The sequence below is a fragment of the Ascaphus truei genome, chromosome 12, assembly GCF_040206685.1.
Source record: "Ascaphus truei isolate aAscTru1 chromosome 12, aAscTru1.hap1, whole genome shotgun sequence".
In the NCBI taxonomy this organism is placed as follows: domain Eukaryota; kingdom Metazoa; phylum Chordata; class Amphibia; order Anura; family Ascaphidae; genus Ascaphus; species Ascaphus truei.
The window spans coordinates 24,729,504-24,801,592 of NC_134494.1; the positions used below are offsets into that span (position 1 = coordinate 24,729,504).

The 72,089-nt window shown below is 43.7% G+C and overlaps 1 protein-coding gene across 1 annotated transcript; it reads right to left on the bottom strand.

Moving 5' to 3' along the window:
* Window positions 1–208: 208 nt before the first annotated feature.
* On the bottom strand, window positions 209–35,489 carry TRIM66 (tripartite motif containing 66). The gene is made up of 18 exons (XM_075567046.1): window positions 35,383–35,489; window positions 28,704–28,854; window positions 26,826–26,955; window positions 25,800–25,916; window positions 24,199–24,313; window positions 23,570–23,716; window positions 22,419–22,536; window positions 21,416–22,287; window positions 20,351–20,518; window positions 17,258–17,521; window positions 16,480–16,693; window positions 15,901–15,964; window positions 13,729–13,903; window positions 12,625–13,025; window positions 11,070–11,205; window positions 7,735–7,809; window positions 3,238–3,390; window positions 209–1,721 (listed from the first exon to the last, which is right to left on the bottom strand). Exons 1-18 carry the CDS (start codon window positions 35,389–35,391, stop codon window positions 1,467–1,469), a joined length of 3,564 nt encoding a protein of 1,187 aa, XP_075423161.1. The 5' UTR covers window positions 35,392–35,489; the 3' UTR covers window positions 209–1,466.
* Between the last annotated feature and the right edge of the window lie 36,600 nt (window positions 35,490–72,089).

The following is a 72,089-nucleotide window of genomic DNA, read 5'->3' on the forward strand; positions in this document are numbered from 1 at the left end:
CATGCGTGGACACTCGTCGGAGCAGTGACGTTAGGAGTGATGCAGCATTCGCGCCGTGGGACACCTGTAGCGAGGTTACAGGTGAGTACTGGGGGTATATAGACTTCACTTTGGTGCATGTTATTTAGCCCTCACCTTGATAAAGACTGCATATGCAGTCGAAACGTTGGTACTGGATTTGCTAATAAATTAACTTTTTTTTGTGAGACCGAGTGCCTGGTTGCTTCCCTTCTGCTCTTTATCCCCGCTGCCATAAAATTTAAACTAATAGCCCATATTCAATATGCAGTGAAGCTATCGTTCCTGTGCTGGGGAACAGTAAACCTCCACTCCAATGAATGGGACTAACATCTTCTCCAGCATGGGGAGGTGGCACATTGAATGTGTCCCTGGAGAAGTTTCGCTTTGTTTATTACTGGGATCCAATTCTTTAGAGCCGGAAAGGTCTGTGATACATTACATAACCCCAGTGTGTATTAGAGCACAGGATCATTTTCTTTTAGGTACTGGGAGACGTCCAATTCAGAAACTTTTTAACATCTTTCGTCCTGGCAATTTGGGTGTAACAAAATACCCACTGACACAACAGCATTGGCAGAAAGAGGGGATGAGTCAGTGAAACATTACACATGCTTTGCCGTGACTTACAAGTCCCTTCTAGCAGTAAATGTATTACAAATAAATGAAAAGGATATTTCCAGTTCCCTGCAAGCGGATCTCAACAATACGTGGAGCAACAAGCAATGTTGGCTGCAAATAGATACCTGTCTGATAACATTAAACATGTCTCAGGCTATAGAAAACATGTTTTTACAGTAGCAATTCCCCTTTATTTCATCAACTATGAAGCATACATTTTCCCCAAAGAATAATAATCAGAGCCTGCTATAAATGCGGTAAGACCACAAAACATATGACAAGATTTTGTTATAATTGGTAAGGAGAGACAGTTACAGCGAGAGATGTGGCAACTTGTGCCAGTTCGGTTCATGAATGTTCATGTTATTTTAGTGAGAAATAGCAAAAAGTTTGTATTTCTTTCTTTTTTTTTTTTACATTCGCAAGGTGAAAATGCATTCTTCAGCCTTTCATTTTCCAGCGTACACAAGCATGGACCTCATTAGCAAGTTTCACCAAAAAGTCTGTGCGAAAATCCCCAGCACAACTTGCCAAATTATTTGCAAACTTAGGTCAAATGTGATGGCCGTGTTTCAATATTGACCAGTGGCAATTTCTGGCCATGTATGCCGTTTCCATAACTTTTTTGACCAGCTGAGGTTTGAAGCTGAATGCAAATGTTTTACTCGTCCCTACTTACAACATATTTGATTTATTTACTAACAAAAAACACATCATATCATATCAGTGAACATTTTGTGTATTTTCTTCTAGGTGCTTTCCACATACAGTTCTTGTTGACTTCGTTCTATATTTTGTCTCCAACGTCGGAATAGCAGGCCAAAGTTTTAGCACAGGCTAAATTCTTTTGCTTTCTGGCTGACAGTGTGACGTCTCCTCCGTTTAGGTTGAACGCACTCTTGTCCGTAGGAAGGCCAATGAAACTCTTTCATGGTCATGGAGCAGTTTTCACTGTCTATGTCCTCGGTATCGGAGTCCTCTTCTTGTGGAAAAGGAAAGAACTTATCCGGATATGCTTCCTTCAACAGGTCCTCAAAAAATAGCTGAAGGGTTCTACCAGCTTCAGCTACCTCTGAATCAGCCTGCAAGTGAGAATTGCAATATTATTATATATTATCAGCCTACTATATGACTTCAAATTCCATACATAAATCTAATGCACTCTTAGTGACTGTACACGTCTTGAGATGCAGCTGTGAATGACCAGTCTATTAAGACTTCTTCCACCAGGTAAAGAGAATGTTCGCAGAGATAGGACTTGCATAAAAAGGGGACACACCTTGACATGGTTTGCAAGCATACAAATGCTTTAGGCAAAGAATTTAACTAAGTGGCCCTCACTTACGGGAGAAAAACAGATAAGTATTTAACTATATGATTTGTCATGTGGGATGTAGTATGGGGGCTTTCTGTGTTTTGTCAGTACAACCTACACTTAATACATTGCGAAGGGTTCCATATCTCAAAACAAAGAGCTAGCACCATACCACTGAGAACAATGTAATGTGTACATATTTCATAAATAATACACCAGGATTCACTAAGCTCTGATAACGGGTACGGGAGCGCAATCTCCCGTTAACTGCTATTGACTTGTATGGCAGGTCCTATTGGATCCAGCTCCGATACCCCTTATCAAAGCTTAGTGAATCCCCCCATAATATCACAGTTCACTAGATACATCCTGAATACTGAGTGATCGTTACGTTGACGATGAGCTGGGTGACCTTGGGGTTGATGACAAACCCCATTAAGTACATTTCAGATATACATTGAATTACTCAATGTTCTGTAGCGTGCACTGGTAAATATTGACCTCCTCTGTTACTGATTCATTAATCATTGTGAGCTGCTTGTTCGGTTGGATTTTATTATTCCTTTATTGTTATTATAGACCGCGCAGAATACATTGGCAACATTTTATCAATTACATTAAATTGGTTAAACTTACTTTTACAACCAGTATTAAATACATATTGTGTCACTGTTTAATGAAGCACACATTTAAGATGAAGGTATTCGTTGTGCATTCCACTGTAATTAATATACATCGGCATAAAGCAGTTCTAAAAGTGATACAGTAGATGCCTTGACAAATATTTTGAATCTATGAATAGACTCATTTGGAAAATATATTTAACCATGTTCATGTTTATTAAGAGCAGTCGCAGACTTTAATGTAGTCAGTATGTGCGGTGCATCTATATTTCATATATTTTAGCTTAGAAAACTTCTAGTGACTTAATGATTGTTTTTGCTCTCTGCACTGCACTGTTTAATAGTAGGTTGCACACAACTAGACTAACACAATTATATCTCAGGAGTGGGCAACTAGTCCTCAAAGGCCACCAACGGGTCAGGTTTTAAGGATATCCCTGCTTCAGCACGGATGGCTCAGCCACTGATTGAGCCACCTGTGCTGAAGCAGGGATATCCTTAAAACCTGACCTTTCTGGACTGGAGTTGCCCACCCGTGATATATATGTATGTCCTAAAACGTTTGCAACACATTTAGAGTATTTTCTCAAGAGAAGAGTTAAAGCCCCCTGTAAACAAGAGAAAAAGTAACTGTATGCGTATTCATACATTGATACTTACATAATTAAACTTTGCACAATTCCAAAACATAAGCCTTATGTCAAACACCAACTCCTCCGGTGTACAGTAATGTGGTATGTTCTGCTTGTGAAGCTTCCGTTGAATAATGGCGAGATCCATTGGATGTTTTATGATCTGGTAATAGTGGCGTGCCTTCAAAGACAACAAGCAAGATTCTTATCACAAACCCGGGTTATAATGTTCAATTCACTACTATTGTCCTATACTTGGATGATTTATGACAAGTGGTAAATAGGTGCCACGGTTTGCGGGGACTGTATCTATGGGTTAGAGAAAAAAGTGCATTATAAACATTTTGGGTGTAGTAAAATAGCCAATGAGGGGTAAGTACTGTGATACCTTTTATTGGACCAAATATTTGATATGTGACAAGCGTTTGAATCACTCAGGTGAATATTATAAACACTATTGTAGAGAGGTGGTATCTAGTAACAATGGATTATGAAGCTAAAGTAACATATTATGACAGGCGGATGCTGACATTGGCAGGTTAGTGTGACAATTATCAGAGAAGACATAAGAGTCTTCTGTTGTAATGTAATATCGCATTGATATAGGCTTCCAGCGTTTCACCTCAGCTTGCCATTATAAATCAATGGACGGTTTCCCGTTAATCTCATACATGTCTTGCAACTAAAAATATTGCTCTGCTTTGTTGATGACTGCGAAGTACTTTGTGGGTTAGTCATTACACTGCGAGAGTGCCGATTGGGGCACCACTGCTTGAAAACACCCATAGAGCAGTTAAATGAATAACCAACCCCATACGACCCTCTTCTGTACTAACGTGACGCGGCAGGCAGAGATGCCGCTCCAGAAAAGATAAGAGTCAGAGGCCCCGCGCTCTCTGCAACAGTAGGGCTGGGTGCAGTGGCACCGATGGCAGAGCAATGAAAGTGACCCTGGCTTCACATACACACACACACACAGTTCTCCCCACTCCCACAGTATGCATTGAGAGAAGGGGTGAGCAGAGTAGAGAAACCTTCCAACCAGCTATGCCCTCAGCCTCCAACTAGGTGCGCCCCAGGCCTCCTACCGCCTCTGCCAGCTGCTCTCCACTCCCAGTCCCCCTCCTGGTTGTCAAGTCAGTCCTCACTGTGCACAGCACAGGCGCCAGAGGGGAACTTTTAGGCTCCCAGAATTTTTAGATCTCTGGTTAAAGGTATTTATTTTCAAGTGGCAATAACATGAGCGTCGAAGTGGTATTCAGTATTTACATTTTTGTTTGACTTCGAGACAGTGCTTGATCGTTGTGATAGACATTAGCAGGCCTTTCTGGACAACTTCATTGACATTTCAGTGGAAACTTGGCTTATTTATAGGCTCGAAAAATTCCACACAATAGTCTGAGAATTAGATCGCCCAAACATTACCGTTTTTAACTGAAGTTTGATAATACTAGGGCAATTTGAGGACAAAATACACAAATTGACGGTGTTTCAAATTTTGTTTTAGCCCGTGTTTCATTCCGTTATGAATCTTTGTCCTATTAGTTTTAATCGCTCATCCCACAACGCAGTATAAAACATAGCATTTTCCTAGTATATCTAAATAATAAATAAGTCAACCCCGTGTGGTGTCACTGATATACTGTATTAATAAGTTTTAGGCATCCACCATAGCTGATATTAAAAAAATAATTGAAACGCTTTCAAAGAATGACTGAGAACATTCATATTTTATGTTTCATCAAAATAACTCAACTGTAGCCTTTTATGCGTACTTTAATGCAGCGGAGCGCACCCCCGGGCGGGCAGGAGAATTTCTAGGGGGGACACGGGCGGTTACAGCGGCCCCGCGCTCTCTCACGGCATTTAAATAAAATGCTGGGGGAGGCGTGAGGCCTCTGGAACTCACTTACATGCTGCCAGATGGGTCTTCGGCGACGCGTCGCCATGGCAACCGGGGTCACGTGATGTAAAGTGTCAATTAAATACCCATATGATCAAAAAAATAAAAAGTCTTATTATCTACTATATATTTCTCAAAGTGTCCTATGTGTCGTTGCCTGTCTGTCTGTATGTGTCTCCCTGTGTCCCTAGCGGCAATCAGATTGGACCTTGGGCCAGGCCAATGAGATTGCTCCCTTGGTCCGCCCGCCCCCGCACACCTCTCATTGGCCTGAGGCGGAGTGACAACACACACACACACACACACCGCGGCGCTCATCGGGACCCGCGCGCACCTCCTCCTCTCCCCGGGTCTCCCGCTTTCCCGCGCTTTTTCCTCCCCCCCCCCCCCGGCACCGCTACAGTCAGCGGGGGAGCGGAGCGAGCGCCCGGGACACAGCGGGGGACTCTCACCTCCCCACGGCTCTCACCACCCATAGGCCACTCCCTCACCCGGCGCTCACCCCCCCGCTCACCCGCTCCCCCACACACACACAGAGCACGCGGCTCTCCCCTCACCCGGTGCTCCCCACACACACACACACACACAGAGCACGCGGCTCTCCCCTTACCAGGCGCTCCCCCCCAACACACAGAGCACGCGGCTCTCCCCTCATACAGGCCGCTCCTCCGGCTGTCTCCGCCTCTCCTCCGGCTGTCTCCACCTCGCCCCGCGGGAGGCGCAGCACCTCCTCACCGGAGCGTCTCAGCCTCTCCGCGGAGGAGCCCGAGGTGGAGGAGGAGGGCGGCCGGTACCCGTAGGAAGAGGAGCGTGGCCGTGTGCAAGGTGAGTAAACGCAGGGGAATGGGTTATTTAAAGCGTCCCTGACTCACCCTGTCCTTTGCCCCCCCTGCCCTTTGCCCCCCCTGCCCCCCCTCCTAATGCCCTTTGCCCCCCCTGCCCTTTGCCCTCCCTCCCCTTTCCCTTTGCCCCCCCTGCCCTCCCTCCTAATGCCCTTTGCCCCCCCTGCCCTCCCTCCCCCTGCCCTTTGCCCCCTGCCCTCCCTCCCCCTGCCCTTTTCCCCTTTGCCCCCCTGCCCTTTGCCCCTCTGCCCTTTGCCACCCTGCCCTTTGTCACCCTGCCCTTTGGCCTCTTGCCCCCTCCCTCCCTGCCCTCTTGCCCCCCCTGCCCTCTTACCCCCCTCCCTCCCTGCCCCCCTCCCTCCCTGTCCTCTTGCCTCCCCTGCCCTCTTGCCCCCCTCCCTCCCTGCCCCCCTCCCTCCCTGCCCTCTTGCCCCCCTGCCCTCTTGCCCCTCCCTCCCCTTAGCCCCCCCATCCCTCCCTGCCCTTTGGCCCCCCCGCCCCTCCCTGCCCTTTGGACCCCCCCCACCCCTCCCTGCCCTTTGCCCCCCCCCACCCCTCCCTGCCCTTTGTCCCCCCCACCCCTCCCTGCCCTTTGGCCCCCCCCACCCCTCCCTGCCCTTTGGCCCCCCCGCCCTTTGGCCTCCCCGCCCCTCCCTGCCCTTTGGCCTCTTGCCCCCCTCCCTCCCTGCCCTTTGCCCCCTGCCCTCCCTCCCCCTGCCCTTTGCCCCCCCCAGCTCTTTGCCCCCCCTGCCCTCCCTCCTAATGCCCTTTGCCCCCCCTGCCCTCCCTCCCCTGCCCTTTGCCCTCCCTCCCCTGCCCTTTGCCCCCTGCCCTCCCTCCCAATGCCCTTTGCCCCCCTGCCCTCCCTCCTAATGCCCTTTGCCCCCCTGCCCTCCCTCCTAATGCCCTTTGCCCCCTGCCCTCCCTCCTAATGCCCTTTGCCCCCCCTCCTAATGCCCTTTGCCCCCCCTGCCCTCCCTCCCCCTGCCCTTTGCCCCCCCTGCCCTCCCTCCCCCTGCCCTTTTCCCCTTTGCCCCCCTGCCCTTTGCCCCTCTGCCCTTTGCCCCTCTGCCCTTTGGCCTCTTGCCCCCTCCCTCCCTGCCCTCTTGCCCCCCTCCCTCCCTGCCCTCTTGCCCCCCCTGCTCCCCTCCCTCCCTGCCCTTTGCCCCCCTCCCTCTCTGCCCTCTTTCCCCCCTCCCTCCCTGCCCTCTTGCCCCCCCTGCCCTTTGCCCCCCTCCCTCCCTGTCCCCCTCCCTCCCTGCCCTTTGCCCCCCTCTCTCTCTGCCCTCTTGCCCCCCTCCCTCCCTGCCCTCTTGCCCCCCCTGCCCTTTGCCCCCCTCCCTCCCTGCCCTTCTTCCCCCCTGCCCTCCCTGCCCCCCCGGGCTTAGACCCCCCCACCCCTCCCTGCCCTTTGGCCCCCCCGCCCCTCCCTGCTCTTTGGCCCCCCCGCCCCTTCCTGCCCTTTGGCCCCCCCGCCCCTCCCTGCCCTTTGGCCCCCCCGCCCCTTGGCCCCCCCACCCCTCCCTGCCCTTTGCCCCCCCCCCCGCCCCTCCCTGCCCTTTGGCCCCCCCGCCCCTCCCTGCCCTTTGGCTTCCCCGCCCCTCCCTGCCCTTTGGCACCCCCGCCCCTCGACATCCCGCCCCTCCCTGCCCTTTGCCCCCCCGCCCCTCCATGCCCTTTGCCCCCCTGCCCTTTGCCCTCCCCACCCATCCACGCCCCTTGGCCCCCCCCCATGCCCTTCCACGCCCGGGCAACGCCGGGTATATCAGCTAGTACTTACTAAAGGGCTAACAGGCTCCTGGAATGGAAGGCTTAGACTATTGCAACACAGCGAAAGCACGAGCTTTTCACACTTCTGTAAAAAAAAAAAATAGAACAATGAAGAATTATTTTAAGCAATAATTGTTAGGTATAAAATTCAGTTCATTGAAAGTTCAAGTTGGTGTCCTACTTTGCAATATATAATTGAGCTGCCTACATCTGAATAGCACGACAACAAATATCACAGAATTAACTAATAATCCCTGAAGAATAGGACATTACTGGCCAATAATGCCCTTGAAGAGTTGAAGGCCCGAGGCGAAGCCGAGGGACTTTAACCCAGCCAGGGCATTATTGGCCAGTAATGTCCTATTCTTCAGGGATTATTAGTATTATAGGCTAAATGTAGGCTTTTTTCATAAATAATAGACACTTTTGAATAGTTATATAGATTTTTTTATTAAAATAAAATGGTAAATACATTAAAACACCTCTATGTACACTTACACTGCAGCTATCTATATCCACACACTGCCGCCCCCTCTGTGTACACACACATACACACACAACACACAAACTGCTGCTACACAAACCCTGTAGCTATGCTACACAAACCCTGTAGCTACATCCAAACTCTGCTGCTGCTGCTACACACACATACAACACAACAGCACCAGACACTACAGCTCTACACACACACAAGCTGCAGCTACACATACACACAAACTCTGCTGCAACACACACACACACACACACACAAACTCTGCAGTGCAGCAGACACACACACTCTGCAGCAGACACATACACACACAACTTTTAGCCTGTAATATACATTATTTAATGTATAATATACATTATAGGCTAAAGCTGTAAAATTCCGGGCATTATTAAAATCCCTGCTCTCTGATTAGTTAAAATTCTGGGCATTATTCATTCAGTAATGCCCAGAGTTTTTGGCAGCTTGCAAAGTGTTTATTGCTAGCAATTAGATTTTCCTTTTGTCAGAACAGCTCTGAGACAGGGCAGGGGATTGGTCAGAAGGCAGGAACTGCTCTCAGACTGGGCAGGGGATTGGTCAGGAAACAGCAGCCAGACAGTGACTCCTCCCCCTCCCTCCATGAACAGAGCTCCACGGACACATTTGAGTTGAGGAGGGAGAGAGTGTGTTTGTAGCTGCAAAGTAAGTGTCTGTCTGCAGAGTTTGTTTGTAGCTGCCGCTTCTGTCTATCTAGTGTGTGTGTGTGTGTGTGTGTGTGTGTGTGCGCGCGCTGCAGTGTGTGTGTCTGCTGCAGAGTTTGTGTGTGGGTGTGTGACTCTGCTGCAGTTTGTATGTGTGTGTGTGTGTGTGTCTGCTGCAGAATTGTGTGTGTATGTGTGCTGAAGAGTTTGTTTGTGTGTGTGTGTGTGTGTGTGTGTGTGTGTGTGTGTGTGTTTGTGTGTGTCTGCTGCAGAGTTTGTGTGTGTGTGTCTGCTGCAGAGTTTGTGTGTGTGTGTCTGCTGCAGAGTTTGTGTGTGGCTGCAGAGTTGGTGTGTGCGTGTCTTCTGCAGAGTTTGTGTGTGTGTCACTGCAGAGTTTGTGTGTGGCTGCAGAGTTGGTGTGTCTGTGTGTGTCTTCTGCAGAGTTTGTGTGTGTGTGTAGCTGCCGAGTTTGTGCATGTGTGTAGCTGCAGAGTTTGTGTGTGCGAGTGTGTCTGCTGCACAGTGTGTGTGTGTGTGTGTGTGTGTGTGTGGCTGCAGAGTTTGTGTGTGTGTTTCTGCAGCTTGTGTGTGTGTAGAGCTGGAGTGTGTGTGGTGCTGTTGTGTTGTATGTGTGTGTAGCAGCAGCAGAGTTTGGATGTAGCTACAGAGTTTCTGTGTAGCAGCAATTTGTGTGTGTGTAGCTGTTTGTGTGTCGAACTGCAGTGTGTTGTGTGTGTGTACACAGAGGGGGGGCAGTGTGTGGATATAGATAGCTGCACTAAGTGTATATAGAGGTGCTTTAATGTATTTACCATTTTATTTTAATAAAAAAATCTATATAACTATACAAAAGTGTCTATTAGTAATGAAAAAAGCCTACATTTAGCCTATAATAGTAATAATCCCCTCACAACAGGGCATTGTTGCCCAGTAATGCCCTGTTCTGAGGGGATTATTACTTAAATAACGGCTGCGTTTGTTATGGGCACCTACTTGAAAAAATAATGATTCATGAATGCAGTAAAAAGCTATAAGGTCAGCAGTGGTTTTTAGAAAACTTATAGCGGAAATCATATTGAAGAGTGCTCCAAAATAGTTTCTAATATCAATATTTCTCTGAAGAAGAAAACTACTGGGGGGGAGGGGGGGGTCACAATAAAAGAATTGTAGATGCTACAGTATGTGCTTTTTGTGGGATCAGAGCATATTGGACTGTACCTTACAAGCATCAGTGCAGCCTACTATTCAATGTTGAATAATATATCTTATGAATCTCTTCATGGTATGATTTTAGGAAAACATCCAAATAAGGCCTCAAATATCAAACCAGCACTATGACAATCGTTGTCATGGTACGTCAAAGGGGTTCCTCTCCTCTTCCTGGTACTGTAGTTGCTGAAAAGGCCCGTGTTGCAGCTGAAGCAGGCTACTTGTTAACAATGCATTATCAGTAGGGATGTAGAAGTTATAGAGTAGTTTTTAGAAATGTGTATTGGTAGTCTTTAACAAGAGCGATGTATTTAATTCTGCCAAAGAGTTTCCTCCCTTTTTTTTCCCCCTCATCTTTCTTTGCTGATAAACCTTTTTCTCTTCGAATGATTTCTTTAGCAGTATTTGTCCATAACTTGAAAACTGCGCCGTGGTTCCCAACTCCAGTTCTAAATGACCCCCAACAGTCCCGGATTTAAGGATATCCTCACATTAGCACAGGTGGCTCAATCATTTGGACCAAACCACCTGTACTCAAGCAGGGGGGTAACCTTACATCCTGAACTGTTGAGGACTGGAGTTGGCAACCACTGTACTAGAGAATTCCACAGTAAAAAAAATGTAAGGAAAATAAAAAGGAGAAGTAAAGTTAATTAGTATAAAACAAATTCTAACCAGGTAAGAGGGAGTGTTGCTTTACACACTACATAGTGTGAGTGAGTAGGGTTTCCATGGAAAATGAATACTCATACCGAGATATGACAACAAATGTATTAGCCAACTAGATTCTTCTTTGATATTATATTGATTGAAGCCCTAGATAAAGACCAATGATTAAAAACACTTCAGCTATGATTTATAAAAAAAATTGCCCTAATTTAAAAAACATCCCTTCATTGAAACGTGTGTACATTTAATAATAGCGATGACCACACAGGGAGGATGTGCGTTGACCATTTTACCTACCTTTTGGTCATATACATCAAGGACTGGGAAAGTTCTCTCTTCCACTGTATTCTCATGGCTATACCGAGTATTGTCACAGTCATAGTGCACTTCTGGCTTGGTTAGGTTACGACATAACGTACAGACCCATTCACCACTGTTAAGAAATACAACAATCTTGTTTCACTGACAATGACCCACAATGTAGAGTTTCCAGCAACATTTGATAACTTGGGCCCATCAGAAAAATACAATTGTGGTGGTACACAATAATACATACACATTAGACACAAATACATAATTAGATATTAATGTAAATACAAAAAAACACATTTGTGTGGAAGCACACAAAACCATAAGTGTTGGTCCCAGAAAAAAAAACTCTAAACTAACTGCAGATGACATCAGATTAAATTGTTATTTTTAAATTATTATTTTAGGACTTACAACACTATTTATGGGTTTTTGTTGTGTTGAAATCAACACAACCACAAAAAATACAAATACAACTAGGAATCTGTTGGTTTTAGGGACAACACTTCAGTCATAAAATATTATCTATTTAATATGTGTGGTACACCTGATAGATAGCCCCGTATTAGAAAATGAGTGTTGCTGCTTCATATTTTGAATGTGGAGCTTTATAAGTTATCATTTATGCGGTATATGTATGATGGCCAGTAGGAGATGGGGAGGAGGTATAGTGAATATATTATATTGCGTTTTTGGATCTCTGGGCATCGTTCTTTGTGTGTTTTATTGGTGCAATCAGCCAGATCTGAAGTCATGCAACATTTTGCACTAGATGTCGGAAATCGCTTCTTATATAATGTACAACAAAACTGTGTTCCAATAAATGTAGCCGTGCATCAAAACACACTTTTTTCTCTGCGTTGATACATAGACAACTACTTTGTTATTTTCAACGCAAAAAAACAGCCCGGCAAATTTTCTACATACTTGGATCCCTCACCTAACACGTCATCAGTTTCAGTCAAAGATATACTGGCATATTTAGTTATTTACTAAGATGTGTTAAGATATAAACAGTCCTAGACTTTCACTCACATGGGTTGTAGGGTATTTTAAGTGCCGTCATTTGTAGTTACGGCTTAGCACCACTTGGTAAGTAAATATGGCCCATAGTGTTTGAGTGGAGTGGTACATTAAAATGAAGTTACAAGAACATTACATTTATTTCCTGAGGCGTGTGATGGGTTTCATGCTTTTATTTAATTGTAATTATGTTTTCTTGCCCAGAAGCCATCAATATAATTCCCTTGTGTCGCTGGCCCTTGACAACAAAGTTTAAATCAATTCTGAGTATCACTATTTGCATAATACCTGTATATGAATGTGACTGAAACACTAGCTTTCTTTGAATTTTTGGAGTTGTTAAACAGAGATTGGGGTTAACCCCTTGCCCCACTACTGACTCCTAGTGTTTACCTGGGAAAATATGTTGGGATTAGATTTGTTACGGAGCTCATGTCTTAACACACAACAAATATTTATTCTCACTCAAATGATGACATCCCTCCACTGTATACAAGTTATTTGATGGCTCAGTACTCACACTGGGAAGCTGAGTAGGGCTGGAACATGACATGAGAGGTGGAACACTTTTGGGCAGTGATCACAACAGAGCATCTCCCCCCCATTCAAACAAACAGCGCAGAAGTCCTCATTCTCAATATGATCTGGATCTTCAGACAGGATAGACTTTTTCATTGTCGGCGTTACAACATTGATCTTGGTAGGAACATCCAAGGGACCAATTGGCGCCTCCAGTGAGTGCGTAGGCTCCTGGGATTCTCCACTACAGGAACTGAACCCTGGGAGAGGTATGGATTGCTGTGGCTGCTGTGAGAGTGAAGGTGCCGATATCTGATCTAATAATCCTGGCCTAAATGGTAATATAAGTTGTGGTAATATATCCGGTGAGGGCGGTGAAAGATTTGGGCTGTCTGGATTAACCTAGAATAACAACAACAACAACAACAGTCAATTCTGCATTTACTGTAGATATGTCCATGCATGCTTAGTACAAATATAAATATTGTATTTTGACGACATTTAAATATTGCAACCTTAAGTTTCACTACGCTAATGTCTGTGTCGCTATAAATATTAATTATTTAAAAAAAAGGTTTCGGTTAATAACTCTCGTTATTCATTTATAAACTAAAACGTCTACGTTTCAATTTTTTAATTAATTGTTCTGTTAACGACATTCCATCTTCAAAGTTTAAACTTCCCTCAAAAGGAAGAAGTTCCTCCCAGACACCCCATTTATTTTTTTAACCATGTACAGGAAGCAGGTGTTCTCCACAGCCGAGCGGTGTTAATTTTAGCTCCAGTTACCTCCTGCGCCTCGAGATAATTACCGGAGAAGGTAATGCCAATAGGAATCCGCAACGTCCTATTGGCCTATGTGATGAGGGAGATTTAAACCTCTACTTTGTTGGAGCTGAAAATAACGCGGGTTGGAGATCACCTGCCTTCTAAAAAAAAAAAAAAAATACAGGGGGAACTGCTCTTTTAAACAATGGACCTAAGTTGTCATGTAATGTTTCCCCTAAAAATAGCACATTAAAAAATTGTGGCAATCCTGCTTACCCAGCTGCTTCTGTAACGCAGCTCTTATTGTGTTAGATGAATAGATTAATCATGACCGTACCTTTATGGACATACTTTTGGACTGGGCTCCATATTTAACGAGCAAACGTACAGAACCACCTTCATCTTTGGTTGGAGGCTGCAGCTTAAACACAGGCAATTCCCCAGATCCTGGTGCACAGATTTTCAGGCGTTCCAAGCGTACATAAGGAATCTTAGTTTCTTTAGATTCCATCCTGAAATGATACCGTGTGCAGTCTTCTATAAGGGTTCTAAAATACCTGCATTTGTAGTGGTAACATTTAGTGATAAAGTGCCAATGTATTCTGCGTATGACTGGGATTGGCGACACAGTCTTTAGGAATTTAAAATAAAGTATGGGATAAATGCTTATTTATCAAATAAACTACTATTTTATTGGCAAACCATTTTTACTCGCACTCGTGTCGGTCTATAATAGATTCCACTACAACTACTGCCAAGGTTAATTGCCACTAGGCATTTTGTTATTTATATCATCATTTATTTACAAAGCACCAACATATTCCGCAGCACGGTACAATGGAGGAGCAGTAGTTATGTAAACAGAACGGCAAACCGAATAGCAACAAATGAACTCAAAACGATAACAAGGTTCTGAGGGTTCTGCTTGTGAGAGTTTACAAGCTAGAATAACGGGAACAGTTGAAACAAAAGGTAGAAGTGGCAGCTCATTGTGAGACTAGAGACTGGAGTTTGGGGGTGTGGATGTCAGGTTGTCAGATAGACTTCCTAAACAAGCTACATTTTCAAGGATCTTTTGAAAGCTAGGGGAAGAGTCTGATGATGTGTGGTTGGAAATTCTACATATAAGGTGCAGCACAGGAGAAATCTTGAAGACATGATGTACGATGAGTAAAGGTGCAGGTCATGGGCAGAACAGAGGGGGCATTTAGGGGAGCAATTGTTGACGAGGCTGAGATGTAAGAGGGGGCAGCATTATTGAGAGATATGGCAGAGCTAGGATTTTACATTTAATTCTGGAGTATATGGGAATATGAGAGCCAAGTAGGGATTTGCATAGTGGAACAGCAGATGTAAGTGAGGTGGATGAGCCTAGCAGGAGCACTTAGAACAGATTGGAGGGGGACTGTCGGATGAGCAGAATGGCAACTAGGAGGAGGTTGCACTGGTCTTGGTGGGAAACGATGAGTGGGTAAATAAAAATTTTGTTTGCGTGTTGCATATTCCAGCAATATTTTGTAGGAATGTGAAAAATGAAAGAGAGGCCAAAGACAAAGATGACCCCTAGGCGACAGGATTGTGGAGTTTCCAACTGTGAGTGAGAATTTGGTGTAGGAGTTTCAGTTTTTAACGTGGTAGCAGCCAAATTAGGTCAGCTACCGCATTAATCTTCCCTCTTCTTGTTAGGGTTACAAACTGTCCCAAATTTGCAGAGAATGTGCCAACTTTAGCTGGTTGGGACAGTCAGGCATTCCAAACCGTTTATAATTTTGACTGCATTTAATAGTAGGACAATGTGGATTAGAGGTTCACATTCTAATGCACCCAGGGGCTGTTTTAAATAACGTTTACAGTTTTATAACTAGACTAGGATCACAGCTAAATACGACATATTACATGTAATCTGTGTGAAGCTACGAACACTGAACACTGCATTGTGATAGAAGATGGAATATACAGGGATTTCACATGTGGCTTTTGGGATATCAATTGAATAGTGCAAGTTAAGTGACATTAAGTGGGACAGCTATAAATAGAAACCGCCTGCAGACATTTATCCTCATTAATTTTGTTCCTACTTGCAAACTAAATTATAATAATTATTCTCTACAATGTAGATTTCCAAAGCAACCCAATTTGTCCTGGAGATAACCTGGGAGTTTTCAGGTTGTAGTACCCTTTACTCGACTAACATAATATTAGATAAATGTTAGTATGCAGAATTTGCTACAACAAAGATATTTGTTTTACATAGTGTTTAGATGTGGAGACCAAGTCCTGTTTTGTAAAGTGGGGATAAAAAGACACTACACGTATAATAATAAATCTATGCTGGCGTCCGGAAAACGACTTCAAGTTTGCAGAGTATTTTAATACCATTTTCTTTGGATAAGGACACTGCACGACTTTGACACAGAATTGACCAAAGAATTTGGATTTGTTACGCCCGGCTATTCCAATTCCCAAATTCAAACTCAACAAAATTAATGTAATGGCTTTTTTTTTTTACCTGTCCGTGTTCTCAATATTCTTGATGTCCGACATAAAAAGTTGTTGAAAACAGTTATTGGAATCTAAAACAAAATGCAGCGTATCAGTTACATTATTCTTGTACAGATAATATGGTTTCATTTACACTTATTTCAATCGCCGAAATAATTACAGCACATACTTTGAAAGAGCTGAATGCGTACATGATAAGGCCACGCAATTTGCTGGCGCACCGAATGGCTCTATGAAGGATCTTACGGTGTAATTATTGGATTTGAATCACAGGGAGACTTCAATGGACCATGTAGGGGTCATTTAAATAATATGAAGCTACACTGCTCTTTCCTGAAAGGATCACATTGTGTATCTGGTCCCATTAGTAGCAAGTTGATGCCACTCTAATCCTACTGGAGGGTCGGCAACACATTGCAAGTTTGCTAAGGAACATCAAGCAGATTAATTTCTATTGAATAGACAACACATCCTTGCCCCTAGAAACAATACAAACATTTACACGAAACCTTCACAAGCAACATCATATAAAACAACGTTACAGAATCATTGTCTGGAAAACAAAAAAGCGACGCGGTATGAATACCTGCTTCGTTTTTCAGCTCTTTGACAGGAGCTGGCCGCAGTTGAGTAGCGTTCCTTTGGGACGCAGAAGGAACGCCTTTCTTAACGGAGAGATTGATGGGCTCCTCAAAGATATTTCCTAACGGCAAAACGAAATCACTCGGGGTATTTGAGTTTGCATTGTCCAAATCATTTCCAGTGGGGGCACTGCCACAGCTGAAATCTTCGTTCTCGACCTGTGGAAATAGGATGAAGAAGTGACGCGGGATACTTAGGGGGTTATTCATTCAAGTCTGATCATTCAGTTGGGGCGTCAAACTGCCATTGATTTGAATGTAAGTTTCTCTGCACTAGTGCCATGTCGGCACTATTGCACTTTAATGAATAACCCCTATGTCATCTTAACTGTTCTAGCAGAGTTTCCTATATCTTGGTACAGCATGGTGTGAATCATCACGTTCTCCTGTCATGTTTTCAAGAAAAACGGGAAAACAATTTTTTTTAAAAGCCACATACAAACTGATTTCTAAAAATCTTCCCATAAAATGTAGAAACATAACATTATCAACATGTGGATGCTCCCTCCCCCTCCCTCCTCCCCCCCCATGCTAGCGAATTGGCCGTTAGTTGTTTTAAGGCTTAGCACTGCTTAGTAAACATTGCCCTAAACACCTTTAAAAGCTTTGCAAACAAGGTTTTACAACAGCTTAGGTAAACAGGCAGAGTAAGCTGGCTAGGTGTGGCCCGCTTGTGCGGTTAATATCTACGCTTCAATACCCAGGAGTGTCAACAAATCTCACCTTGCATATTGCATTTCCCAGGAGCGCAGCACCTGTCGCTAGGTGATGAGCAGATCCTATGTGTAGGCCTTCTGCAGCACCTGCTTCGACGGAGCCGTAACTAGCCATTCTTTCCGTCTCCGCGTCAGAAGCGTAGGGCATGCCCTGGGACTCGGCAAAGAATTGACAGGATACTGCTTGCATTTGAGGATCCACTGACCTAGACAGCCTAGGTGAAGGCAGCTCCGTGTCTGACGTATTAGGGAAGCTCGCTGAGGCGGAACGCTGGAAAGCAAACAATATGCTAATCACATTTAATTTAAAAAAAAAAAAGGGGGAGGCTGTTTATTTTTCCAGAGGACAACAAAAAAACGGCCCTGTCTCATTACAGCTAATGAGGCAGCTGAGTCACAAAGAATATGAACGGAGTGGAAGTCAAGATGATGATAGATAGCACTGTCCTATGCCGGGTACCTTCATTTGAAGGGTAACACGGAAAAAGGAGAGACACAAACCGTTGCAAATGTGATGATGCATTTGGCTGCCGTGCGAGGATTTTCTCTTTCATTCTTCTTCACTAAATGCACGACATGTGTTATTGCTGAAGCAGCACGTCGTCTCTTAGGCGCAAGACGACCTCAAAGCTGGCAGATTGAATTAGGGCAAATAGATAGGGAAACGCAGCCACCAACGTTGATACATCTCATTATAATACTAAGATAACCCCTCCATTAATTGCTCCTTTAATCACTCTCCAATTGCCCAGTGATGTAAGCAGGTGTAGGAAAATCTGTGTCAACATGTTTTGGAGCTTGGGGACTTAAACATGTGTGTAGTTTATGGATATTTCATATACATTAATGTGAATGGTGTAGTGTTACTATTTTAAGTAACCTGATTATATCTATCAATCTAGCCATCTATCATCATCCTATCAATCATTTTCTTCAGCAGTTCAAAGCTACAGCAGCCGTCGCTGAAGAAAAACAGGCATTCCTTAACACAAAGACAAATCTAATTAGATTTCAATATAAATAAGATGTTAAGAAATAAATGATTATTGCTAGCTCTGCTCCATGTAGAAGGCTGTAAATTCTCATGCCCTCATTACTCACAATGACACAGAGATGCTTACCTTAATTATTGTTACGCTTTGCATCTGTGTGTGACAGTTAGAAGACAGGCGACAGTAAGCTGCATTTGGAACTACAGATCTGAGTCTCCTATTCTCTAGCTGCCTCAGAATTTATGCAGAGAAGTGAAAAGCTGCTGCTAAGTAGAACAATTCCCACAGCATCTTGTTACCCCACGAGGTTAAACAACATATATTACGCATATCCAACTGTTTTTTTTGTTCTAGTGTGGTGGTGCCCGCGTCATATTCTACAGGCATTAAATGTGTCAAAATGCCAGTGGCTTTGCAGAATATTGACTATGGACAAAAGCCTCTATAGATCTAGGTCAAGCCATCTAACCACTATAAAGAGGAAGATACACTATTCAGGATGAAAACACCTTGACCTTCAGCATACAGTTGTGTGAAAAAGAAAGTACACCCTCTTCGAAATCTATGGTTTTACATATCAGGACATAATAACAATCATCTGTTCCTTAGCAGGTCTTAAAATTAGGTAAATACAACCTCAGATGAACAACACATGACATATTACACCGTGTCATGATTTATTTAACAAAAATAAAGCCAAAATGAAGAAGCTATGTGTGGAAAAACTAAGTACACCCTTACTGCTTCAATAGGAATTAAGATGCTAAGTAGCAGACAGGTGCTGCTAATCAAATGCCCTTGATGAATTGATCATCAGCAAGTGTAACCACCTCTATAAAAGCCGAAGTTTTAGCAGTTTGCTGGTCTGGAGCATTCAGGTGTGTTTTAACGCAATGCCAAGGAGGAAAGACATCAGCAATGATCTTAGAGAAGCAATTGTTGCTGCCCATCAATCTGGGAATGGTTATATGGCCATTTCCAAACAATTTAAAGTCCATCATTCTACAGTGAGAAAGATTATTCAAAAGTGGAAAACATTCAAGACAGTTGCCAATCTTCCCAGGAGTGGACGTCCCAGCAAATTCCCCCCAAGGTCAGACCGTGCAATGCTCAGAGAAATTGCAAAAAAAACAAGAGTTACATCTCAGACTCTACAGGCCTCAGTTAGCATGTTAAATGTTAAAGTTCATGACAGTTCAATTAGAAAAAGACTGAACAAGTATGGTTTGTTTGGAAGGGTTGCCAGGAGAAAGCCTCTTCTCTCTAAAAAGAACATGGCAGCATGGCTTAGGTTTGCAAAGTTGCATCTGAACAAACCACAGGACTTCTGGAACAATGTCCTTTGGACAGACAAGACCAAAGTGGAGATGTTTGGCCATAATGCACAGCGCCACGTTTGGCAAAAACCAAACACAGCATATCAGCACAAACACCTCATCTCAACTGTCAAGCACGGTGGTGGAGGGGTGATGATTTGGGCTTGTTTTGCAGCCACAGGACCTGGGAACCTTGCAGTCATTGAGTGGACCATGAACTCCTCATATACCAAAGTATTCTAGAGTCAAATGTGAGGCAATCTGTCCAACAGCTAGAGCTTGGCCGAAATTGGGTCATGCATCAGGACAATGATCCCAAGCACACCAGCAAATCTACAACAGAATGGCTGAAAAATAAAAGAATCAAGGTGTTGCAATGGCCCAGTCAAAGTCCAGACCTCAACCCGATTGAAATGCTGTGGCTGGACCTTAAGAGAGCTGTGCATAAACAAATATCCACAAACCTCAATGAACTGAAGCAACGTTGTAAAGAAGAGTGGGCCAAAATTCCTCCACAACGATGTGAGAGACTGATAAAATCATACCGAAAAGGATTACTTCAAGTTATTGCTGCTAAAGGTGGTTCTACGAGCTATTGAATCATAAGGTGTACTTAGTTTTTCACACATGGCTTCTCCATTTTGGCTTTATTTTTGTTAAATAAATCATGACACAGTGTAATATGTCATGTGTTGTTATGTCCTGATATGTAAAACCATAGGGCGTACTTTCTTTTTCACACAACTGTATATACCATATAAATATATACTTTCCAGAGCTTTCAATAAGTACCTTTCTCACTTGATTCGCAGGAAATGAGTTCATGTGGCATGCATTGCTTTCCACCGCAGCAATTATTTCATCGGCTATTGACTGGGGCTGCAAGGTCGGGGGAGAACTAGTGCTGACGGGTGAAAGGTCTACTGTCTGACCGTCGGGGGCTATTGCATCATCACAAACCTGCAATCACAAGAACAGGATCTGAAAATGACTGACGCCAAATGGTTAAATAAAATTCAAAATAAATAATAAATAAAACACATTCTTAGCCTTATCCCTATTGTGTTATGCTTATGTTCATTTTTAATATTAAAGTTACATTGTCCCTTAGTGCGCCTGTCTGTCATTTGTTTTCTCACATTCTTCGCCTTATTTGCATCACATTCACCCTTTTGGATGCATTTGCTCTGTAGATTACTATTGAGCTTTTAGAGATGAGCGATGTTATCGCACAAACCATGCGAAATTGGCCTTTTCTTTCCGCATTGGCATTAGTAGACAAAATTACAAATCTTGGCATATCATCTACAACTTGTGCCCGAGCTGCGATTCATTTGGTCGAAACAGCAAATTGATGGTGGAAAAGTGTGATTTCTGACACCATTTTAGCCATTAAAGTGTCTGCAAACTGGTTCGCCAGGAATCGATTTTGGTTACAAAAAAAAAAAAAAAAATCATGAAAACGTTTGCCCACGCATTTTATAAAGCTTCACACATCTCTACTTTTGAAAGTCAGTTTCAGCATCTTCCATACTGCAGCCCACAGCATGCAATATAAATGTAATGCCCTTGACATGAATGCAAAAGACCATCTGTTCACTTGGTACTGTACATCCAACTGAAGTAACATGTCTCATCATTCATTAAACGACTGTTACTCCAATGCATTTCAGTTATAGTGAAGCATGAAGCTTTTCCCCTAATTTACACTATTCACTAAACTATGCATATGGGAAATGCTGATTCCTACATTGAATGTACTTGGCCACGCAGCCTTTGCATACTGTATACAGCACTCATCTTGAAGATGATCACACAATTTTTGGACAAGTTAATCCCTTCGTCTTGAAGACTCACCTGTTGAACTTCCTCTTGTGTCTGTAGAGGCATAGACACTGGTTGCCTTACTATATAGTTGATTTGCCCAACTATAGTTTGTTGCACATGTTGAGGCTGTTTCGTCTGGTTAAGCTGCACATTTGAAGGCTGGCTCTGGAGAAGAAGCTCCAGTCCTTTCTGCATTTGCTCCAGCTCAAACTGTTGGTTTATTATATCTAGACTTTGTTGCATGACTTGCTGGCTGCTTTCAGCTTGGCATAAGGTTGATTGCTGATGCTGGTGCCTTTGCTGCTGCAAGGGGTTGACGCTGTGTACAGAACCAAGTTGCATTTGCACAGACGGTGCCTGCAGAGAAGTTTGTGTGCTCATTGGTAGTGTATGCACATTGTGCATTTGATTACAATCCTGCGATGTCACCGAGCAATCTGGTGGTGTGCTTTGTATGTTTTGCTGCATCTGTTGTCTCTGCTGCTGATTCTCCAACCAACATGATGAGTTCTCATGTTCCATGTAGGGCTGATGAGTTAACCAAGGCTGTACCAACCTTAAAGGTCGAGAGGTGCACCGTTGCTCTTTTCCAGTGTTATACGGCATGGGCGGGACTGGTTGCTGCTTTATTCCCACGGGATGTGGGAAGTTGAGGGGGTGGCTCGCTGAATTGTTTGCAGGTTGACTTTTCTGAATCGGAGGAATGGTGTGGCAGTGGGTACAACATAGTGGGGTCGGGCATTGAATGGAAGACGCAACATTTTGTGAATGATTTATTGATCCAGGGTGGGGTGTGCTTGGTGAGTGGTGACCTTGGTAATAAGATGACTGCACATCTTCCATAGCTCTATAGCCCGGGACATCTGACTGAGGCAAGTGACTACTTTCTGTTGATATGCAACCTGGAAGCAAAGCGAGAGAGACAAACAGGAGTCTTTGCAACATGGTCAAATCCATTGAAGGAAAACACTATAATACAATTAGTTCTCTTCAAGTGCATCCCAATATCAATCAACTAAAATGTTCCTCTTACCCAAGTTTGATATTTGCTTTGTCCAATGAGATGGCTCCCAACTGAATCTGATCTTGAAAGGGCGGCCTAAATCAGTGCCACAGCTGGTTTCTAGAAGGCGCTGCATCTGGAAAACAACCTACATAAAAAAAAGTTTCATATTAAAGCAACAGCAAACTGCAATAAGAATGTAAAGTCCTACACGAAATCTGACTAAGTAAAAATGGAAGTAATGTTTTTACAACCCCACAAAGATCTTCCCCATTGTCTTATGGAAGATTAGTGAGATGAGTATTTTAATAACCTGTCAGCATATCCATTAGTCCTTCTAACAGGCCATGTTGTTTAGGATGGGAGCTACAATACATTTAAGCCGTTTGTCAGCCTAAACTTTGGCAGATCACCAATGTAAAGAAATATTGCATGGTGCATTAATTAATATGAGAAAGCTCTCAATGGCAAATAGAAGAGCCTTTGTATTTTTTTTTTTTTTTTTTAGAACAGTTGTGGGTCATAGGTGCACTTTTTCATTCATCAGATTTTCTTCTAAAGGAGCGGTATCTAATGACCAATTATGGGGTTATTGGTGTTTTTTACCGTATTTGCTCGATTCTCAGACGCACTTTGTTTTCACATTTTATCATTTCTGAAATCGGAATGCGTCTTACAATCGATGGAATTGAAAAACGGGTATGGTTCCTGTACCAATATGGCCCTTATGCGAGTCAACTGAGGATCACGTGATCTCTTAAGTTGCGGAATAACAATCCTAGAACACAACGCTGCCAACACTAGCGAACCAACCGTAGTGCTGAGCAGGAGGTTGCTGTTGCCCTATAACAGGCTGAAGGTGCCTTCATTTGAGTTGTCACTGCCTGCGTATGTGCATAGAAGGTGTCCCTAATTGTCACTTTAAAAAAAGACTTCACTATGATGCAGCATTGAAAGTAAAAACATGCTTTCTGTACATTTATGTAGTGTTTCTTTCCCCCCCACCCCTCCCCCCGAAAAGAGTTATTAAATCAATGGTGCGTCTTACAATCGATGGCGTCTTAGAATTGAGAAAATACGGTATATGATTATCCATTTTCATCAATGGATGTAGCAAAACAAATCTCGTGTCTTCATACAAATTCCAACCCGGTTGCATACAGTATGCATGTTATACATACCAGCTCTTTGCTGAAGAGGAAATGAAGGCTGTTCTTGGCATACACTGCCCAGTTAATAAAGTTTTGGACATGTTCAAGTTGACAATTTAAGACCAATATCGACTGAAGCTGTTGCTCAAACTTGTTCCGCTTTTCCTTTGTGATTTTCTGTAGTGCAGAAGAAAACATAAATTGCCGATTGCAACTCACAACCTGTACGTCATCAAAACACAGTATCGCAAAGTCGACATGGTTTCTACAGTAGGTCACAAGAAAATGAACAGGACTTTGATCTCTACCAAATGTACATAAATATTGGCCGATCCTGGGCATACACCAGAGCAGAACCCATTGCTTTCTTGTTCAGAAGACAATCACCAGCAAAGTCCCAATGCAAAATATGGGCACTGACAACGGTTTCCAATGAGAGGGGAATCTTGAGTTCCATACCATGGCTCACCGCATTCACTGGCAGGCTGGATTTGACACAATTGACACACATTACAATTTCCCAGAGGCCAGGGACATCGCTGCTGAATTTCTACTGAACCAATAAGCAATGAAGTGTACTTTTAAGGTGAAATAACTTGCTAAAACTTGTTGAAAGTAGGAACAAGATCACTTTTGGTTTATTTGACAGATGCACTGACCTCAAGCTGCTCCAGTAGTGTGTTAGTTCTTTTGTTCAGCTCATTGATAATCACCATCTTTGCCATTTTAATCTGGTTTTCTACTTTTCGGTGCATGTGCTTTATTTCAAACAGCCTGGAAACAAAAAGAAATAGTGATAAAATTATTTCCTCGCAATTACACTAGTAGACATATTTGTACTGTGTTTTTATTTAGTATATGGAATGAGTTACACCAAGGAAAACAGGGCTCTAAACAGAACACTTTATTGCATTCCCCTGCTGATACTGCCCCAGTCTTTCACTCTGTGACATGAGCTTGCAACAAACCGGACCCACACAATGTAAAATCAGAGGGACTGAGCACAGTTCTAGAATATTAACATTTAACAACTCCCTCTAGTGGCAAAATAATTCGTCAATGTATTTATCTCAGAGAAAACCCTGTTTTTTTTTTTTTTTTAAACGTTTGAACAAAAGCCCCTAATCCAAGGGAAACCTAGCAGTTTGGTGTTCACTTGCTAAGTGCCCTTTTGACATAGGAAAACAGCCTCTTCCTTATATATTTTTTTGTTTTAATATATGCAGCTTTTGATTACCTAATTGCCTAAGCTGCCGATCATTTCGTTCTCCTGGAGCGATCAGCAAAGATCCTGCTGCCCAGGGTCCACTAAATGGCTGCCTTTTCAGTTTCAATCAATCCTTCAGTCAGTGTAACTCAGCAGCTACAATGTATTCTTATATTACTAAGGTAAAATTATCTATTGTTGCAGAGTCCCTGTGCCTCAGGCACCAAAAACATAGATTGCAAGCTCCACAGGGCAGGGACTGTGCCTGCAAAATGTCTTCTTTTTGTACGTAAAACTAGCGTCGCTATACACGAACATGCTATTATTATTATCTCGGGAGCTGGGAGGGTGAAGGCGTATATGTAATAAAATGTATCAGGTTCAGTATCTCTGTCATTCTACAGTTTTATCTTTTTCTTAGCTTCACTACAAATGTTTCATTTTTCTAAATTGTCACCTGCCAGTACACTCTTCCTTGCTTTTATACATAAATCCACTAATCTTACCTTAAAGCGGCAATCCAAGCCAGTGATTGGAAAAAACAACGCATTGTATCGAAGCCGGCGGTCTCCAGAGCAGAACTCCATTAATTTCAGCTCCGGGGACCCACTGCGTCCGGAGATACTTACCTCCGTAGTAGGTGCCGGTAGCCGCTCTGTTCGGCTAGCAGGGACCATGTAAAAGCCGCTTTTCAAAACTCTTGCTCACTGCGGGCCAATAGGAAGCCGTGATGTCATCGGTGGGGCTTCCTATTGGCCTATGTGACGCGGGAGTTTTAAAAATCAGAGTGCTACCGTCACCCCCTTCAGGAGGTAAATATCTCCAGAGACAGGGGATCCTTGTAACTGAAATGAATGGGGTTAGCTCCAGAGACCCCCTGCTTCAATCCTCTGTAAAAAAAAAAATAATAATAATAAACTTTACACACTAAAAAAAAAATCAATGGTTTGGATCGCTCCTTTAACATGCATTCTATGATGAATATGTTTGGGGGGGGGGTAACATAAGAAGATACTCCACCCTACAAAGATAATCAAATGTGTATCCACTTACCGATCTTCGATTTGTTTGCCTGCTGACTGCAACCCTATTTTCTTCTGTTGCACTTGAGTAATTACATTCTCCAAGAGAGTTCTTTGGTTCTGCAAAGCCTCATCAATACGTCGAAACCTAGGAAATAAGATACATATGTACTGGTGTAAGGTTTTCTGTGTGTAAGACATATTGGCTAACAATTAAAGTCTATGTTACGAGTCACCTATGGAAAAGCAGGCAAACTTAGACCCTACAAATAATGTAGGATACCTGAGCGTTGGTTAGCCGAAGTAAGATGGCAAACATATATACGCCCTAAATTCTATTAATAATATATAAGGACAATATGGTGATGGAAATGGTTTGAGTCTTGAATAACAAAAGTACAAAATATATAAATACTCTGATATTTCTGTATGTTGATCCTCCCCCCTCTTTTCTTTTTGTAACAAATGTATAAAATGTTTAAATAAAAAGTAAAAAAAAAAAAAATGTACAGTATCGCCCTCCCCCCACTCCCTGATCCGGTGCAACCGACTTGAATGGCAATTACTGCCGGATCGGGTTGCAAGACCTGCAGTACCACCGTGCCTTGAAAAAGAGACACATCCGAACAAAGTCAGAATTGTGCTGTATTTTAGCATGTGGTTGGCAATACCTGTAGGGATAATGTCTTTTCAGAAAAAGTGGATTGGGGCAAATACAACACAGAAATTGATATGTGGATGACATGTTTAGGAGTAGCGTTGCCAAAAACTCTCCTGGGACCCAGGACTAGTCTCCACCCGGGCCCCACGTTGTTGGAGTGATCAGGATCCTAACTGTTGAGTGGGGTGGGGGGTGCTCTCCCCTTGTCAGCAGCCTTGTGACTCTTCCCCCTCTATCTCACTCACTCCTGTCTCTCTCCCGCCCCCCAATCATTTTCACTGATTCAGGATTTAGATCCCAGCTACAGGTCGGTCTCTACTCTCCACCTCTGCCTAGTGGGTTTGTCTCCTCGACTGTACGCAGCCGTAACACCCATCAGTGCATCTCTATACCTACCTGTGGTCCTTGTGTTCCAAGAGAAGACAATGGCGACACATAAGTAGATCACATGTCTCGCAAAATAACTTCAGAGATTCTTGATTGTGAAGTGGACAAAACAAGAAGTTACTGGAGCTGCTGCCACCACCTGGTTCACAAAGAAAGAGAAAAATGTAAATTAATCTCGGAGGAAAAACAAAACAAACACAGGTCCATGTAGGAAGACTTAAAAAAAAAAAAGTCTAGGTTCAGTAAAGTCGTTGAGTTAACGTGACGTTACCTAAAAAAATAATGGACATTATTTTTCCTGATGTAATATCGTATCCACTAATATATTTACACAAAAGTAACGTCCCTATTCAACCTCATTGGCGTCGCCTTAACATCCTGTTACTGTATATCAGGATAATTGAAATATTGAAATATGGGCTTTTACTGTAAGTTGGCATTACTCCCATTGAGACATTGATATAAGGCCATGGAGGGAAGAGAATACCAAGACTTGATGATCAAAATAGAGTTTAACACTAAAAAAAAAAAAAGTGGTTTGATTTGTGTTATCAAAATGTGTCGATTCGTTTTGGATAATGGGAAAATGTCATATTGATTAAATTGACATAACATCATGTAAATCTGAAGCTGTTTTGGCTTCCGAAGCAAGGAGTGACGCCCATTGCAAACTAGTTTAGCAAAAATAATGATAATAAAGAAGTCATTGAATCAGTCATTGACTGAGCCATCTGTGCTGAAGCAGGGATATCCTTAAATCCTGACCTGCTGGTGGCCCTTGAGGACTGGAGTTGGCCACTCCTGGAATATGGAAACCCTAACGTTATCAAAAGCGTTTGTGCCTCTCAATCCCATAATTACATTTAACCCCTTGCCTGCTACAAGGGCAAGCAATGCATTGCTTAGCAATGCAATCCAGGCCCCTCTTGTAGCCGAAGGGTTACAAAATGTAACATTACTTCAAAAGATGGCAGCTTTTAAACTTCATCAGACGGATGACACAGTTGAGATGTTTTATAGCTTTTCACGTTGATTTTTCTGGTGCAGTTATTCCAATAGATCCCTGAATCCCTTGAGGACTGGAGTTGGCCACCCCCCCCCCCCCCCCCTGTTTAAAATGATCAAGGACAGCGTGTTATGCTGGAGATCGAGCGCAACGGCAATTGAATGACTGAGATACTGGACAGGTAGAGACTTTGAGTCTAGTGTGAGCACTGAGACAGGTCGGATGGTGGTCTCTCTATACCTAGTAACTAACATATGTAAAAACTACAATGATGTTTTTCTATATATAACCACTAGATAAGGGTGTTATCAATACCCGTCAGTCATTTTGTTTTATGTTGGTAGTGAATATAGACAGGTCAGATGGTGCTATCTCATTCTCTATGCCAGCTGTTATGTGTTATGTATTTTATATATATATATATATCTATACACATATATATACACATACACATACAGCTCAACCCCCTTATAACGCTGTGCTTGGGGTCCAAAGAATCTCATCGCGTTATAAGCGGATCGCGTTATAAATAATGTACATTTGTATGCGTTGTGCAATTAAGTATTTAAGACACCAACAATCGTGTTGTAAAGTATTCATAAATATGAAAATTGGGAGCCACGCTTACATCGCGTTATAAGCGGATTCGCGTTGTAGCGGATCGCGTTATAACGGGGTTGAGCTGTATATATATATATAAAAATTATTTCAAAGCCAACATGGCATAGTACTGCTTAATCAATATGGGCCTTCATGTATTACCAATGGTATTCCTGCCACGGGCTGGGAGACCCTGCTTTGCAGTATTCTGTGCGTAGCGTAGTTGCCTGTCCGAAGCTGTTGACAGGAGCTTAGAAAACAGCCGTTATTGAAGTTTATACCTGAAGTCGCTCTTTGGGAGGCTGACTGGAAATGATCTCCGGCGCCGCCCTTGCCGTGTCTGTGCTGCTCGGCACAGGTGCTGCACAGCCACTTATTGCAGTCCGTGCACAGGCTGTGAGCAGGTTTCTTCTCTGTGCAATCAAAGCAGCTCTGGAAGAAGCAGAAAACAAGGTGCCACGTGAGATGCAATTCCTGGTGTTCAGTTTGTATGATAAAAATACACTTAGCAGCACACTGCTGCTTTCTGCAGTGATTGATTCCATTGTGTTTTATGCTGTCTGGTGTAAGTATGTTGTGTATGCTTTGTGGGTGTGCATTAGGACACATTCACTAAATAGTGCTATGCCATAACACACATTTCAAGCCATTCCCACTACGCTCAGAGTGGTCATTGATTGTTACAGTGGTCCTGCTGAACATGTGTGGGGTCCTGGCGCCTTCGACACCCTGACTCAAGGGGTGCCTCCAGTGAACTCCAGATTCCTATGTTGCAATGCCCTCCATCCATGTACCAATTAAATGTATATCTGTTATGTTACTCCTGTGTATCTATTACCCCGTATACCCTTCCTTATTTTATTTCTGTATCCCCCTACCTTCCCTCCACAAAATAAATAAATACAAATTTGAGTTAATTTTTTTTTTTTAAAGTATGTAAAAATACTGATTTATATTTTAAGATGTAAACCCCCTAGTTTTAACTGAATAAAGTTATACTAATGTCATTAGTTTAATGTGGGCCTCTGAGAATGGGATTTGTTTGCAGCTCCAGCAATGCAAGGGTTAATGTAATGTTACAGCGCGGACTTAAAAGAGCAATCCATGCTGGGGGTTTTTTTTTTCTTTCTTTTTTTAATACAGGATTGAAGCAGGGTGTCTTCAGAGCTGAACCCCGTTAATTTCAGTTCCAGGGACCCCCTGACTTCCAGTGATAGTTAGCTCTGAACACGGTATCTCTGCCGGCATCTCTCTGTAGCTTTCTGCAGTTTAAAGAAAATAAGCCATAATGTGTATTCTGCAGCCACAGGGTTATATGCAGGATATACGTATGGCCAGATAGCTGAACTCATCCCTCTTTGAAAGCACACTAAGGGCCTCATGCAGAGAGCAGCGCTATTTCAAATCTCGCCATTTTGGGGGGAAATTCGCGCAGAAAACTGCCGAAAATGGCAAGTTACAGAAAACGCGCCATTTATTTTTTTCTATTTCAAAATCTCGCCGCACGGCTGGCGAGAACCTACATCTCGCCAGTTTTAAAAATATCCTAATTCAGAGAGCCGCGAACGGCATCTAGCGGCTGTTCGCGCCAAGAAAAGTTGGCAAGAAGATGGAGCTCGCCACCTATAGGAAAGGGGAAAAAAAATGCGCGATTTTTTTTTAACACATTTCTGCAGCGCGCATCTCTCCAATTCAAACTCGCCACACGCATTAATGCCAAACATTGCAGAATTCGCACATTTCTGCATATGGAGAATAAAACTCTCCAAAAAAGCTACTTTTTATTAAACTCGCCAATTTTTAAATTCGCTGCTCTCTGCATGAGGCCCTAAGTCCTTTAGTATATTCTTAACTTTATTGAGAAAGTCACAGCAAAATAAAGGGTGCTTGTAGGTGTTATGAGTGGTGAGAGAGGGCTTCTCTGTGAAGATGCTTTTGTATTAAGGGAAGGTCAAAAACGGATGGCTTGCAAAGGGTAGGTAAGATAGGTGTACTCACTCAGCCTGCTTAGATGGAAAGGAAGTATGTGATTTCTGTCACACAGGAAAAGTGACTGGACTGTGCTAACTTTGAACACAAACAGGGGAGTTGAGACAAACCATCTCAGCTAGGAGGACTAAAGAGGTTGTCAGGGCAACCAGCTATTGGCAGTCTGGAGGGGGGAATGTACAGTATCAAAAATTTAGCAGTTTCCACATGCACTGGGAGTTACAGATACAGGGAAAGCTAACAACCAAAATAGATGAGGCTGGCAGTCAGAGCTGCAAATGGAAACAGAAAAATAACAGTCCTGTTCCAGGACAATGGGACCCCTTTAATAGCAACCGACACCCACTACAGAGGTAAGTATTTTGGGAAGCAGGGTGTCCCTGAAGCTGAAATTAAAAGGGTTCAGCTCCGGAGACCCCCTGCTTCAAACCTGTATGAAAAAAAATAAAAGGGGGAAAAAGAAAACCTGGCATGGATTGCCTTCTTAAGAACAGCTTTTTTTAGGGGCTTGTATGCCAAAAAGTAACCGTACACCTTTGTTTGAGGACTCTGAAGTTATTGCTAATGGATGTCTTCTATGTACCCCTTTTGTACCTAAAGCCCTCTTCCCACCTCAAACCTGTCCTGACCCATCTTAAAACACACCTCTTTAACGTAGCATATGGGCAGCTCCATGGCTGATACTATACATCTCATATGCTTTTACCATAGCCCTTTCCAGACACACTTACCAGAATACCCTACTCCTGTCTCTATAAGTCGTCCCTACGTACCACTTGGATTGTAAGCTCTTCAGGGCAGGGGCTCCTTTTTCTAATGTCTACTTTTATGTAGGAAGCGCTTATTCCCATTATTTCACGTGTATCACTGCTGTAAAGTGCTATGTACATGGATGGCGCTATATAAATAAAGATATACATACATTGTGTTGCTAGCCAAGAGAGACAGTGTATCTAATGTATGAGTGAGCCTCAGTTCACATGAGTGGCACTTAAGGACTTCTTTAGGGCCAGTTCTATTAAACTGCGAATGCATTCAACATCCTAGAAAATGTGCATTTTCAAGTCCTGTTATACATTAAACAGTTGCACAGCAAATTAATTAATATCCCCGTGTTCTTTAAAAGGAAGAAAAAAATCACTGTCCAAATCTGGAATATTTGATAAAATACCTGTAAGAATAATGTGTGCACAGTGGGACAGGTTATCATGTAACAAATAAACTGTCTGGTGAGTTTCAGAACTAAATATAGAACATTTTCCATGAATGTCAAGAAAACAAAGTTAATTATTGACTCAAAGGTAAGATAATAATACAGGGGAACAGTTGGGTCTCTTGCTCTCATTTTAGCAGTAGCTTCATCAAGTCGAATTTATCAGTGATGTTGATTTGCAATAATGCCAATTTCTACTGTCAAAGGGACCTGCTGTACAGAATGTACCTAATTAAATTAGTGAAATTAACAGTTAAAAAGAGCTGTTCATTTATTACCTAACTTCATGGACCTTTTCCAAAAATGTTGTAGGCGTCCAATATAGACATGTGTACTTGTCACTGATTTCGTTTCTTTTCTATAAACATGGTAACACTTAACATTTTGAAGGTACAGCAGTTCACAATAAATTAGAATGTTTACATTTTGGTTCCTGTTACCTTTTATTTGACAGATTTTTAAAACCTTCAAAGGTTTCTTTCCACTTGAAAATGCTTTTTTTGCATTGCAGAATAAAACTACTACAGCACTCAGGGCCACCAACAGAAATCATGGGGCCCGGGACAAATGAAAGGAGCAGACCCCCCCGCCCCAAACCCATAGTGCACCCTCCCCCCCCCCCCCGAACACACAGCGCAACTACCACGAAAAAATATTTTTTAGCGCGTAACTTTTACTTAACTGTTTTCTTCTTATTGTGATACAGAAAAAAAACATTACAATGCAACCTGTTTATTTTTATATTTTCAACAAAAGACATGTGACTGCCTGCCTGGGTGGGTGAGTGGGTGGGTGGATGACAGTGGGTGGGTGGATGACAGTGGGTGGGTGGGTGAATGAATGACAGTGGGTGGGTGGGTGAATGAATGACAGTGGATGGGTGGGTGAATGACGATGGGTAGGTGAATGAAGGTGGGTGGGTGTTTTAATGACGGTGGGTGAATGACGGTGGGTGGGTGCGTGAATGGCGGTGGGTGAATGGGTGGGTGGATGACAGTGACTGGGTGACAGTGACTGGGTGGGAGAGAATGACTAGGTGACAGTGACTGGGTGGGAGAGAATGACTGGGTGACAGTGACTGGGTGGGAGAGAATGACTAGGTGACAGTGACTGGGTGGGAGAGAATGACTAGGTGACAGTGACTGGGTGGGAGAGAATGACTGGGTGACAGTGACTGGGTGGGAGAGAATGACTAGGTGACAGTGACTGGGTGGGAGAGAATGACTAGGTGACAGTGACTGGGTGGGAGAGAATGACTGGGTGACAGTGACTGGGAGGGAGAGAATGTCTGGGTGACAGTGACTGGGTGTCTGGGTGAGAGTGACTGGAAGGGAGATAGTGACTGGGTGGGAGACAATGACTGGGTGGGAGACAGTGACTGGGTGGGTGGGAGACAGTGACTGGGTGGGAGAGAGTGACTGGGTGACAGTGACTGGGTGGGTGACAGTGACTAGGTGGGAGACAGTGACTGGGTGGGAGACAGTGACTGGGTGGGAGACAGTGACTGGGTGGGTGGGAGACAGTGACTGGGTGGGTGGGAGACAGTGACTGGGTGGGAGACAGTGACTGGGTGGGTGACAGTGACTGGGTGGGTGGGAGACAGTGACTGGATGGGAGACGGTGACTGGGTGGGAGATGGTGACTGGGTGGGAGATGGTGACTGGGTGGGAGACAGTGACTGGGAGGTGGGAGACAGTGACTGGATGGGAGACAGTGGGTGGGTGGGAGACAGTGTCTGGGTGACAGTGACTGGGTGTCTGGGTGACAGTGACTGGATGGGTGACAGTGACTGGGTGACAGTGACTGGGTGGGAGACAGTGACTGGGTGGGTGGGTGACAGTGTGGGTGGGTGACAGTGACTGGATGGGAGACAGTGACTGGATGGGAGACAGTGACTGGGTGGGTGGGAGTCAGTGACTGGGTGACAGTTACTGGGTGGGTGGGAGACAGTGACTGGGTGGGAGACAGTGACTGGGTGGGTGACAGTGACTGGGTGGGTGGGAGACAGTGACTGGGTGGGTGGGAGACAGTGACTGGGTGGGAGACAGTGACTGGGTGGCAGTGACTAGGTGGGTGACAGTGACTGGGTGGGTGACAGTGACTGGGTGGGTGACAGTGACTGGGTGGGTGACAGTGACAGTGGGTGACAGTGACTGGGTGGGACACAGTGAGTGGGTGACAGTGACTGGGTGACAGTGAGACAGTGACAGTGACTGGGTGACAGTGGGTGACAGTGACAGTGGGTGACAGTGACAGTGGGTGACAGTGACTGGGTGGGGTGACTTACCTTGACCGGGTGGGTGCATCTTGCCGCCAGACGCTTCCCCCTCCTGCCCCCGATATCCCCGCGGCAGCTGCCCGGGATGGGAGGTGGGCTTGAGGGAGGGGGCACGGGAGGTGGGCTCGGGGGGCGCACGGGAAGCTGGCCGCGGAGGGGAGCGGGGGGGGGGGGAGGAGAAACAGGCCGCAGGTACTTCCCCCTCCGTCCCACATTGGGAGCAGGGGGGGGAGCGGACAGCAGGAGGATAAGGAAAAAGGAAAACTGAGAGCACAGCAAAATCGTGGAACTGGCGGCCAATAGAAAAAATAACAAAAACTTTATTGAAACATGCCTAGTTTAAAAAGAGAAACCTCTAACGCGTTTCTCGCCAAGGGCGCTTTATCAAAGAGTAGTTTCAGTGGTCTTAATTCAGCTCTTTATAGCCCTCACTCTCAAATGCACCACCCACCTGTGTCCAGGTAAAAAACCTCCCCTGGAACACAAACCCTCGGTGAGAAGGAAAACACGGAGGAGAGGGGGTGCACTCGAGAAGAGAGAGGAACAAAGACATAACAACATATACAAATTAATACAAAGACCAACATCCATAAACATCATAAAATAACTAAACACTGTGGAGCAGGTACTTCCCCCTCCGTCCCACGTTGGGAGTGTGGGGGAGTGGGCCCTGCTTGCCCTGCGCATGCGCGGTGGGGGGGGGGTGAGCGGGCCCTGCGCATGTGCGCCGGGACCGCGGGGAATCGCCGCCATTTTTTTAAACTTTTTTTTCAAATTTATTTAAATAACGGGCGGCCGGGCCCCCCTGACCCACGGGGCCCGGGACGCCAGTGCCCTTTGTTCCCCCCCTGTTGGCGGCCCTGTCAGTACCTCCGACAGAATACAAACCTCACACCAAGGTCACTTGGCTATTTATCTGACAATTTGCTGACCCACAAACGCCAAATATTCAGTATAATAACTTGCTTCATAGTTGTGAAAAATGTACTATTATAATAACAATAGCTTTATTTCATATATTTCTTTTCTCCCAATGGGACTCAAAACGCTTCACAATTACAGTGTAGCGTGCATTACGCAGCACATAAGATTGTTACAGACATAGCCCCTGCCCATATGTGCTTACAATCTATGTTTTTGGTTCCTGAGGCACAGGGAGATAAAGTGACTTGCCCAAGGTCACGAGTAGCCGACACCGGGAATTGAACCAGGTTTCCCCTGATTCAACTGTAGAAGTTTAAACGTTTCCTAAATTCTACTCCAAGCATCTACTTACCTTCCAGGCTGAAGAGGCCAAAGCATTGCTGTCCTCTCCAGCACCAAAGGGGTTACATTCTACCTTTCTGTATCCACCTAGTGGAACCTGCCTATCACACCCCTTGTTGCCCTCATGCTTTATTCAAATCCGATAAGATAAGGAGTAGGAGAATAGATACAAACCGTGTTCAAATGATAGAACGTTGACATCCTGATGACTTACCCTTGCCATGGTAGAACTATCTCCAGAAGAGTCTTTCAGAAAGATGTTTTCAACAACATCTCCTGTGAGGCACCTTATGGCTGCACACAGGGCAAGAGATTACAGCTACAAAAAGAAAAAAGAATTCAGCAGTGTAAGCCAGGAAATGACATAAACCACACTTAAGAAATGCATTTTGTTTTAAGTCATGTTGTTTTTAAAACCCCTGTACCATGTACATTTGTGTAGATTCCTAGAAGGTTTATGTGTCTTTATACTGTAAACTATGATGCTAACATTTTTCCAGAGCAAATAACTTGAGAAAGAGTTGATTCGTATCTAATTTTCACCCTTAACCCTCCCACTGGTAGAAGGTTTACAGCACTTAAGAAATGGGGGGTGGAAATCACCTATTCTCCCAAAAAAAAGTGTTTTAACTGGTGTTTTAACTGCTACTAGGGTTGCCCGCCAATATTCACAGAGTTCCCCCATGTATCTGTGCAGATCGTCTAACACAGGGGTAGCTAACTCTAGTCCTCAAGAGCTACCAACAGGTCAGGTTTTCCCTGCTTCAGCACAAGAGGACTGGAGTTGGCTACCCCTGGTCTACCATAAATAAGTCACTGGTATCCTATCCGTTGTATCTGACAAGCATGAGCATTACAAGAGAGTTTGGCATGGCTGAATTTTAACCCCTGAATGATACTGTGCTGTTTTTATTTTTATTTTGCAGTGTCTTCGTGTTTGCTGGGCGCGTATAATATGACAAATGTCCTTATATGAATATAGTGTTTGCAGAATGCACTTAAATATAGCGTTGAAGATGTAGCTCTTTTTTCATGTAGGTATAGCGTGTTGGTGGAACTAGCCATAGACAATCTGCAACGTGTTAATCACCCTAAACATCCTACTGAAACACTACAATATTAATATTTATTTTATAATATATTCATATTTTTCTCTGGAAAGGTATAAATTGGCATTGACTTGTCCCAGGTAAGTTAAAGTCCCTACTTCAACTCCTCCTCACAAAACAAGGAGTGGTTATTTGGGGGTTACTGCTCATCAATCCTTATCATTACTATATGAATATAGAATACCAATGGGATACATATTGGTATTTTGCTTGACTTGGGCCTGTGTTTAGGGTGTCCTCATTCCCCGTGCACCCCTATTTTTCATCTACCGATCTTTATTTTTCCATCTGATTGTATTGTTCTCTGACAGTATACTGACAATTTACTATTACTATTTACTATATGAATATAGTTTATATCAGGAACAGAACTACAACTCCCAGCATCTCATGCTGTGCATGATTATTCCAGAGACTAGTATAACCCAGGAATTGGTGCCGATTCCCTTACAGGTGGATGCAAGCACTGCCAGCCTCGATCTATCAGCCTTGTCACACCTTTCTTGGACCATAATAAAAATGATATATTATTGTTATGTATGTCTGTATATCTTTATTTATATAGCGCCATCCATGTACATAGCACTTTACAATACACATTATAACACATAATGGGAATACGCGCTTTAGACATACAACATTAGGAAAAGGCGTCCCTGCCCCGAAGAGCTTACAATCTAAGTGGTAAGTGGGGAGAAATTAGAGACAGAATGAGGGTATTCTGGTAAGTCTGTCTGCCAGGGGCCAACTTTTGGGACTACAGATGTTAATAAAAGTCCTTTTAAGTTCAAGCAGTAACTTTGCTTTACGAAAGATACAGCAATTATTTTATGACTTAAACGGAAAACCACAGCACTAGTTAACAAGACGCAGGAAGATGGAGGAAACTGGTTTCTAAATATAACCTACGTTTCTAGCAAGTGGTGTAATGCTCCAAGACTCACCGCATAGTTACACTTTAGGCTTAATTACTTGTTCCGTTTTAGATAAAAGGGAGGTGGCGTGCAGCTATTTAGAGGTGTTTTGTTTTGCGTCACGGCGCTACTACAACTAGAAACCCTAAACATACCATACAGCATGACCCCAAGGCCTCTTAGCGCTGAATATAAATAAAGAGGTATATTCACAAAATTATCCGAGCGTCAAAGCTGGCGCATACAACCGGACATGATTTCTCACGGAAAAGGAATGCGATAAGAAGAAGCGTTTGAAATATGCCGCTGTTTTTTGCGCTGGTTTTCGAAAACAATGTGGCAGCCTGGAGACTGATCCATTCATTTTTAAATCCGTGTTTAAAGGAAAAGTCAACGTATTGGTGCCCATGAAGCGCGGTTAAGGAATTTAAATCACTCAATCAATCGGCTTTGTGGTGTAATAATATGGTACTGCAGTAAACTGAAGTCACAGGTGTGGGAATGTTGATGCATAACTCCAGGCTGCACAGTGCACAGAACCTCTTCCCTGATGGCATCCGACGGAGTATATATATTTATAACGTTGTTTGACAGCGTCTTCAGCAGGGAAGGGGTAAAGCAAGATGTTGCTAAGTAAGCTTCAGTTTGCTAGTTGGCAGTCACGTGATGTCAACCTCTTGGGTTTCCTACCTCTCCATACACCTGATACCTGCTTGCATCATCTCGTGCAAGTTCATCCTATTTGTAACCTATTTAATGTTTCTTTAAAGCAGCAAACGCCCCCCATAAGCCTATTTAAGTTAACTCATATAGCGTTAGTATCTTTCACCCTCAGTATGTCCCCTCTAGTGTTTCTGTAGTGTTAAAAAAAATAAAAAAATAAGATTTCTTAATCTCTAGTTTCTGTGGTTACCATGGTAAACTGTATACCTCTATGGGCTTTGGGGACAGCTTAATTTACATTTCCTGGACACTTAATAAAACGTTCAAAACGTTCTAGAATTAGAATTTAGCCTCATTAGTTGACATTCACATGTTTAGTACCACTATTTCTTAGGGCAATTCAAGCGCTGGTAGTTGGAGTTAATGTACATAATATAATATATTCAATAATAATATAATATGGTAAAAGATATATTACATGGCTTGGATCATTGGCTACAAAATCTAATAAATGTTACTTAGTGGTTGCGGGGTTTTAAAGGTAATCGTATCTTGTACATAATGTCCAAATGGTGTACTGGATAGAGACAACCGGTTTGTGACATTATGCAGCTTGTCGCTGATTAATCTCCAGGTGAAGGTGTTGGGGTTCTGTTGCCAAAGTGTCTTGCATCATAACTCCTCTGATATCACAAGGCACTCACAGGACTGTCTGGCTGAGGCAATCTGACGACATGCACTGTGTGTGCTCTTAAGGGAGGCCACGGGCCACAGGTAATGTGTCTTAACCTCTACAATGCTAGAGAAGTCTGCGATGCTTTGAAAAGCAGCAGGCCTCTCTATCACTGGAGGGTCTTATTGAAGCAAATTAATCCATCACTTAATGCCCAATTGCTAATGTTTGCAACTGTTTTCTCATGGAATTGAGAAGCTTCAACTTGCTGATTGGCTTATGACATGCTTTTAGGCTCGGCCTTCCTGGAGAGATAAATGCCTCCTACGTCTCATGGTCACAGAGGCAACTTAAGGCTACGTCCATAGAGGGGGGAGCCGTGTTGAGCAGCGCTGATGCTGAGGCTTTCCTGCTCGGTCAGGAGCGATTCCATGGACTGGCAGGCGAGCCAGCGTGCGCAATCGGGGGGTGGGGGGGAGGTGGAAGGGGGGCAGTGATATCACCGGGCCAATAGCCCACGAAGCGCCAACGTCACGGCATCGACGTCATGACGCTGCTTCATGCCGATTGGGTGTTTTCCGCCGAGAAACAGGCTCTGCTGTCGGTTGAAAATCCCAGCGCCTCAGCACCCCTGCGGACACTCGCGGGAGCCCCCTCTAAAGACATCCTCATTGAGGATGACGGGGCTCCTCGCGGAGCATCAGCACGGCTCCCCCCTCTATGGACGTAGCCTTAGATATTGCAAGGCCTGAGGTAGGGGTAAAAGATGTGTATGTATGTATATCTTTATTTATATAGCGCCATCCAGGTACATGGCGATTTACAATACACGTATTATTATAACACATAATGGGAATAAGCGCTTCAGACATAAAACAATAGGAAAAGGAGTCCCTGCCCCGAAGAGCTTACAATCTAAGTGGTAAGTGGGGAGAAGTTACAGAGACAGGAGGGTGTTCTGGTAAGTGCGTCTCCAAGGGGCCATGGTCAGTGCATATGAGATGTATAGCACATGAGTGGTGTACTGTAATTAGTAAAAGTCACTCCTGTTAACCAGTTACATCAGTTTATATGGGATGGGAGACAACAAGAGTGAGATGTCATCTTGCAAGATAAAATCCACTAGATTGGGGGTTCATGGGCTCAACAACATTGTAGTAATGAAAAAGTGCTCATTTTTACCAGTCGATTAAACCACATACTGTACAAAAATCAGTGAGAGACAGGGCCGCCAACAGGAGGAAAAACCGGGACAATTGTCCCAGGCCCAACGGCTGTGATGTGGCCCAGCTGGCCGACGCTGGAAGTTGGGCCCAGGCCCTGGCAGTGGCCGGGTCTAACTTCTTCGTCCAGCTGCAGGGATCCAGCTCTCGCCAGCTGCTGCCCCTTCATCCCAATCCCTCCAACCCTGCCGGTCGGTGCCGGAAGTTGGGCCCGCTGAGAAGTTGGGCCTAACTTCCACATCCACCAACGCAGGGCCAGAGGCCTCCTTTCACAAGCTAAAATTTATGTGTATATGTTTTGAGTGGGGGGGAAGGAGATGGGGGGGGTTGAGTGTGATGGGACAGAAGGTATTGACTGTGGAAGGGGGATTAAGTGTGAGAGGAGAGGGCGGTTTGAGTGAGAAAGGAGGGGGGCATTGAGTGAGAGTAGGAGGAGGGGGAGAGTGAGAGGAGGAGGGGGAGAGTGAGAGGAGGAGGGAGAGAGGAGGTGGGGAGAGTGACGGGGGTGTGTGCATGAGAGAGGGAACAGTAATAGGGGGAACATGATAGAGATGGGGAGATTGAGCGGGGGAGAAGGAGTGAGACGTAGTGGGGAGAGAGAGGGGAACAGTGAGCGGGAGAAAAGGGAGAATGAGAGGGGGGGTGTGAAAAGGGGAGAGGAATAGAGGAGGTGAGAGAGCAAGGTGTGTGAGGGGGGGTGGCTCACAAGGCTGCCAACATGGGGGGCCCGGTGAAAGCTAAAATCCTGGAAATCTGTTGGCGGCACTGGTGAGACTCACAGAGAATCAGTGTGATGTGACATGTCTGGACAACACATTTTAAATAGCAAAAGCAAAACTTCTGACTGCAGGGCCAGCATACAGGTGCTACAGGGTGAAAACAGTTTGCTAACTATGCTGAGCCCCCCACAGAGATCCTTAGCCTGGGTGTAATACATTCCAGAAAAGCACAAAGACTTACTGAAGCAAAAGAAAGAGAGAGAAGGATCGCACAAAGTCAAACTTTAAAGTTAAATCAAACAATGTAAAAAAAAAAATGATTTCAAATAACTTTGACATAAAGAAGCAAGACGTTCAGTGAGCAAAGGTGTCACAACGTATACACTAAATATCATCAAGCAGCATTGCCATAGAATTCAAGAAAGTGGGAGAATCATTGGCCTTTAATGCAATATTGTGCTGCACACATTTTGTTTTTAAATCGTTATAATTAATGACATGGTGGGAGCGTTTCTGACCTCAGCTGGGAGCATCATAAGATCAGTGCTCTGAATCGCCTGATTCTTACAAAGCTGCTGTCTGTGGTACCAGTCACCGAGAGGTATCACAGCAATGTAATTACCTTACTAAATCTAATTCCAGCCAACAACATGATGCCAGACTGGTTGGGCAGAGCAGCAATCCTGCATATTTTGTCTTGAAGACTTGGGTATTCATTACTACAAAACAAATATCAATTTTTGTCTCCACAACATTATTTGCCCAGTAGAAAACTGGATTGTTTTTATTTTATGCTGAAAATAGGCCTTTGTCATCCATAAATCCTGCTCAAAACGTCTATGAATATTATTATTCTTGAACCAACAAAAGGCATAATAAAACGGCAAAAAAAATCCAATTAAAAAATGTGAACATTAGCCTCTATTAAAAATACATTTGACTGCCACAACCATTTAGTAGTACATTTCAAATAAACGTTCTGTAACTAACTAACAAACACTCACATTGCTAATCAGTTAACAAACCTTCAACAGAAATTCACCACATTTTTCTGGTTTTAAAATAAAATATACTCTTTTATGAAATACCATGATCAGCCCCGAGCAAAACTAGTATATGCTGATCTGATGTTGTCTGCGTAAAACTATCCATTACTTTTACCAAGACCAAAAAAAGATCCAATATTATGTAATGAAAGAAAGGGGTTTGGGCCCACTGAATCTCATTATTATTTCTTATATATGACCACCACATAGCATCTTAATGATGGCTATCACCCTTAACCCCTTCGCTACCAGAGTCGCCTGTAATGAAGGTGTTGCTAATACTGGAAAAAATGTGTATACGTCAGTAAATAAATACTATGCTTTGTATGTGTGTGTATATATACACACACACAAACATAATATACAGAATAAATATTACATTTGTATTCAGATTGCATGGATGATACTAACATAATCTCACTTTAACAGTTATACTTTTAGAGCAGGCTGCAATTAAAATACGAGACCTTACCATGGCCAAACACACCTGCTATACTTCTAAGAACCAGCCAGTCGGAATATTATACACAGTAACACTGGGGAGATACACCAACCATAAGTGCAGCTTTAGCATAACAGAAACAAACCCTGCCTGCACCATACAGTACTTAAGAGACGCTTGACACCAATATCTCCAGCACATGTTCATCTTCTTACCTGTAACTTCCACTGAAGGTCTTTTTTTCCCCCTCTTGGTTATTTCCTATTGTACGGATAAGGATGCATTCCAAGTACCACAAGACTGGGCTCTGCGTGAATCCTCCCTGTTAATGTTATCTCTGAATACATGCAACTGCAATCTAGCCTTCACAGAGAGCCTCAAGAAGGTGTGATGATAACATCGCTAGCGGTGAAGAAGTGACTAGTTGGCAGGCATGTCCCTGGCGACAAGCTGTTTATATGAAACGCAGTATGATGCAACCACAGTATCTAAATAGCGATCCAGAAGGAATTGTCAGAGGTTGAATACCTGGGGATTTGCTATAGGCATTAACAAGTCAAACAAAGGCCCAGCAGTAAGAGGCATAGAACAGGAGACGGGCAATTCTGCCAGATGTTACAGGCAACAGCTGTTAGTGATGCAATTTTGTCAAACATAATATTCTTTGAATGCCACCAGTTAGCCATTATATCCTTATGGTTAGACAGAGATCTAGACTTATTAAGTTCGGCTTTGTTCTATTTAAAGGCACTGTATTTTTAAACCGCTTACACCTGTGTTAGAAAATACAATAATATAATAATACATTTTATTTAAAAATGATATGGAAATGGAGCAGCAGATACGTTATTCCAATAAGATGCTTGAGTGTTACTGAAAAGGATGTAGTAGTGATAACATAATAATATGTGTTAAGTGGCGGTACGGAGTGCCACTCATTTGTTTACTTGCAAACCTGGCCCGCCGATCCTCTGCACTATTAAATAAAAGAGTATTTATTTGAAAGGAAAGGCTTAGTGATAAGAATACTGCGAAAATGGTTTAAATCCCAGTGTTATTCTCCTTTTGGCCTTATCTCCCAGTGCCTCAGGCATCAAAAATAGATCGTATGCTCTTCAGGGCAGGGACTTGAAATTCTATGTGCTGCTGTGTAAGCGCTTTATAAAATATTATTATTAAACATATTCTTTCCCTTTCCTTCCTTAGAGAAACAAGTAGGGCAACACTTTATAATATTTATCATCGTAAAATCGAGTGCAGTACCACTACTTTTTAATGGCACTTCATCCGATGATTAAAAGGACATTGCTTGAGTGGGATACGAGGTACACAATATCAGAAATAAAGTAGTATAGAAAATAGTGGCATTCCTAGAGTGCATTCATACATTGTAAGTTACATTACTGATGCTGGTTACATATGCATACATACTGTATGTTTATTTTAATTTATACAGCGCCAACAATGTGCGCAGAGCTTTACAAAAGAGGCAATACAATACAGGGAATCATAATACAAGTAGAACAAGCCTATAATCAGACTATAGGAACCCCTGCTGCAGAGAGCTTACAATCTCAGTGGAGATTTCAATCATATAAGGAGATTTACAGAGACAGCAGGTGAGAGAGTAAATGCAGTAGATGGCAGTGCTTGGCTTTGATGGTTCATATAGTTAGTGCAGCTGTGTGTGGGGAAGAAGTCATGAGTCCAGGCTATTAAAATGCTTTATTCAGAAGGTGTGTTTTAAGGTTTGACTTAAGGGGAGAGAAGGTGCGAGAGAGAGAAGGTGCGAGAGAGAGAGAGAAGGTGCGAGAGAGAGAGATAGAATATGCATGGTAGAAGAGGTGGAAGAGAAGCAGAACAGGAGGCGAACAGGGACATAACGACAAATCAAAACTGATATATATGGAGAGGAGTTGGTGGAAGAACTATATTCATGTACAGTATGTCTATTATAAAATACAATACAACGTTGTTAACATCTGTATGGGCGGTCCCTGTCCATGGGGACACGAATAAATGACAGTGGCGCTACAAACGTTCCTGGCGTCCGGTTTTCTACAACCTTTGCTACCTCATCGCCCAGCCGCCTGAATCCGGCCCCTGAGTCAAGGTATCCCATGCAGAGTAGCCGCACTCACACCCCAATGTAATCTCCCTAGAAGCCAGGCAGGGAGGGTAACAATAACAAAATAATTTGGCTTACTGTTACCTCCTCTTAAAAGTGGCAATCCAAGCGCTTTTTTAAAAAAAAATTTTTTTTTTACACAGGATTGAAGCAGGGGGTCTCTGGAGCTGACCCCCATTAATTCCAGCTCAGGGGACACCCTGCTTCCGGAGATACTTACCTCCCTAGGGAGTGCCGGTAGCTGCTCGGGCTGGGTAGCAGGGTTCCCATTATGGCCGCTTTTCAAGTTCCTGTGATGTCATCCAGCACGGTTTCCTATTGACCCACGCGATGCGGTGCTTTAAAAAGCAGTACGATACCGACTCCCCCTACGGAGGTAAGTATCGGGGTCCCCAGAACTGACATTAATGGGGTTCAGCTCCGGGGACCCCCGGGCTGCGTAAAAAATGTTTAAAAAAAAAAAAGCGCCTGGATTGCTCCTTTAAAACAAGAATAAAAAAAAGGTTGGCTGTTACTTTGATTCACATTTCTCTACTTGTGATTACTGTAAGTGTACAGGCATACCCCGGTTTAAGTACACTCACTTTAAGTACACTCGCGAGTAAGTACATCTCACTCAATAGGCAAACGGCAGCTCACGCATGCGCCTGTCAGCACGTCCTGAACATTAATACCGGCTCCTTACCAGTACCGAAGCTGTGCGCAAGCGGGGAGACTGTAGAGCCTGTTACACATGCGTTATTTACATCAGTTATGCACGTATATTACGATTGCAGTACAGTACATGCATCGATAAGTGGGGAAAAGGTAGTGCTTCACTTTAAGTACATTTTCGCTTTACATACATGCTCCGGTCCCATTGCGTACGTTAATGTGGGGTATGCCTGTATAACCATCAATGCTGAAGAAAGTCATTCAGACTTCAACAAATAACTATTCTGGTATTAAATAGAATGCAGCATTGGGTACAGAAGAGAGATGATTTCTTGAAATGGCCAAGTCTGATTTTTAAGGCCCTTTTTTTTTAGAAAACCACCATAGTGGCTATTTCCTAATTAAATGACTCAGTGAAACATAATTGTTAAATGAAACTTAAATACAAATACCACTTGTGAGCACGTTCACATGTCTCAGACAGGTCTGCAACCCTGTCTTTCTCCATTATCTCTTGGCAAACAGTGCTTCCACTGCAGCCAGGGATTCTGGGTAATGACATGCAAATGAGCCTAGTGTGTCACTCTTTACTAGCTTGGAGAAGTAAAGGGTGGCACACTGTGCTCATTTGCTTGTCATTACCCAGAATCCCTGGCTGCAGTGGGAGCACTGTTTGCTAAGAGATGATGGGGAAAGGCAGGGTTGCAGACCTGTCCGAGACATGTGAATGTGCTCACAAGTGGGATATCTGTGTATGTACAGTATTTAAAATGTATATCTGTCAGTGTGCTGGGGGTGGGGAGAACTTTAAATACCAACCTAGCTGCACCTAGCTGTCCCTACTTTAGGGACTCTCTCCCTCCGTACCACACCATGAACCTGCACAAAGCAGTGGTCCTGAGAGGGACCCCAAACTTCTGCACCCCTTCTGCACAGGACCAACGTGAAAAGGGTTAATTCCCACTCTGCTAGCATTTGGCAGCCTTCCCAGCCAGGTATTGTTACTGCCGTATGCTGCCAGAGCGAGACTCCAATCGCCAACCAAGCTACCTCTCAGTCAGTTTAAGGAACTATCTCTCCTTACCACACCATGGACCTGCACAAGGCAGCTATGACTGGGCTGCCAAGGGGAATTTGCTATCTGCTGCCATTTGGCTGATGTTTGTTGCAGTCTGTCACGTACGGCCCAGCTGAGAGCACGCGACCAGAATACGGGACAAGAGTTAAATACTTTTCAACTTTGCAAAGGTCTCTCAAATGGACAATATCTCCTCTACATGAAAAGGGTTAATACATAGCTCACAAGCTGCCCCACTCTTCACCTTCTCAAAGGTTCGGCAAACACCTCCCTTAAATCCGTCCCAATATACCACCTGTCATGAACAGCACATGAGTGGGCACGTGACTTAGATATTTAACCAGGGTTAATACACACGGCTACTCTAGCCAACTCACCTTTCTCCTTGGCAAAGGTACCTCCAATGAGATAATATTAACCCCTTACTCAATTGCAATCATATCTATATACTGCCACCACCCGGAAAATGCAAATTAGCTGTCAAAATAATATTTGCCAGGGCCCCAGGTCCCTGTTTATTATAGAAAAAACTATGTACGTTAACACACAAAAGAACAGTTGTAGCAAAATGTGTCCGAAAATGTAAATACTCTCTCCAGAGCGTGCAACATTTCATTCAGAGCTCAAAGCATCACTTATTATGTTTTAATATATATAAAAATATAGTGCTTAGATTACAGAAAAAAGGGTTACAAGAACATACAATTACAATAATTGCAGAGCAGTTTCTCAAAATAAAAAGGAGGAACATAAACAGAACACAAAAGGTGAAACTGGGGCGCTCCCTACCTTATATGGCGTATAGAAATATAACGCCTGTGGGCTAGTCTAAAACCAAGGACAAAAGAGTGTATACTAGCCCTTGTTGTGTTTCTGCGGCTGGACCTGGGAGAAGATGAAGCCCGGGATCTTCTTATAGCGGCAATAGAGGTGGTGTAGTGGTCAGCGCAAGGTGTTGAACTCAGAAAATAAAAGATAGTGAAATACACAGAATCAATGCATGTATTAGATAGACATAGTTGGTATTAAGGTCAAAGGGGAGGAGGGGGAGGGGGAAGGGGGCAATAATGCTTCGTCAGGTTCCTGCATTATTGCGAAACGCGTAGTTCCCTGCCGGAGCTCATTGTGTGAGGGACCCAGGCAGCCGCCGGACTTCCGGAAAGATCCTCCCTCCCGGTCCCGCTGTCGGACGCGCTAGCGGGAGTTCAACTGGAAGGAAAGGGTCCACCGGACAGACCCACGGCTGACATCGGGCTGTTTGTTTGTTTTGTGTGAGTGCTACATAGTTTTTATACATTTTACTTGTTGTAATAAACCTTTATCGCTACTAATCCAGGCTTTGCCCATTTCTTGGTATATGGGCACCTGGGAGAGGAGCCATTCACGCTTTGCCTCCATTGGGAGCATTTGAAAGGAAGACGAGACTGATTCCTATCAGATTGACAACACCATTCACTGAGGGAAGGGGCTCACACAAGGCCGTGTGAGTTTTTTCTTCTTTAATATTCCTCCATTTTAGAGGATATATGCAACATCCCACCCACTCCATTCTTCTCTGAGGGAAGAGTCTCACATTAGGCCGTGTGAGTCATTGAAACTTATGTTTATTGTTTCTATTATTTTATTAATACCACTATCTGTCATCCACCCTTCTCTTCCATTACCCTCCCTCCCCCTTCCCCCTCCCCCCTCCTCCCCTTTGACCTTAAGACCAACTATGTCTATCTAATACATGCATTGATTCTGTGTATTTCACTATCTTTTATTTTCTGAGTTCAACACCTTGCGCTGACCACTACACCACCTCTATAAACAGAACACACCCTATGCCATAGGTTTTCCCCAAAGAGGTCACTGGTTCAGGAACATGAGATTCACGTGTTTTGCTCTCTTATGTAGTATTCTTTCCCATTGAAAAAATATAAACCCAGCCGCTGTCATTATTCAGCTGTGAGATTGACAGTTTTACGACAGAGTAAAAAACCTCCTACAAAATTACATTAAAACTAACCTCAATATCTAAATGCACTCTCAACTTTCCTTAACTAATACTTAGACACACGTGAGCTACATGAATACATTCAGGCGCTCATGGCGGACGCAATGAGACCAAACATAACTATCTTAATCCTAAACCTGATCGACAAATGAATATCTATCCCCCAGTGCCTGTTAACTATACAGTGCGTGATGTCAAAACGTGGCATTTGGTGACACGATTACAGATTTGTAACGCTTATTATGCAGAGGAGATGACTGCACATGATATTCTCATTTTTAATAAAGACACTCTTTGGTTTAATACTTTCTTAGCCACACCCTCTGACCATACATAAACCCCCTCCAGAGAATGCTTTGAAAAACCTTTTGTTTATGTCAGGGAACCCATCACTGGCAGAACATATGTTCTTAGCTCGAGATGATATCAGTTTTTGCCACTTGGCCTGCAAAAGGTGTTAACATACCATAACCCCTCTCTTTGTACTTTTAGCACCCAACTTCAATGAAGCCCCTTTGAAGCTCCCACAGATTCATGACAAGTCAGAAAACCCCAAAAATCGTATTTTAACTTCAAACTGTAGCTCATTAACCCCCGAAGCACCAGATTGACGAAAATACATAATATCTCATGATATTATCATGACACAGTCCATACCAATGTACTCCAAGCTATAACCCATGTGCAGTTACCTCCCCCCTTGTGTCAATACCTGTCCATCTCTCCCCCCCTCCCCATTTTTTAGATTGTAAACTCTTCTAGGCAGAGACCTTCTTTCCTATTGTCTCATATTGTGTCACCTGCTTTACATGTACTATTTGTGCATGTTGTATGTTATTGTCCTCCCTGCCACATTGTACTGCGCTACAGAATATGTTGGCGCCATACAATGAAAACACAGTAATAATCACCTTAGTTATAGGCTGAAAAGATTGGTGCACATTCTAGCCAAATTACATCATGTTAATCTCCAAGGAGTGCACTGAATTTCCCAAATCCTACAGCAGAATAAACTCAACTCAATAAGTGCAGAGACTCAGCACCTTTAGCGGGTTCTCAAACTACAAGTAATGCCTTGGGCAGCATTACTTACTTTTTTAGCGCTCACTGAAGGGATTGCACGGATCTGCCGTAAGTAATGTGCTGCAGACTCCTCAGTCTGCAAAGACGCTAATGTTCTCATTAGATTATTCTCAGTTTGTAAAAAGGATTCTCATCATGCAGTAACGTAATTGTCGTGTGCAAGCTTTCAAATAGGGTAGACTAGCAAGATCAGGATAGCATGGATAATAGTAATAATAATAGCATGTTTTTGTATAGCGCTGCTAGTTTTACGTAGCACTTTACAGAGACATTTTTCAGACACAGTCCCTGCACCGTGGAGCTTACAATCAATGTTTTTTGGTGCCTGAGGCACAGGGAGATAAAGTGACTTGCCCAAGGTCAACAAGGAGCCGACACCGGGAATTGAAACAGGCTCCCCTGCTCCAAACTCGGTGCCAGTCAGTGTCTTTACTCATTAAGCCACTCCTTCTCCCTCTGGATATAGTATATCCAGAAGTACAGTACACTTTGGGCAATCTCTGTGACACGTGAATAACACCTTGTTGAAACGTTCCTTTGACCATGACTTTGTTTTAATGCAACAATCAATGCAGTATAATAATTGTACAATGTTTACTGGAGGATCGTTGGCAACGCGCAAACTATGGTACTGTATTGCCGACGAGTATTCTAAAACAAATCTGGGGCAATCACCAACAAGACCCAGGTACATGCTGGGTACATGCTGCAACATTTCAGTGACATTTCTGCAGACAGGCTAATGGCCCATCGGATTAACAGCAAGGGTCCCTGGCAGTCCCAGAGAGGGAGAGAGACTTGGCAGGGAGTGAGAGAGACTTGAGGAAGGAGGAGCAAGAGAGAATTGGGGAAGGGGGGCTGAGAGACTTGGCAGGGGCGAGTGAAAGATACTTGGCGGGGGGTGAGAGACTTGGGGAGGGGGGATTGAGAGACTTGGCAGTGGAGGGAGGGAGAGAGAGTGAGAGAGACTTGGCAAGGAAGGAGTGAGAGAGACTTGGCAGGGGAGGAGTAAGAGACTTGGGTAAGGGGGAGTGAGATATTTGGGGAGTGTGAGAGACTTGGAGGGAGTGATAGACATGTGGGGAAGGCAGAAGGGAAGTGAGAGAGTTGGGAGTAGAGGTAGAGTAAGAGAGGCTTGGGAGTGAGACTGGGGGAATGAGTCTGTTGGGAGGAAGGAGGAGAGAGAATGAGGGGGGGGGGGGAGAAAATGGGAAGATAGACAAAAGGGGTAGTGTGTTTGTGGTGGAGAGAGAGAAAGGGGAGGTGAGATAAAGCATACAAAAGATTCACAAATACAGTTAAAAATTACAGGACTATTTTGCCTTGTTCTATTAAAGTTGGTGGATTTTGCCCCGGGCTCGAAAATACCTAGTTCCTCCTCTTCTCACAAGTCTGGTCTCCAGATGTAGCTACATCGAGAAGACTATGGCTCATATTATTTACTAATCAGTCCTATGTAAGACATCTTATTGGACAGGACTCCAATTTTATGTTTTTCTTTATTTTTAATTGTTCTTCATTGTTTCTTTTTGCCATTTACCGCGACTTTGTATGAATAAATTGATTGTGATTTTGTGCACATCCCAGATGTCCTTGGTGATCCTCCACAGCTGCCTCTGCTCAGTCAGCTTCATTCCTGCTTGATAGGTGTCGCCTTAGGCATTTCGTCTGAATAGACTTCCTTAAGGGGCAGGAATTACCCGACTGCAGCACCCATCACAGGACAGTACATCTGTTTTATTTATATTCAGTATTTTGCGCTCTACTCTTTGTTCTTATCTGTACTGTGGGCCAGAATGCAATTGAATTCCGTACCCTTGCTGCAGAGACGAGCTGGAACAATGAAGCTCTGCTGGCAGCATTTTGGCAGGGCCTTTCTGAGTGTTTGAAGGACTAACTGACTTGCCGGGACACCCCCAAGGACCTGGTGGAATTTATTGCTCTGTATCCGAATGGATCTCCAGATGCAAGAACGACAGACCGAGCGAGACCGCCTCTCAAAAAACCCCAATAATTCGGCTTTCCCCCACCTTCAGACTCCTCTTATTACACCTCTCTCAGAGAAGGAACTGATGCAATTAGGTGATACCAAATTACCTGAACAGGAGAGAACTAGGAGACGTGTCAGGGGGCTGTGTCTGTACTGTGGACTCAAAGGTCATCTTGCCCAAAATTGTCCTAAATCGGGAAACTCCAGTGCCCAGCAAAGATAGAGGAATATTCTCTGGGCATTTCTTCTATTCCTCCTCTGTCACAACCTCCACGTCTGCTCCTGCCGGTTTCATTCTCCTGGGGACCAGCCTCCATCTTTACTCAGACTTTTGTGGATTCAGGGGTCGCAGGGAATTTCATTGACAACGCATTTGCGGAACTCCACTCCCGTCCTCTCCGTATTAGGGAGATTCCGTTACCGGTAGTGGCCATTGATGGAAGATCTCTGATACCTGGGACCATCACCCTCGAGACTAAGCTTTTGCTAGTTATGGTTAGAGCACTTCACAAAGAGACACTGTCATTATATGTTATTTGCTCTCCCTCGACTCCAGTGGTCCTAGGACTTCCCAGGTTGTGGCACCACAACCCTGAGATCGATTGGGCGACCAATCAAGTGACAGCCTGGGGACAACATTGCCATAGATCCTGTCTCCCGGTGTCTCGCACTATCTCCTAGGTCCGGCTACCTGCAGAGACTTCCTTGTCATGCCTGCCAGTTTCTAACCAGGACTTTGCAGATGTGTTCAACAAAAAACAGACAGAGGAGTTACTGCCACACCGATCTTATGATTGTGCAATCGACCTACTTTCAGGGGCCATCCCCCCTAGAGGCCGCACTTACCCCCTTTCGGAACCAGAAATCGAGGCAATGCTGGAATACATTTCGGAGAACCTTCATTGTGCAAATCAAGCTCTCCCGCTGGTGCAGGTTTCTTCCTTATTTCCAAAAAAGACAGTTCTTTCATGTCGTGTATCGATTACAGAGGCCTAAATAAAATCACCGTAAAAAAATCGGTATCCTTTACCCCTCATTCCTGAACAGTTCGATCACTTACGCAAGGCCACGATTTTCACCAAACTGGATCTCCGAGGAGCTTACTATTTAATTCGGATCAGAGAGGGTGATGAGTGGAAGACAGCGTTTAATACCCGTGACGGCCACTACGAATATCTAGTCATACCATTCGGCCTATGCAACGCACCGGACGTATTTCAAAATGTTATCAATGAGATCTTCTGGGATTTACTTGACCAATTTCTCGTAGTTTATCTGGACGATATCCTTATTTTTTCCAATTCTTTGTCCGAACATCGGGCACAGGTTAGATTGGTCATCCAAAGACTTTAGGATCACTCCCTCTTTGCCAAGCTCGAGAAATGTCAGTTCGAACAAAAGAAGATTTCCTTCCTTGGGTATTTCATCTTTTCCCATGGGTTTGAGATGGATCGTGCGAAAGTATCGGCAGTACTGGATTGGCCTTTACAGATAGGCCTTAAACCAACTCAAAGATTTCTTGGGTTCGCCGTCTACTACCGACGTTTTATCAAGAACTTCTCCAAGGTGGTTGCACTAATTACGACTCATTTCTAAGAAAGGGGCGAACCCTAAGATATGGCCCTCTGAGGCTCTTCTAGCTTTCGAGAAGCTCAAGTCCGCCTTTTTGTCCCCACCTGTGCAGATCCATCCAGATCCTTCGAAACCCTTCATGCTTGAAGTAGACGCATCTGATCTGGCATCCGGAGCCATCCTTTCTCAAAGAAAGGATTTTCAGGGGAAAACTCCACCCATGTGCTTTCTTTTACAAAACAAATTCTGCCGCAGAAAGAAATTATAATGTTGATGTAGGAGGACATGTGCAGAGGTACACAATGGAGACTGTTGTAAGGTGAAATCATAACAAGGCTTTATTGTGCCTGTCGCTTAAAACACAGCAAAAAAACAACATAAGCGAAATAGTGAGCCAAACAAGGAAACCCTATCTCTGCTTTGGAGACTATCTACACATGTAGCTCAGCCCTCTCTGACTGGGTTGGTTAGCTAGGCTCTTTTCCAGCCTCAAATCATGGAGACATTTATCAATACACAGACCTAGATAATAGTCTTATATGAAAAAGTCTTATCTGTTATCTGGGCAGCTGTAGGGGAAGCTTCTCTGCTCTCCTGGATCCGTACCCTTGTGTGCACAGAAAATGTCAGGCTCCAGGTTAGAATCTTGTCCTCTTTGTCTTGTGGTCAGCTTGTCGCTCAAGACATCTGCCCTTCCTTGGTTTGGAGGGAAAATCTTCTCTGTCCTTGGTTGCTACCTTTTCTTCAGGGCTTGTCAGCATTCAGGTTTAGAAGTTTCCCCTGTATCCTGAAAGCAGCTCTGCTGTTTCTTCTGGCAGGGCTCAAGACAAGTGTCTCCAAGTTCAGCTCAGGTGTCAGCTAAGGAGTCTCACTTCCTGTCTCAAAAGACAGGCTTTTCTAAGCAATCAGGCAGGTGGTGTTAGTTAATTGCCTACCAGCAGTTAACCACCACACTGCTGGATTAGAGGCACATTTGTGAACAGGGATAAGTCCCCTGTTACATACCTCCCCTGTTTGTGGGAAGCTCGGGCTTACCACGGCCAAAGCCCTTCCTTCCACTCTCATTCGAGATCTTTCTGTGACTCGAATGAGAGTGGATGGAGGAAGAGAACCCTCTGTCCCGCTGGGATTGGAGCCCTTTCTCCAGTTTATTTTTGTCTTCTCCCGAAGGTGCTTGAGATCAGCACTCCTCAGTCGCTCGAGGAGGACTTTTTCCAAGTAAAGTCTTTTTACAGAGTGCGCGGTCATGAGATTTCCGTTGCGTCGGGCACTCCTCTTTTTGTAGACAAACTGTATGGCAACAGTTGTAGAGCAGTTAGTACTAGCCCGTAGAGTTTTCCGCTTTTGAAGCGGTCTTTCTGCACCTCCTCCACACAACGGAGTCGCCAGTTCAGCTTCTTTGGGACTGAGTTGCACCTCCACCGCCCTTTCCAGAGAACGTCCTATCTTTTCAGCTTCCTCAGCTAAGGATTCTTCTGGCTTTGATTCTGCACTCCTACCTCTGTTTGTTGCCTGTTGGGCAACTGTAGGTTTGGCTACTGCTTTCTTAGGTGGCTCAAACTTCGTAATCTTGTTTTGAAGGTGCGTGGAGTCCCCAACTCTCACTGTACCCTTGTCCTCACGGGCATTAGTTACTGTGGGATACTGGTGCTTGGGCAGAGCCAATACCTATTTCCGTATTGGAGGAATCTGTAAGTTACTGGTCTGCAGAGTCTCAACCTGTTTGAGTGCGTCTTGCAAGTCTCTTCTCAGGGAATTTATCTGCATACTTTGCTTTCTCTGAGCTTGCTTCCACATTTTTAGTGCATTGTGAAGCACTATGAACTTCTTTGCTTGGGCCAAAGTTACTTGTTTCAGTTTCTGGACCTTCTTGTGCTCCCTTTTGTGCCACATCACCTGGGTTCTAAGCTTGGCCTTTAGCGTTGCTTTGGTGACGCTCAGGGTAGCCTTCAGTTTCTCATGCTGCTTTGCGGGGACATACTGGGTAATCAGACGTTCCTGCAGCACTTGAATTTCTTTAACAGCCTGCAGATTGTCTTCCTACAGAGTTCTCTGCTTCTCCTCGGCCTTCTCGATGTGTGTACGCAGACCTTGCAGTTGGTTCTGCAGTCGGTGCTCTGCTTCAAACTTCTCACCTTCCAAAAGTCTATTTATTTCTTTAAGCTCGTGCAGCTTTTCATTTTTTTCCTTGACGTCGTTTGTCAAATTAAAATTTTCTTCTTTGAGTTTTAAGTTTTTTCTTTGTAATCTTAAATTTTCTCCTTTTTCAGTCTCTGTACTATTCAGGGCCTTCTTGCAGTCCTCCTTCCATTTACACACATCTGCTTTGAGAATGACAGTCTCCTGGTGTGAGATTTCCTTCTCTAGGTTGAGGGTCTGAAGCTCCTTCTGAGAGACTTTGAGATCTGTCTTTAGATTGACAATCGTTTCTTTAGATATGTCCAGCTCCTCAGTGAGACTGTGTAGCTCCTATCTGGAAACTTCCAGGTCTGTGCGGCATCTGTTGGTCTCATGATGTGAGGCATCCAGTGCTCTGCGGAGTGTCTGAACCTCTTTCTGAGATACGTCCACCTCTGTCCGGACACTGTTGACCTCCTGTTGGGAGGCATTCAGCTCTACGCGAAGAGTGTGAACCTCTTGCTGAAAGACTGTCATCTGCTTTAGTGCATCCTCATACTTCCGCTTCAGCTGAGTCATCATTTTATCAGATTGGCTCTGCTTTTCATCCATGGCGGAAATAGTAGCATTTGCAGTATCTAGCTCAGTCTTGAGATCGTCCAATTCTGTCCTGGCTGCAGAGTACATTGCGAGCACATGTTCCTGTAGCTTCACGTTATTTTTCAGTAGCTCTGCGTAACCATCTTTCTTTTGTTTCAATTGTTCACGGAGTATATCACAGTCACGCCTGGCATTTTTCAGGGCATCCTCAGGGCTGGTCAAGGGATCGACACTCACTGGTTCTGGCTCCTGGGATGGTTGGTTGAGGGTTCCTCACTGTTGGCACCGGACAGACACTTCTTTGGGGTACACGACTTCTGCCTTGGGCCCTCTGGATATTCGGTTAACCGCGGGACGAATTCTCCATTTTCTCTAGGCTGCAGGGCAACTCGGCCCCCCTTTTCCTCCACAGGATCTGCGGACGTGTCTGTTCCTTCCACGGTAAGTGAAGAACTGCTTTTCTTTTTCTTTCTCTGCCTTTTTGATTTGGATGACACCGTCCCTTCAGGGATACTGGGGTCTCCATCTTCATTTGAAATTTTAGCAGCGTCACTCGGTCCACCCGGTTTTTCTTGCCACTGTAATATCTGACGGAAATATTCGGTGATCCACTGCTCCCGCTCTTTCTCCTGCTGATCATATTCGTCATCAAAGGGAGCGGTCTTTTCGGTTCGTGCCGAGTTCAGGCACCCCCACCATTCTTGGGGTGTTTTGTGGGTGTGACTCGGTTCGGGTTCCCCGTAAGAGATGTCTTCCTCTTTATTGGACTGGAAGGGCCACCTTCCGTGGGTTAGGGTTCATTACAGGAACGCTGCATCTTGTCCTCCATTTTCAGGCTATCAGGTGTAATTTTCTTCCTGACCTCAGAAGGCACTATTGCAGCTGTTGCCACTGTATTTGCTAGAACCCCCAATTGTGGTAGTCCTACAGGTGGGCATATTTTGCTTGTAGAGGTCATAGCTCTCACAGGCATCTCTGTAGACTTTTCTTTCTTGGGTAAGTTTTACAATATCAGCAGTACTGTGCATGCATTTTCTCTGATCAGGTATACAAGATGTGCAGTTGCTAGGTAAAAACGTCTATTTGCTTTACACCATTTACTTGCTAGGTGCAATCCCTCCGCTTCAGCAACAGAATTTGGTTTTCTGCTTGAGTTCAGTAATTTTCAGTCTCATCTTTGGGTATTATGGCATTCACACTTTTCTGCATATACTCCATTCACAGCTGGTAGCCCTATGCGGTGTGGCAAACTTTATTTGCAAAATCAGTACCGCTTGTGGTTCACCATCTGTATTCACTGCTTCAGCAAAACTTTTGAAAACAACAAACACCTATCCCTTTTTAAGGGCTGACTCACTTCTTGAACCATGACTATGACTGGAAAGCAAAACCCCTATTTCAATGACCATATTACAGTTTATGATAGGCAAATAAGGTTTAGCTGCTTCAGCAGTCTCTCTCCTCTTGGGATTGGGGAAAAGAGTCCATCTGTGGTTTTGTAGGTTTCAGTGCAGTGTACGTTTCCTGCCTGGGTGTTTATCCCTTTAATTCTGATCTCTGCTGCAGGTGAATCTTTGTTTTTGTTGCTCAGGTTTGTTTGCAAGACTGTACAGGCAAAAGCACAAAATAAAATTCCACCGGCAATCTCCAGCCCTTTAAACTTCAAAGGCCACCTCTCATCCCACTTCTGACACCATATGTAGGAGGACATGTGCAGAGGTACACAATGGAGACTGTTGTAAGGTGAAATCATAACAAGGCTTATTGTGCCTGTCGCTTAAAACACAGCAAAAAAACAACATAAGCGAAATAGTGAGCCAAACAAGGAAAACCTATCTCTGCTTTGGAGACTATCTACACATGTAGCTCAGCCCTCTCTGACTGGGTTGGTTAGCTAGGCTCTTTTCCAGCCCCAAATCATGGAGACATTTATCAATACACAGACCTAGATAATAGTCTTATATGAAAAAGTCTTATCTGTTAGCTGGGCAGCTGTAGGGGAAGCTTCTCTGCTCTCCTGGATCCGTGCCCTTGTGTGCACAGAAAATGTCAGGCTCCAGGTTAGAATCTTGTCCTCTTTGTCTTGTGGTCAGCTTGTCCTTCCTTGGTTTGGAGGGAAAATCTTCTCTGTCCCTGGTTGCTACCTTTTCTTCAGGGCTTGTCAGGATTCAGGTTTAGAAGTATCCCCTGTATCTTGAAAGCAGCTCTGCTGTTTCTTCTGGCAGGGCTCAAGACAAGTGTCTCCAAGTTCAGCTCAGGTGTCAGCTAAGGAGTCTCACTTCCTGTATCAAAAGACAGGCTTTTCTAAGCAATCAGGCAGGTGGTGTTAGTTAATTGCCTACCAGCAGTTAACCACCACACTGCTGGATTAGAGGCACATTTGTGAACAGGGATAAGTCCCCTGTTACAGTTGGGAATCGGGAACTTCTGGCCATGAAAATGGCCCTAGAAGAATGGAGTAATTTGCTTGAGGGGTCAACTTCTCCGATCACAATCTTTACAGATCACAAGAACCTCGACTTGAAGGAGCAAAGAGAATTGGGATGTGTCAGGCAAGGTGGGCTCTCTTCTTCACTTGATCTCTTATCGTCCAGGATCCAAGAATGTCAAGGCAGATGCGCTATCCAGGCAATTGGAGCAGGGACCCATCATTCCATCTTCACAGATTCTCTCCTGTATCATCTTCACTTCTTCAACAAATTTCACAGGCTCAGGCAGAGGATCCTAGTTCCACGTCCACTCGTTCTTCTAAACTATTTGTTCCACCCCAATTTCGAAGTGAGGTGTTGCAATGGGGTCATAACTCCAAGACGGCGGGTCACCGGGGGGTAAGGAAGACGTGATTTCCTCTAATCTTTTGGTGGCCAGAGATCCGCAAAGATATGAAAGACTTTTTGGTAGCCTGCGTTAGGTAGGCTTTTTGGTAGGCATGCGCCCAGACTAAGGTGCCGATGATGTTACCCTGTGGGCTGCTCCAACGCTTACCAGTTCCCACATGTCCGTGGACCCACTTATCCATGGATTTTATCGTGGAACAACCAACTTCCGGGGTATGACTACCATACCAGTACTGGTTGATCGCTTCACACGCCAAGCCCATTTTGTTGCCCTTAAGAAGCTACCAGAACTATCTGAAATCTTTATTAAAGAGATGTTTCATCTTCATGGAGTCCCGACAGATATAGTCTCGGACCGTGGATCCCAATTCGTCTCAAGATTTTGGAAGGCCCTTTTTCAAAGAATGGGCATCTCCCTTTATTTTTATTCTTCGTACCATCCCCATTCCAACGGACTCACGGAAAGGGCCATCAGTCCTTAGAACAATTCTTGCAATGTTTTGTATCTGAATTACAGGACGACTGGGTTGATCTGCTCCCGTGGGCTGAGTTTTCCCGCAACTTTATGAAGCACAATTCCACACTGGAATCTCCGTTCTTTTGTGCCTATGGGTACCATCCTGCTCCCCTTCCTTCTTCCAGTCCTCTCTCAGGAGTCCCTGCAGTGGATGATAAGATCCAAGAACTGCAATCACTCTGGAAGAAGATCCAGACCAATTTGACCAAAGCACCCTCCAGCAAAAAGGGGTTACAAAGTCTTGTCCTGTAAAGAGCATACTATTAACTATAACGGGCGTTTTTTATAATGACATGCAAATGATATGTTATAATAACCCATAACCACTAAAGTCTGTTAAGGGTAACTAGGGGATGTCACGTTACGTTACTTGGGTCATACATAAACTTGCTGTTACTCACATCCAGACCCTTAACTAGGGCCTTTACAGGGTCTGGATGGATGTAACACCACAGTTAGGTATGATTTATATAACAGAGTTATTTCCCTCGCCTCTCTCTTTCAACTTGAGCTAAAGATCTAGCTCAGGGTTTGAATCTGAGTAACACAAAGACGTACATAATTTCAGGTTATTGGAAGAGTAAGCAACCTTATGCTACAATAACGTGATGCTAAGCTACAAAAACGTGACATCAAACCTATGCTCATGAGATGTCGTTCGGACGTTATTTTTTATTTTTTTGCATCCAATTATCTTTGAGGATCCCATGTTAACTCAGGGAACATGCTCCTGTTTTAGGTAGTGTCGCGTTAAGAGTATTGTTTAAATGGCGCTTAACACCTAAGATGTTAAGTTATCCGGGACAGGGTTTCTTTTTCCTATTATGTGCTCTTATGTTTGGTGCCCTTATCATATGATATTTTTCTGCATTCTCTTATCTATTTTGTAAAGCACTATGTACTTTACATTGTTGGTGCTCTATTAATAGAAAAATACACCAACATACAGTATTTAAGACCAAAAATGTCAAACTAAAAGACCATTTTACTTAATAGATATTTACACATATATATTTAGGCACTGTACCGTGTATGAGTTTCACTGGATGTGCTAAAACTGAGCTTTGTCTGTGTTTTATGTTCTGTCTCTGGTTTTAAATATATATTGCCATGCTCAGTAGCAGTCCTCTGTGACACTCATATGCTTATATATATGTTGTGGTTATTTTGGGGATTCTATAGGAGCTTGTTAGGTGTCCAGTATAGTACCAACATACAGTAACCTGAAACTACCTGCCCTCCTAATTGTCGAAACAAATGTTAGAATGTTCCATTCCTTTGTAATTCATAGGGAGAGTTCAACTTACAGTTTAAGTTCATGTATACTTATAGTACGTTAAAAGGGTTAGTGGATGCAACTTTGTGTCTTAATGTGGGTCTTAAAGGTGGATAGAGTGGGTGCTAGTCGGGTATTGAGGGGAAGGGCATTCCAGAGGTGAGAAAGGTTTAAGGCTTTAGATACAGTGGAGGTAGAGAGACAACATCCTTGAGCAGAATGCAAGCGTTGGGATGGTGCATAGCGAGAAATTAGGGCTGAGATGTAAGGAGGGGCAGAAGAGTGTAAAGCTTTAAAAGTGAGGAGAAGAATTGAGTGTGAGATGCAGGATTTGATAGGAAGCCAGGACAGTGATTTCAGCAGGGGAGACGCTGGGGCAGATTTAGGAAAGAGTAGAGTGATTCTGGCAGCAGCGTTTAGGATATATTGTAGGGGAGACAGGTGAGAGGCAGGAAGGCAGTTTTCTTTGAATTGTTACCAATTGCGACATGTTGCATCACTTGGCCCCTGTAATATGGTGTAAGCTTCAAGAGGGCCTGACAGCCACCTAACATCTGGGAAGTGTAGAAATCCCCTTCTCCTGGGAAGCTGATTTCCCCACGGAGTATAATTGTATCAGTAATGATAGAATAGTATGCGCGGAAAAGAAACACATAATAGGGTAAAGACAAAGAGAAGAACAAAAGGCAATTCATCAATAGTCATAACAACAGAATTGGTTGGCAAGGGAAGCTTAAGATGGGAAATATAAGCGAATTAAATTAAATAACAGGCAAAACATACAGTCTCCAAATTCAATAAATATGATTGATTTTCAAAGGCTTTTTTATTTTATCAATGAACAAAAATGAACCTTTAATCTGCCATAGAGGTCTCCAATTCCATGAACTGCATAGAAAGTAGAACATTGTCCAGCACCGTGGAATTGAAATGTCTTATGCAAATAAAATTTGGGGTCAACATTTTTTTCTCAACATTTTGGTTTTCTTGGGATATTATTGTCACGCTTTTTTGCTGGAATCAGTTGTAATCGGACTCTGTCCGTGAGGATCCCGCAGGTTCATTACACAGCAGCTGTACTCAAGTCAAATGAATATACTCAAAAACAGCTTCTCTTTCACCAGCTTCATTTATTTTTGTATTCAGCTGCATGCCATGGAAAGATATTCGGTTTACATAAGGCCTTGATTTTACCGGCGGCTAGGCGCATGCGCGCGCTCCCTCAGGGCGATGGCACGCCCGAGACCTGCACTGCAGGCAGGCGGCATCGGGAGGCGACAGGGAGGCGTGCCGGAGGCGTGGCAATGATGTGTAGCCACGAAGCAGGCAAGGGAAAGTTGGAGCACAACTAGGCACAGAAAAAAGAAAAAACTGCAAGAGTGTGTGTCCCATAAAAATATTTAATGGATCAAAACATTAAAAATACAGCGAGCCCACAGGCCCCCACCAACGCGTTTCGAGCAGATTGCTCTTTATCAAGGTGCATAATGATCCCCTCTTACCTAGTCTCTAATATACACTCAGTTTCCCGCCATCCGACTCCATCCGGTCGGCGCCAGACCGCGTCACGAATGGCGCGTCATGCGCGTTGCGCAATGGTGACGTCAGCGCGCAAATGCGTGCATACAAATGAACAAACTTTATTAACAATTTACAAAGATAACAACGATCTCTAAATAACCATAGAAATAGAAATAGACCTAGCTTCAAAATGCCTTTATAACACATTTAAAACCATTTAAAAAGAAAGGGAAGAAAAAGATATCCTTCCACAAGCATATTCAACTAAACAGATCAAAAAATAAATTAAGAAAAATAAAGACTAATAAAGAAAATATATATCCTAAAAACAGTAAATTATACACATGCAGTAAGTATGCATACCCACATTCACAATTAGAAAAGCATCCTATAGTGAACCATAGAGCACATTCTCCTTATATGCATAAGCTAAAGGTGCATAAACTAAAATACCAAATTAGTGCTAAAATAATTTTGGTATATGTAAATAATGAATTAATCTACTTTAGATGCAAAAAGGAGAACGTGATTCAATGGTACAGATCATAAGCCTGCATTTTAATGTTTAAAGGAAACCGAGAAGGAAGTATTTAAAGTTAATCAGACCACAAAATGATGTAACACAATAATGATATACTAAATATAAACATACAATAATATTATTCTTAGGTACAGTTCTATCTTTACTTACTATACCATATGTTTATATATACATTCAGATTATGAACGATTGAGAATCATCTACATATGTGAAAACGCCATTATTAATAAACTTTAAATATAACAAGAAGTTTTAACGCAGAAATGGACTAAGATCCCAGTCTGAATTTAGGCCATTGGGTATTCTTGTATTCATGGTGAAGATCCAATAAAGTTCCCTCTTATCCAATGAATCTATTCTGTTGCCTCCTCTTATAGGTTTTAGGTACATGTTCTATACCTCTATATTTCAGATTTTTTATATTTCCCAATCTACAGTTGGTAAAATGTTGGGCAACTGGATGGGTAAGATCTCCCGATTTAATGAGTCTTATGTGTTCCCTCTTTCTGACTTTTAGTGCTCTAGTAGTACGCCCTACGTATTGTTTACCACATCCACAGTCCAGAAGATAGACTATGAATGTGGTATCGCAATTAATGAATGATGTTATAGGAAATCGTTGTCCTGTATTGGATGACTCAAATCCCACACATGACTCCATGTGTGCACATGAAACACATTTTAAACATTTAAAACATCCTTTCGGGAGATTCTGACCCTGACATGGTCCGGAAGAGGAAAAAAGACTTCTTGATATATAATTAGCTATTGTCTTTGCTTTTTTAAATACAAAACGTGTTCCTCCTGAATAGACTTTTTTAAGTAATGGGTCTGCAGATAAGGTAGACCAGTGTTTCTTAACAATATTCTTTATACAGTTAGCCTGTGTACTGTATTGAGTTACAAAGACTGGATTCACCTCATCCCAGTTACCTTTTGTTTTTCTTTGTTTATTCAAAAGGTCATCCCTGCTCACATTAGCTACCTCATCAAGCGACCTTTGTAAATCGGAGTGTAGATAACCTCTTTCTACAAACCTCAATAACAGTTCCTGGGATTGTTTTAGAAAATCCTCATTGTTGGAGCAAATTCGCTTCAGTCGTATAAATTGTCCTTTGGGAATGGAATTAAGAAGAGACCGGGGATGACAGCTGTCAGCTCTCAAATAAGTGTTACGTGAATTGTGCTTTCTATATACATCAGAACTGATTTTCATATCCATATCGATAAACAATAATAAATCTAAATATTGAATATGATGAAAATCATAAGTGTAAGTGAATTTTAGGTTTAAATCGTTATTGTTAATATAGTCAATAAATAATAAAAGTGAATCAACCCCTCCTTCCCATATAAAAATTAAATCATCTATATAGCGCCTATAAAACGTGATAAATTGTCGATAGGGATTGTTATGACCAACTCCCACCAACCTAAAAAAAGGTTGGCATATGAGGGAGCGAAGCTGGTACCCATAGCAGTTCCACGTGTCTGGAGATAAAAAGTCCCATCAAACAAAAAGTAATTGTGATTTAATAAAAAGTGTATACAATCCATAATAAAGCTACTCTGAATAAGTAAAAGTGTTGAGTGATCTAAGTAAAATCTGACAGCTGCCATCCCATGGTGATGTGCAATAATAGTATACAAGGAGGCTACATATAGTGTAACCCAGATGCAATCCCCTTTCCAATCCACTACTTGAGTTGCTCCAAGAGGTCGCCACTATCCCTGATATAAGAGGACATGGACCGCACAAATGACTGCAGATAGTGATCCACATACCTTGAGACACCATCTCCCAAAGATCCAATGCTCGCAACTATTGGCCTCCCTGGAGGGGAGACCAACGTTTTGTGGACCTTTGGGAGATGGTGAAACACAGGAATGACCGGGTAAGCCTCAAAAAGAAATTCACACTCTTTTTGTCCAAGAACCCCTAGTAGGGATCCTTCGTCCAGGAGGGACGTAAGTTGTTTCAAAAATGTAAGAGTGGGGTCACCACGTAGCACAGAGTAAGATAATGTATCAGTTAATTGGTGAATAGGTTCATCCTTATATTGTGATGTACTCTGAACTACAATGGCTCCCCCTTTATCTGCCCCATTGATGACTAGGGATTTATTCATTTGAAGTTTGTGCAAAGCATCCTTTTCTGACTTGTCGAGATTGTTGATTCTGCTCCGTAGGGGGAACAACTCAAATGTGTATCCCCTAGAGAGCAGGGTCAAGTCCCTCTCAACAAGTCTACAAAAGTCTATTCAGGAGGACCACGTTTTGTGTTTAAAAAAGCAAAGACAATAGCTAATTATGTATCAAGAAGTCTTTTTTCCTCTTCCGGACCATGTCAGGGTCAGAATCTCCCGAAAGGATGTTTTAAATGTTTAAAATGTGTTTCATGTGCGCACATGGAGTCATGTGTGGGATTTGAGTCATCCAATACAGAACAACGATTTCCTATAACATCATTCATTAATTGCGATACCACATTCATAGTCTATCTTCTGGACTGTGGATGTGGTAAACAATACGTAGGGCGTACTACTAGAGCACTAAAAGTCAGAATGAGGGAACACATAAGACTCATTAAATCGGGAGATCTTACCCATCCTGTTGCCCAACATTTTACCAACTGTAGATTGGGAAATATAAAAAATCTGAAATATAGAGGTATAGAACATGTACCTAAACCTATAAGAGGAGGCAACAGATTAGATTCATTGGATAAGAGGGAACTTTATTGGATCTTCACCCTGAATACAAGAATACCCAATGGCCTAAATTCAGACTGGGATCTTAGTCCATTTCTGCGTTAAAACTTCTTGTTATATTTAAAGTTTATTAATAATGGCGTTTTCACATATGTAGATGATTCTCAATCGTTCATAATCTGAATGTATATATAAACATATGGTATAGTAAGTAAAGATAGAACTGTTAATAACAATACAAATATACTATAACAAGCGCTATACCTAAATTATAACAGTGCAATGCACAATAACTAAGCAGCCTGGTGATCTACTGGGGAATATCTCAAAATAAACCTCAAAACATGACATAAAAATACAAATATAGATATAAAACCTGGCGCATGTGTTAAGTGAGTGTATATAAAGTCCAATAAAGGGTATAGTGACTATTGTCCCAATTCTTGCAAGCTTGATTGGTCGGCCGATGATAGATGGATTCAAAATCACAGTTCACAAAGCAAAACAGTCCTCTTCACAGTGTATTGTTAACCTGTAGATGTAAGACATGAAACAGAAAGAGAGGACATTGCGCAGTATTGTTTCACAGCCAATTTTGCCCTTATTTTCTGAACTCAATGAAATGCTACTTACTAGAAGTAGGTAGATCGCATACAGGGGAGAGAAGCTGTGCTTGGAGCCTTCTGGGTCCCAGGAGCCTTCAGTATGGCACGAACCCCTCGTGATGTCCTCGGCTTCCGTGGATATAGGGAAGGTCTCCCTTTCAGGAAAGATGTCTCCTGGGTCTGTCTTAGGATTCCTGCAAACTTTTTCTCCGGTGAGGGATGAAAGAGGACAGAGGATTGCGCAATAATAAAAAAACTTTAATGACGCCTACCTAAAACAATAAAATACTCACAAAAGAAGGTGAGTGTAAAATCAAAGAAGTGCCCGACCCAGCACACCCAGCAGCCGCGTTCAGTCTCTGAATGTCCTTCCCGGTATCGCGTGTACCTCGCGTGGTTCTGGCGCGGCTTGGATGACGTCACTGTCTCCGTTCTTTGACTGGCAGCTGGAGTGTCTAGGGCAGTACTGCTTAGGCTCCTCCCTCCCCAGAGGTACTGCCCTAGACACTCCAGCTGCCAGTCAAAGAACGGAGACAGTGACGTCATCCAAGCCGCGCCGGAACCACGCGAGGTACACGCGATACCGGGAAGGACATTCAGAGACTGAACGCGGCTGCTGGGTGTGCTGGGTCGGGCACTTCTTTGATTTTACACTCACCTTCTTTTGTGAGTATTTTATTGTTTTAGGTAGGCGTCATTAAAGTTTTTTCATTATTGCGCAATCCTCTGTCCTCTTTCATCCCTCACCGGAGAAAAAGTTTGCAGGAATCCTAAAACAGACCCAGGAGACATCTTTCCTGAAAGGGAGACCTTCCCTATATCCACGGAAGCCGAGGACATCACGAGGGGTTCGTGCCATACTGAAGGCTCCTGGGACCCAGAAGGCTCCAAGCACAGCTTCTCTCCCCTGTATGCGATCTACCTACTTCTAGTAAGTAGGCATTTCATTGAGTTCAGAAAATAAGGGCAAAATTGGCTGTGAAACAATACTGCGCAATGTCCTCTCTTTCTGTTTCATGTCTTACATCTACAGGTTAACAATACACTGTGAAGAGGACTGTTTTGCTTTGTGAACTGTGATTTTGAATCCATCTATCATCGGCCGACCAATCAAGCTTGCAAGAATTGGGACAATAGTCGCTATATCCTTTATTGGACTTTATATACACTCACTTAACACATGCGCCAGGTTTTATATCTATATTTGTATTTTTATATTAAAGATAGAACTGTACCTAAGAATAATATTATTGTATGTTTATATTTAGTATATCATTATTGTGTTACATCATTTTGTGGTCTGATTAACTTTAAATACTTCCTTCTTGGTTTCCTTTAAACATTAAAATGCAGGCTTATGACCTGTACCATTGAATCACGTTCTCCTTTTTGCATCTAAAGTAGATTAATTCATTATTTACATATACCAAAATTATTTTAGCACTAATTTGGTATTTTAGTTTATGCACCTTTAGCTTATGCATATAAGGAGAATGTGCTCTATGGTTCACTATAGGATGCTTTTCTAATTGTGAATGTGGGTATGCATACTTACTGCATGTGTATAATTTACTGTTTTTAGGATATATATTTTCTTTATTAGTCTTTATTTTTCTTAATTTATTTTTTGATCTGTTTAGTTGAATATACTTGTGGAAGGATATCTTTTTCTTCCCTTTCTTTTTAAATGGTTTTAAATGTGTTATAAAGGCATTTTGAAGCTAGGTCTATTTCTATTTCTATGGTTATTTAGAGATCGTTGTTATCTTTGTAAATTGTTAATAAAGTTTGTTCATTTGTATGCACGCATTTGCGCGCTGACGTCACCATTGCGCAACGCGCATGACGCGCCATTCGTGACATTGTCTGGCGCCGAGCGGATGGAGTCGGATGGCGGGAAACTGAGTGTATATTAGAGACTAGGTAAGAGGGGATCATTATGCACCTTGATAAAGAGCAATCTGCTCGAAACGCGTTGGTGGGGGCCTGTGGGCTCGCTGTATTTTTAATGTTTTGATCCATTAAATATTTTTATGGGACACATACTCTTGCAGTTTTTTCTTTTTTCTGTGCCTAGTTGTGCTCCAACTTTCCCTTGCCTGCTTTGCTGTTACCCATGGAAAACAGGAAGCACACACCAGAGGAAGAAGTTCATGGAAGACCATCAAGATGTGAGTAAAATTACTCTTATACACCTTTTTACTGTTCCACAACGATACATCTGACTGGACACTAGCTAGTGGGAGTTGTTACTAATCTTAGTGGAACTTTACCCAGGCCATCGTTTTATAGTGGAATTAGGTGTGATCTACATGTGATTTTTGGTCTATTTATTTCCGTGATACTCCAAGGATTTAAATACAGTTAAGAAGTTATATATTTAGGCTTGCAGTAGCCTTGATCACTGTTTTAGAGCACCATACAGCATTTTTTCTACGATGTGTAGCCTCGGTCTTATTTTGCTCCCAGAGCCCCCCCTCCATGATTGCCGAGCAGTCACGTGTGCCGCCAGAGGCAGCGACGGACCCGCCGGCACAACACGAAGGTGGGGGCTGGAGCAGGGAGCGCTCCGAGTCCTCGGAGCCTCAGCGGCGCACCCGGCTAGCGGGGGCCGCCATTGCAAGTACTCACGCATGCGCATTGATCGCGCATGCGCAGCAGGCTCACAGGAGCCAGTACAAAGTTGCGCATGCGCAGGAACAGCCCGGGAGAAGTTGCGGCGGCCATTAGGGACTCGCGCATGCGCAAGGCAAGTGCGCACACGGCCCCAATACAAAGGTAGCCTCCACGGGACTACAAGTCCCATGAGGGATAGAGAGGCAGGCACCAGGTGCCTCATAGCAGCCAATGAGGTCCCAGGATTCCCAGACAGGGGAATAGATACATTTCGCGGGCTTAGTGCAACAGCAGTTGGAACTGGGAGCAGGAAGGGGAAGGAAGGGTGTGGAGCAAGTGGCTCCTGCACCAGGTAAGGTTCCCCAGATCCCAGGCAGGCCCCAATCCCCACCAGGGTAGGTGGTAAGTACTGAGGGATGGCCCCTAGGTTAAGGACCCTGCCCTTAGGTGTGGAGTGTTGTCTTGTCAGTGGCACAGCTGTCAGTGCTGTGAGCGCTGACAAGAAGGCACAGTGTGTGTGTGCAGTGTAGCTGCAGGTACCAGGTTGGTTATAGTGCGTTTGCTGCAGGTACGATGTGAGTGCAGTGTAGCTGCGGGTACAGTTAGTGCAGTGGGTTGCTGCGGGTACAGTTAGTGCAGTGGGTTGCTGCAGGTTAGGGAGAAGCTACTGAGAAGGGATCCGGGAGGTGAAGGGAGAGGTAGTGTGGGTGCAGGGGGTCAGTGACCCACCTGCATAGGACAGTTGTACCCCGCAGGCCCTAGGAGTATTCCCTGAAGTCACCATAGGTTGCTGTGCTGCAGGGACGGCCTATAGTGGTAGCGAGGATCACCCCTTACTGTGTAGGCAGCTAGGGACAAAGGGACAACGCACAGAGTTGCGGCGGTTGCAGTCATCTGGGACCAGACGGCTGGACACCGTGATATCTGGAGGCTACGTGTTGGAGGCGTCTGACCCTTTGTGAAGTTGTTGCCGGTCACCGCCGTGACCGGAAGGTACTATAACATCAAGTGCACCAACACCGGTCAACAGGCGCTGATCCCGCCTTAGGTTAAACTCTTTAGGAACACTGAGCGAGTGCTTAAAGAACTGAGCCTATACCAATATTGCTATACATGGACACGGTGTGTGGGGCACGCGGTGAGGGGACGGACACGTTACTCCTGATGAGAGTGGCTGGGCCACTAAGGTTATATGTTGCATTATAGAGTGATAAGGTTACCATGCATTATCGTTATCGTTATACAGTAAAATCAGTTACATTCATAAGTGTGTGTATATGTTTCTTGCCCAGGGGAATCTCACATCACGGGGATCCTGGGTAAGTGGAGGCGCTGCGCTAAGTAAGTGTATGAGTGTTACCCCAGGCTCCCAGCTAGCGGAGGCTCAGATCTCCTGGAGCCGCAGGTGTTGTACAGTGACCAGTAGTTCCTTTTGGAGGGTTCAGAAAAAGGGCTACAGATGTCACGTGAGCGGTTCGTCCTCATTGGCTGAACCGCTCCCGTGACGCGGCCGTGATGTGGTTATCGCTCGGGAAAATCAATTTCTTGGATCTGCTCTAAATTTGCGCGCTTGACTGTCTGGTTCACGCACGTGGTCGCGCGTGCTCAGTGCAAAACATGTATTTGTTTTTGGCGGCACACAGCGTCGCGCGCCCGGCTGCTTTGAGTATAAGCACGGCCTAAGTGCTTCCATGTTTGATATGAATGCACAATGTTTTTGTAATAGCAAGGCTCCAGTTATCAAGCTTTTAATGTGGTCACCATTACAGTTGGCCCCAACGATTTGTCCTAAACCGTTATGCCAGCCCCTTAATGAATCTGTGATCCACTTATATTCAGCAGTGAATTCTTCTGCTTCCAATATAATACTCAGCTATGGAAGGAAGCATGGTCTGTTCACTAAAGTGTGATACAGGAGTCCAGGGGTTCTCAAGTCCAGACCTCAAGACCCGCCAACAGGTGAGCTTTTCAGGATATCCCTGCTTCAGATAGTTACACACAAATAATCAACTAGGATTATAAATAGCCCCCTATAGTTGCACTCTAGATAGGTGACAAATATCGTATATTGTCAACTAGTAGCTGGCTAAATAATTGCCTAATCCTTGCATAGGATACACCGCCAAAAGGTCACACTCCAAAAATAACAAAAACTTTAATAGTATGCTATAAAAACGACGAAACACAATAAAAATGCACAACAGTGCATAGATAAAATCCCCAAATGTGTTTAGTCACGGTGCAAACATGAACAAAGTGTGTTCAAAAGATATAGCTAGTGACAAATCAAAAGCTATGTAAAGGCTGCACCATCTCATGCACAGGTATGGTAAACCAAAATAATGCTGTGATAATGGACAGCTCAGGGTAAGGTATAAGGGGGCCCAATGCAACCACAGTATGGTCAGATGTACAGCATGTAACCTCCTACGTGGGTTAATCAATGACAGCTGTAGCTAGGGCTCTATAAAATCGCTAGAGCAGCTTGGTCAGGACTAATGCATAAAGTGTAAAATCACATACAATCATATCCAGTAGCAGACCATAGATAGCGCACACGTGAAGGCCCCCAAAGAGTATGGCCTAAATATAAATATATAAATCTGTGATCCACTTATATTCAGCAGTGAATTCTTCTGCTTCCAATATAATACTCAGCTATGGAAGCAAGCATGACCTGTTCACTAAAGTGTGATACAGGAGTCCAGGGGTTCTCAAGTCCAGACCTCAAGACCCGCCAACAGGTGATCTTTTCAGGATATCCCTGCTTCAGCACAGGTGGCTTCGACTGAGCCACTGATTGAGCTACCTGTGCTGAAGCAGGGGTATCCTGAAAACCTGACCTGTAGGGGGTTCTTGAGGACTGGAGTCGAGAACCCCTGCAGTAGTCAATGTTGTTCATTAACAACCAAAGAACGCTCTGCGTATATGTCTGGGGTTCAGTGTGTATCTGCGGAAGATTTGTGTTTAGAGCAGGTTTATGTCGGGGGGTGTAGGGGGGGGGTTCTTGCGGTACCTCTGCAGGAGATAACATGGGACCTGCAGACACATTTTAGGGGATTTCTTTTTTTTACAGTTTGTTCTTGTTTAAAAAATAAATAAAAAAAAGGACCCCAAAACCCAATTTTCTATGCGAAGTGATCACTGAAGCGAGTCTGTCAGTTTTCCATTTCAGCCCCAAATGGAAAGTAAAAACAAAGGCAAACTGCTCTCTTGTTTGTATGTATGTCTTTATTTATATAGCGCCATTAATGTACTTAGCGCTTCACAGTAGTAATACACACGACAATCATATAAATAACAAATAATACAAATAACAGATCATGGGAATAAGTGCTTCAGACATAAAAGTAACATTTAGGAAAAGGAGTCCCTGCTCCGAAGAGCTTACAATCTAATTGGTAGGTAGGAAGAACTTACAGAGACAGTAGGAGGGCATTCTGGTAAGTGTGTCTGCAGGAGGCCAAGCTTTATGTATCATGTGTATAATATTAGCCACGGTGCTACTCATACTGTATGCTTCTTTAAGCAAGTGTGTCTTAAGGTGGGTCTTAAAGGTGGATAGAGAGGGTGCTAGTCGGGTATTGAGGGGAAGGGCATTCCAGAGGTGTGGGGCAGTCAGTGAGAAAGGTTTAAGGTGAGAGAGGGCTTTAGATACAAAGGGGGTAGAAAGAAGACATCCTTGAGCAGAACGCAAGTCGGGGTGGTGCATAGCGAGAAATTTGGGCTGAGATGTAAGGCGGGACTGAAGAGTGTAAAGCTTTAAAAGTTAGGAGGATAATTGAGTGTGAGATGCGGGATTTGATAGGATGCCAGGAGAGTAATTTCAGCAGAGAAGACGCTGAGACAGATCTAGGAAAGAGTACGTGATTTTGGCAGCAGCGCTTAGGATATATTGTAGGGGAGACAGGTGAGAGGCAGGAAGGCCGGACAGCAGGAGGTTACAGTAATCAAGACGGGAGAGAATGAGGGTCTGTGTGAGAGTTTTAGCAGTCGAGCAACAGAGGAAAGGGCGTATCTTTGTAATATTGCGGAGGAAAAAGCAACAAGTTTTAGATACATTTTGAATATGAGAGGAGAATGTGAGAGAGGAGTCGAGTGTGACCCCTAGGCAGCGTGCTTGGGATATTGGATGAATGATTGTACTCCCAACAGTAATGTGGAAGGAGGTAGTAGGGCCAGGTTTGGGAGGAAGTATGAGGAGCTCTGTTTTAGCCATGTTGAGTTTAAGGCGGCGGATGGCCATCCAGGATGATATCGCAGAGAGACATTCAGAAACTTTGGTC

Bases quoted from the DNA above. Each gene is read 5' to 3' on its own strand.
- TRIM66 (XM_075567046.1), bottom strand. The intron at 22,288-22,418 runs GTAAGAGGAACA...CTTTGCTTCCAG, and splicing joins AAAGCAAATATCAAACTTGG to GTTGCATATCAACAGAAAGT. The intron at 17,522-20,350 runs GTACTTATTGAA...TTTGCTTTCCAG, and splicing joins CTGCGAATCAAGTGAGAAAG to CGTTCCGCCTCAGCGAGCTT.